General features: G+C 39.6%; 1 protein-coding gene across 1 annotated transcript; it reads left to right on the plus strand.

Annotated features, from left to right (window-relative positions):
• Positions 1 to 12,778: 12,778 nt before the first annotated feature.
• Positions 12,779 to 50,773, plus strand: SLC39A12 (solute carrier family 39 member 12). Its single transcript, XM_075919817.1, has 12 exons — positions 12,779 to 13,111; positions 18,521 to 18,802; positions 20,947 to 21,154; positions 24,226 to 24,422; positions 30,573 to 30,744; positions 35,922 to 36,094; positions 37,983 to 38,135; positions 39,627 to 39,737; positions 41,937 to 41,997; positions 45,870 to 46,028; positions 48,428 to 48,615; positions 50,224 to 50,773. Exons 1-12 carry the CDS (start codon positions 12,842 to 12,844, stop codon positions 50,350 to 50,352), a joined length of 2,103 nt encoding a protein of 700 aa, XP_075775932.1. The 5' UTR covers positions 12,779 to 12,841; the 3' UTR covers positions 50,353 to 50,773.
• The last annotated feature ends 1,274 nt before the right edge of the window (positions 50,774 to 52,047 follow it).

Here is a 52,047-nt window from a genome sequence, read left to right on the forward strand (position 1 = left end):
CCACAATACAACCATTGAATGTTAGTCCTCTCCTGGAGTTTTGTAGAAAATGATGTGCCAGCTGTGCTCACCAAGGGTCCTAAAACTGGCAGTCTTTTCAGTGTATCTTTTAGTGAAACCTCAGTGACTTATCAGCCATCACTCCTATTGAGCCTTATCCAGGGCTGGATTAAGACATAGGACTCCCGGCACATACCCACATTGTCTAACTTGAGCTCCAGCTGGTCTTGTTCAGTACTAGTGTGAGAGCTTCACTACTGTGTCCCATTCTAATGCCCACAGTTCAAGAAGGATGTTGATAAATTGACAAGCGTTCAGAGAAATCCATAAGAACGATTAAAGGATTAAAAAATAAGCCTTACGGTGATAGATTCAAGGTGCTCAGTCCATTTAGCTTAATGAAGAGGTTAAGGTTAAAGGGTGACTGTCTGTAAGTACCCACATGGAGAACAAATGTTTAATAATAGACTCTTCAAATAAGCAAAGAAAGATATAGCACAATCCAATGGCTGGAAGCTGAAGCTAGATAAATTCAGACCAGAAATAATGTGTAAACTTTTAATGGTGTGAGTAATTAACCACTAGAACAATTTACCAAATGTCAAGGTAGACCTCCCATCACCAAAAATTTTGAAATGAAGATGGCACGGTTTTTAAAAAATTTGTTCCAGAATACTTGGGAAACCAGTGACCTGTATTATCCAAGAGGTCAGGCTAGATAATCAGTGAGATCCCATTTGGCCTTGGAATCTATAACTCCCTGTAATTCTGCAATATTATTTTTGAGATGGAGTAACCAGTGTTGTGCAAAGTATTGTAGATGAGGCCACACCATCAGTTCATACAAAGTCATTATATCCTCCATCTTATTCTTCATCCCATTCCCTATGTAGCCTAGCATCTTGGTTTTTTTTAAATGCAGCTGCACATTAGGCCAAGGTCTTCACTGAGCTATCTATATTGATACATAGATCTCTTTGCCAAGTTGATATAGTTAAATTTAGAACCTTGCACTCTGTATCAATAGTTTCAAAATTTCCCTTCAATATGCATTACTTAGCATTTACCAATACTGACTTTCATTTGCCACCACACTGCCTGTTCACTGTGTTTCATCAGGTCCCTCAGAAGTTGGCTAGCTTAAATAACTTTGTCACATTTACCACATTCTCTCCTCACTGCTGCTCTGGCTTTTATTCTGGAATGTTAAGTATTTTTAAGTCTTTGAACATTGTGTTTCATTCTTCACAGGTAATCGTTTATTATGCACACATTTCTCTTGAACACTAGGCAAGTGATGACAAATAGACAACACCACAATAGATTTAATTGACTGGAATAAAGGAGAACTTTTTAATCAGTGGGATGAATTCTGTGTCTAAATGTATTCATCATATGGGTACAGTACTAGAAATTATAATGTTTTGTATTCTCACAGTACAAGCTATCTTTGGTTTAAAACAAAATGGATTACAATATACTAGGTTTATTATTAGCAATGCCTGAAGTAGGTATGCTATGGCATGTTGCACAGTGTACATATTGTATATGTTTATTGATATTGCTATTCTCTGAAGACAGAGAATACTTGCCCATTAGAGAGAGAGAGAGAGAGAGAGAGAGAGTGTGTGTGTGTGTGTGTGTGTGTGTGTGTGTGTGTGTGTAAGTAAAATACGCAAAAATGTAGTTCCGCAGACACATAATACTCTCAAATTAGGTTATTTAAGACCAGCTTTTATCAATGTCAAACACAAAATATCAGATGACCACAATGCCACCTGGAGATCTTTTAAAGAGTGATGAGGTAGATTGAAGTGCTCTCCAACAGGTTTCTGTATGTTCCCTTTATGTACATCTGATTTGTGTCCATTGATTCTTTCCTGTAGGGACTATCCAATTTGTCCAATATATATAGCAGTAGGGCATTGCTGGCATTTGATCGCATAGATCAAATTCCTGGATGTGCAGTTGAGTGATTCTCTGATTTGGTAGCTTATGTTGTTGGCTCCAGTGATGAATTCGCTTGTATAAAATGTGGGCAGTGTTGGCACCACTGCTGATTGCAGGGCTGGGTTCCTGGATGCTTATGATGTGGTTGTGTAGCATGGTTACCGGAAAGAATTCATTTCAGGTTGGGGGGTTGTCTGTAAGCGAGGATAGGCTTTTCCCCCAAGGCCACTGAGAGTGAGGGATCATTTTTCAAGATGGGTTGCCGATTGTGTATAATGCATTGGAGGGGTTTGAGCTGCGGACTGTAGGTAATAACAAGTGGAGTTCTGTTATTTTCTCTTTTGGGTCCATCTTGAAGTAGTTCATGTCTGGCTACTTTTTTGGCTCTGTCAGTCTGTTTTTTCACTTCTCCAGGTGGGTATTTCAGTTTTAGGAATGCTCTATAAAGATCCTGTAGGTGTTTGAGTCTGTCTGTGGGCTTGGAGCAAATCCAATTGTATCTTAGGGCTTGGCTATATATAATAGATTGAGAAATGTGTCTGGATGGAAGCTGGTGGCATGAAGGGAAGTGCAGCAGTTGGTGGATTTCCAGTATAGGGTGATGGAAATTTATTCATTATTTAACTGTACTGTAGTATCCAAGAAGTAGATTTCTCATGTGGACTGGTCCAGGCTGAGGTTGATGGTAGGGTGGAAGTTGTTGAAATCCTTGTAATATTTTCCCCTGTTTATTTTGGGTCTGCACATCCTAAACTCAAAACTCCAGTCATCTGAAGAAGTGGGCTGCGCCCATGGAAGCTCATGATACCATGTACGTGTTTTATTAGTCTATAAATTGTTACCAGACCATTTGTTGTTTTTTAAGTTTATCCTGTACAGACTAACTTGGCTACTCCCTGAAGCTTCCTTATATAAGTCTTTCTGTGTGTCCATCCATCGGTCTGTCAATCCATTTGTTCAAGAACGCCTCCTAAACGGTAAAAGCTAGGATCACCAAATTTGGTATGCAGCTTCCTCTTACCATAATTTAAAGCTCGGTCAGGGTTGTGCCAAGCCAGGGTTGTTTCAAGACAATGGGATGTGCCTAGAATTTGTTTCTCATAAAATGGAAAGCAAGAGGTCTGGTAGTAGATCATACCGAAGAATGACCACAGGGGGGCAGCAAGGGGCCAGAATTGGGGACTGGGATAGCTGTAATCCCATTGGGCCAGCAGGTGACGGGTGAGGAAAAGGATAGCTATCTACTATCTATTTCAGAGAGCTTGTCTGTCTGTGTGCTGTCTGTTTCCCAGCCTGAGACATGCACCTTTCCTTCAGCTGTTTAAGTTGCAATTGCCACGGCCATGGAAAGGCACTTCTAACTTGGCCCCAAGCTGCTGAGATGAGAGGGGGCTGGGGTTGTCCTCTCCACCTGGGACAGCCTGTATACTGAACAGTTCAACCGCAGCCCCACCACAGAACAATGATTTAAATGAAGAACAAAAAAAGTATTTGAGTTAAGCAACACCAGATAAATCTTCTAGTCTTTTTAGATTAAAATTATAAAAATTCTACAACAGCTTTATGCCTTATTTGTTTCTGAATGTAGGAAATGTGTTTCATTTTTAATTGAGCTGAGCATTCTTTACATTTAATATTTCCCTGTATATTTTGACCTTATTTACAAAATATTTCCATGGACTAGAAACATCCGTGCATAATAAACTGCATTTATAATTAAGAGTAGAGGTATTGCTTTCCATTGTCTCATTTCTGGAATTTCTCATAATCTTCAGCAACTGCTTTGCCCTGATTTATAGGAGAGAAAAAAGCATGATGAGCTCTTCAATTTGCTCATATCATAATACGATTTGGATTGTAGGTATTCTGTTTCTTTTATTCTAGTAGGAGCTGGATTCAGTCTATTTCCTCTACAGAAAAATAAAAGGACCCAGCCAACTACAAACAGACGATAAATTCTCTGACACACTAGTAAAATATGGCCGTGTTGTTCCAAGAGGTAGAAATGCAAAGAATTCTGTAGCCAACACAGAGTGGAATGAACAGTCTGTCCTCTACTACGAGAAAATAAGAATTGTTCCTGAGCTGAATAAAATTATGCAAATACAGTATATGAAACATTGAATCGCAATTGTATTTCATCAGTTAAAATAGTTATTGATTTTTTTTATCTTCTGCATATTTTTTTTAATATCAGCATAAGCAGTTATTATTTTTACAGTCTCCATACTTTGAGGAGAAGTACAAGGTTTATGTTTTATGGAACATTACATGCAGGCTGTCAAGTAAAGCAAATAGAGAAACAAGACTAAAACTAAAATATAACCCAGCAATTCTCAAGCTTTTTTATTCTGTGGGACCATTTCTTAAAATTAACAAACTCTTCCTTGGCTCCCTCTTCTCCCAACTCTTCTAGCATCACCTATTGCTCTCGGGTACCTGACTATGTAACATTAGCACACTATCATGGAGAAAAAGTATGTGTGGGGGGATGGGGGGAGACTTGATTTAATGCAATGAGACTGGCTGCTTGTAGTGCTTAATTTGTCCAAGGGCCGAGGCCCAACACCTCTAGCCTTAACAGTTCATAGCTCCAGCACTTCTAGGGCTGCCTCAACTATGACTGTGAAAAAAATACATAAATTGCTTGAACCCCAGCATCTTTCATTACAAATTAAGCACTAACTGCATAGTTACATGTCCTTCATGTATAGGGGTTGTTTCTGTCATCTCCCTGATTAAAGGACTTTGCATTTATTTATTTAATTTCCATTCACTGACCTTAGCCCTGATTCTCTAAGTTTTTCAGGTCACTGTAGTTTGGTTCTATATGTCTAGTCTCTGATTTAATATAAGTTACAAAGTTGATCATGGGTAAAAGCTCTGGAGAAATGCAATCCCTGCCTTGGGCAACAACTAGCAGCAAATCATAAAAAAGACAGACTCCTTCCTGTTGTGCTAGAGGTATCTCGTTAGATCACCCATATGTGCTTCATGAGTAAGATTTTGAGAACAAGTGATGTAAGCAAAGCAGTGTGGATAAACATTGGCTTATCCTCAGTTTTTATTAAAGCTGGTTATTAAGTACAAAAGCGATCTGTGAATATTTTGTGAAATAGCATAGGCTGTACAAAGGGACTTTTGGTTTCTTTCTCAAACACATTGTGATAGTTATCCCACAACACTGATTTTATGAAGATGGTGTGCACATTGCTAAAGTGGAATCCTTTTCAGGTGGGAGGATGAATCATCAAAATATAGGTTTAGCCATGGATTTTTCAAATGTAAGCTAATAGGCTCTATAATGGTATGCTAAATGGTATAATTTGTTATTGGTGATTTAAAACTTCCTTTTTCTGGAAATGTGTCATTAGGCATAAGTATCTTATGTTAGATAAAACATTGTTACTTAAACCAACTTTCTGTGTTTGCTCATTAGAAATTAACTTCTTTGAATATCTAAAGGAGCAGACAGATATTTGAAAACCTATGGGCCTAAAGTAAACAAAAACAAGGAAAGTTTAAACTCATTTTGCACATCCATTTAACTTAAATGTCTTGGAGATAGTGAAACTAGTTGACACAGCTGTCTAATGACCATAGTATAACATTTAGATCCCTTTATAATAATTTTTAACTATGGTGCTAAAAATAAGTCAATGAAGAAGATAAGAATATAATTGTCCTAAAAAATGTTGAAATGTGTGTAAACTGAAGAATTAAAATGAGCAGCAACAAATTCATCCCCTTGCAAATGCATTATATATGTGTGTGTGTGTGTGTGTGTGAGTTCATTATAATTATAACCAAAGTAATTGAACAGTATTTTCCACAGAAAGACTGGGCCTTTTGACACTGGATTCATATTAGTTTTCACCAACAGAAATCCTGGTGCAAATACTCAGCTGTGGAAAGATTATAAGAGAGGAAATTATAGTGGCATCAGTAAGTCAGAATTTATGTAACAGTAGATGACCTCACTACCTGCATAAATTTTCAATCACTTTATTAATCCTTCTAGGTTCTTGTTCCATTGATATCTTATGGCAATGAGTACCACACGTTATTTTTTAAACAACTATGCCTGCCCTTTCTGGGCATGAATCCCAAGAACTTCAGAGGCCTTGGATTAATTAAGGAGGCATAATAAGTCTCTCTATACCAGATTTAGTGACTAGTCTCTTGACTTTATTTTCAGTAGGTCTTCCTTTATGCACTTGTTGTTTTGGAGGATATATGCAACAGCTGTTCCCTTCCTCTCTTCCTGTAGTTCTGGCTGAGGGAAAATGTTAATGCTAATTACTTTGTAGCAAAGCACGTCATAGTGGAATTGGAGAGGAAGAATGGTCTTATGATTCAGTTACTCTGGAAATATGGGTCTAGTTTCCAGCTCTGTCACAGATTTACTGTGTGACCTGGGACAAGCCATTCCTTCTCACCATCCCTCAGTCTGAATAATGGGAATAACAATAATTCCCTTCTTTTCCTTGTCTATTTAGTGCATAAGCTACTTGGGACAAAGACTGTTTTTGCTCTCTATGTACAGTTACCTAAACCAAGAGGACTTGACCTCAGTTAGGAATGACTGTAATGCAAATAAATAACTTGCCTATCGATGAAAAGAAATCACTACAGCTATGGCTAAACTGCACAGTTATTTTGGAATAAGCTATTCCAGAATAGTTATTCTGAAATAACTTATTTTGAAATAGCACATCTACAGTGCAGGGAAGCCTCAAAATTAGTCCAAGGCAGGCTTCCCTAATGTAGATGTGCTATCTCGATTTAGAGCCCCAAGAGGAATAACTTAGAATGGCCCTGATGAGGGGCTATTTCAAATTAGCAGAAGTGCAGCATCTACACATGCCTTATTTCGAAATAGCTATTTTGGAATAGGTATTATTCTTCGTAGAATGAAGTTTACAGAAGTCGGAATAACCTGTCCCTTATTTTGAACTTATTTCAAAATAACAGAATTGCTGGGTAGATGCTTGCATAGTTATTTCGGAATAATAGCCATTATTCTGAAATAACTTTGCTGAGTAGACACACCTTACAAGTGCAAAGACAATCACCTGAAATACACTGCAGCAAATATATTTATTATCTATTTCAATATAAGTAGCTTGAAAATCCCATCACCTACTGACCAAAGAGATAGATCAGGAGTCTTAGAATAATACAAGATATGTTCCATTAATATATACCTCATAGAAAATGTATTTTAATAATATTAATTCATTTTAGTTTACTGACAACCCTTAAACTATGACTAGAGTAGATAGAATTAGAATTTTATCTGTAAATATTCGTAAATATTGATTTCACTCTCTGCAAACATACAAATGAAAAATATTTCCATTTATAATAATCTTAATTTGTAAGGAAAATATTGCTTGAGAATTTTTAGGAGTTTGATTGAAGGATATTTGGTTTTTGAACTTTGACAAAGGATATTGACAATTTGTGCATAGTTTCCTGCAACTAAATTTAAATAAATAAAAATTGGAAACAATGCTAAAATATAAAATTGATATTATCTGTCCAAATTATAAAAAATAAAATAATAATTCCACCAAGCTTAAATAAAGTATATTGGGAGGACTGGCCAATGAAACTAAATATCCTAGGATGGTGTTAAAGTGTTGAAATTATTTATGGGAACACTTCAGGATTAAGTTATTGGCAAATGATGTGACGTGCATTGAAACACTACTTAGATTGTGTGGAGAATGAAATCCTTTCATATTACAATACACTCCCTATGGATCTAATTACAGCAGACGTGCACACATCACACTGATAACATGGAGGAAATCTGCAGTTCCACAGGGTTCTCTCTTCATTTGATGTAATTGCTGTGATTAGTAAAGAGGCTCTTGGCTCATTTGCATACTCCATCAAAATATGTTTTTCAGTATTTTAGGAACAAGAATTCAATATCAATAGCAGTTTTCCACAAGCAGCAAGCTACTATGGTTTTTCTGCTAAGATGTTACATAGACCCTCTCCCACTTTGGTATATAAATAAAATTAAGGTGTTTGCTAGGTTGCTGGCACTTACAGGAATGTTTCAGTTGTCTAAGAGAACAGTTCTATAAAGACCTTTAATATGCCTACATTGTATAATCATTGATCTTTTGACAACCATTAAATTGCAAAGTGCAAGCTGTAAATGGCATTTAAAAATGGCTAATCTGCTTTTGTTCTCACAACAGGTGTGTAGGTGGGAGAAGTCTTACTAGTTCACCTTTGCAAAAATGAGTACAAAAAATAACTCTTTCAGAGAAGAGGGTAACTGTATGAATTTGTCATGCCCCCTGTCTGGTTACATTGCTTTACATAACTGGCCTCTCTCACACTCACAGAATAGAAGTTCTGATCATCTTATACAAACGCTTTGGGCCGAAAGGGGTTGCACTGGTGTGAGAGCAAAATTTATGTCTGAAACTGGATCTGAATTTCAAAGAACTCCTGTTTTTTGTCACTCTTCTTGGATCACATGCTTCTAAATGTGAACATCTACTAGAGTAGTAAACTCCAGCACTCTGCAAATATCCTTCCATGATACCTATCCAATGCTGACTGTATTTTTAACAGATAGAATATTCCACCTGCTTCACACTCTTAATTCTAGTCCTTGGCCTGGTTATTTAGAAAGATCTCTAGCTAACATCTCACTTATTCATAACCTGTCTATCATAGGCCAGCCATGATGCTAATATTCTCTCTGAGAAGTGGCAAATACTATGCACAAAGTCACCATCACATGGCTTGCTGGAAAATCTCTTTGATTCAGAACATCTCAGCTCTCTAACATCAAAGGATTTAATACGTAAACATTTTATATATAAAACGCTATGCACAATGGAACCACAATATACACATTACACAGAGCTTAGAAAGCAGGAAGGAAACAATTTAAGAAACTAAAATAGTTTGGAAGGCTGGCAGGGATAGCTATGTAAAAAGGGCAGGCGGGGACACACATCCACTGCACTTCTGCTCAAACTAATCTAAGAACACCTGTAAAGTAAAATCAATTAGGCATCAAATTTCCTTCTCTAAAGTAAATTGTGAAAGTGACTTGAAGGCTCTCTGCCATCCATAGCACTATCCTAGCACAGTAGCTACAGATTCAGTAATTTATATGTATTTGCCATAGTGTCCATAGTCCATATTAGGATCAGTCTTAAAATACATGCAGGAGGTGATTTCTGTTCATTGTCATCAGTTGGCACTTTCCAGGAGTTGTGATGGTGGTAACCGGCCTTGAAGACGGATTTGAAGGGATATAGTAATGGTTTTACAGTCTACTTCAGAGAGGGCATAGGATGGAAGAAAGCACAAATACATCGTATAGAGAAATGAGAGACTGAACGGCAGAGACTAGCATAAAAGCAGATAGGGATAATACAGTACAATATTAATTTGATCCACAAATGACATTGCCCTGACACTAATTCATTTAATAAGAGGTATGACTTGCAATAGGAATTGACTGCTTCCTTGAAAATCCAAGTCTCCATTGCCCATACCATTTATTTTCCATCATCCTTTAACTTACAATACATTTACTCCTAGTAGCCTACAATGTGAATGTTGATATATTACCAGTATCTTTCTCCACATTTCCTTTCAATATTCTCCGCTAGTGCAGTTTGTCTGATCTCTTCCCCTACAAATACTGGCTTCTCTAAAAGATAAAAACATCATCCTCTGTGTGTGTATACTTTTATGTGGACAAAACACATTCTCAAGTTCAGGTTTTAAAATATGATCAGTACATCTGAAATCACTGAGAATTTCATGGACACATTTGATATTTTTCCCATATTTATTCTCCATGTTAGACACTCACCATATTAAATTAAGCAGGCTATTTTCTTGTTATCTGAATAATTATTTTCTATTAGTGGAACAAATGTGGATGCTTTTGTCATAGTATCATAGTGATGGCACTATAGGAAATCACCAAAGGTAGAAGAAGCACTTAAATTGTGAATCCCTGTTTTCAGATACTTTGAATATTCCCTTTGGGTTGAAATTCCCCCATTTGTTCTGAGCACACAGATGAAGGTTTGTGGGTGTTTGGTAGAAATCTGTTCATTCATTTGTAATTTATCAAGCTTAAAATAAAATATACTTTAATAAAAATATCAGATGCCTTTGCATTTGAATAACTTCGTTCTGTTTTTTTAAATATTAAAATATCAGCACTTATTAGCCATTACTTTACCTTATTGAAAAAAGTTTGTTTGTATTTTGCTTTTCACTCCAGTTCAGCTGGCCAGTTTCACTTTTGTTTATAGTTGGGTGTCACTTGCAGGTTCTGAGAAACCATCACAAAGTTGTCATTAGCTCCTCAGATACGAGTGTTGAGCACAGTATAAGAACCAATATAGAATAGAATTGTTTCCATGTTCACAGTCCTGTAGAAAAGGGTTTGCATTTAAAAAGGGTTGCCTATCTTTATTTATTGTAACATTTCTGTTCATTTAAAGTTAAATCCAGGTTTTGGGGACCCTATTTAGGGAATATGGCTCTCTCTGCATCCCTGCACAGCAGGTTTGGGAGACAGAAAAAGGATGAGCTTGGTGGTTCTACCCCTATCCAGATTCTTTAGCCTCAGAGTTCCCAAACGTCATTGTACTACAACCTCCTTCTGACAACGACAACAAAAATTACCTCACAACCCCAGAAGTGGAGAACTGAAGCCTAAGGCCCCACTCAAATCCCCCTATCCCAGGCAAGGTATGGGGGGCAAAGTCAAATCCAAAGAGCTTCAACCCAAAGCAGGGTCCCTGTAATCTGAAGCAAAAATACCTGGCAGCCCCATTAAAAAGTCCCTACCACAGTTTGAGAACTGCTGCATTAGTCATTGACTTTTCTCACCCCTTTCTAGTGCAGGAACACAGGAATAACTTGGGCTACTGAAACTGGAAACTTACCATTTCAGCCACAGAGCAGTGTAAATGGTCAGGGAGGGTTTCTTTCTCCTTTTTTCTACTTTATCATCTGTACCAAGTCTAACTCTTGAACCTTGGCACAGGTGGGACTTTTGATAATCTCTGATTTTGATTGTTTATTTTACCAAATACAATGTTTGGGGCCCATTCTCCATGTAAAGTGACCCTTTAAGAAAAATGTGTTTCTAAAGAGCTGCCAGAAAATATTTCTACTCTGATTTCTCAGTTGCAACCAAACAAAGATTTCAGTTAACACAGGAATATAGTTTTTTTTCTCAGATATGTTATAAAACTGCTTCCATGTTCTAATAATGTAGAGAAACTGGTATTCTCATGTTCTCACGTACATTATCTGCTACAACATGTATTATTTAGCAGATACCATATATCCTGCCATCTGCTGATGTTAAATAGGGAATGTTTACAGAAAATGATAACTACCAAAATAATTAGCTAAATACAGTCAATAATGTGATGCCTAAAACCTGCCAAGAAGAACATGTACTAATTCCTATCCACCTCTATTGTTACCTTAAGAACAGCTTTCTCCATAGCAACTGAAAACTTTTCAAGGCAGGAATAAACTAATCCTCTCCAGCTTCCAGAGCACCATCAAGGAATTTTAAAAACATCAGACTTTCCAGCAGCTAAATACTTTTGGGGATTCAAAAGGCCATAAAGCTAGAAGTACAGAGTCATCCTTTTTTTTTTTTCTACTGAAGGTAAGAAAACAATATTAGAAGTGGTTATGTCCCTATAATTGTGATGCTTATTTCTAAATGCTAACTTTTAAAGCTAAAATAAGTTTTGAAATACCAAAACTTTCACAGTGTGGTATACCATGATAATTTTTATCAGAATGCATGCCAATTTATAATTCAGCTAAAGTATTACGTTAGCAATCTGTTAGCAGAGCATTTTAAAAAAGGAAATCAGATCTGTATTATTGTACAGAGAAAAGAAACAGATGTTGCATGTGGCTCTTTAACATATGTATGTATATTTCCAAATGTCTGCTTCTCAGTAATGGGAAAACTTTAGTGGAAAACAAACACTGAATTCTTATACAACTGGCATATTCCTGTATCAACATAGATTACAGAAAGGACAGATCCTACAGCATATTAGGAAAGATATGGCAAGGGTAGTTTGCTTTTACAGTTTGGAATGCTATCTTTCCATCTAGAATTATTAAAAGTGAGAACTGGTTGCTTTCGGGACATTTCTATATTTTTCAAGTTGCATGAATGGCATAACTAAAGCAATTTTACAACTCTTTCCTCTGACATCATCAATTTCCCCTTAAAATGCTTTGTGTTTGTTTTTAGTCAGCTTTATAACTCATGTTAATTAATGTTTTTAAAGTGCTTTTATGATAAAAATCACTAGAAGTCATTGCTAGGCATCAGTACTAATGATTTATATGAGAATTCCTGAACAATGCTGTATTTTCCCTCATATGCAAGCACATTTACCAGCCCTCGGGACTCTGTTTCATAATGGAGTAAAAGAGAAAGCAATGGTATTTTTCCTGCACTTACTAAAGGAGATTTTTATCAAATATAGTAATGTAACAGGGAAATGAAAAATGGGTATTATATTTAAAACTTACAATGTAGAGGATAGCCTCTCCTTTTAACCATTTTCCAGTAATTCCACTGCATTTTTAAGGCCACTGTCATCTTAGTTTCCTGCTGTTTCAAGCTGTAAAGTCCCTACAAAACACCCGTTGTTCAGAAACAGCTTGTCACTGCAAATCAGCTTAGCCATCCAATTAATAAATCCTTTCATACATATTGCAGTCACTCTAATTAAATGTTTTTTGTTTTTCTTTACCATACAAATTCCTCAGGGTTCAACTTTAAGCTGTGAACTACACATCACGATTCAACCCTCAACACGGACATATAGGCAAGGAGAAAATGTATTTTCTGACCAAGTATCTAGCTTGGGTGGTGTGTTCAGCTTTCATATTTGGTGTGGTTACTGCAGAAGCACAGCCTAGGAAAGAGCACAAGGAAGAAAGCAGCTATACTCCAAGCCAAGGCTATCTGACAGAAGTTTTACGCATTCTTTCAGCTGACAACTACACTGAGATCCACAAGAATCATTCAAGAAAACTGATCAAAATATTACTGGAGAGAACTGAATGTCCACAGTGGATTTATGGGATACAGGAGGATTGTAATCTGGTTAGTGTATCAGTTAATGAAGAGTACATTTAAAATGTGAATTCTGAAACAATTTATTTGGGTGAAATTCATTCTTCCAAAAAATTGAACAGCTGCAATTGATTGTTTACTAATAATTTATATTGCTTATTTATTCTTGTAAATAGAGCCTCCGAGTACTTCAGGTACACCTTAAAAACTTAGATCCATTCATCTGTCACTTATTGGTAATATAATCCACTGCCAAATTTTCAGATATTTATTTTCAAACTATGGTTTTCCACTCTTTACTGTGTCCTACAGTTGTATCATTAGCTTGAATTTGAAACATGAAAAGAAATTTACATTGTCAATGGACGGGCAGAAATAGGAATGGTTTTGTGTAATGTCATCATTCTGCTTGTTATTTTGCAGAACTAAAACCCACCCCATGGTTTGCTCAGATACATAATCCATTTCCCCAGTCTTCAAGGTTTAGGGGTGGTTTTGGTAAAATTGTTTTGTTCAGGCAGATCAAGATCAGTGTGAAAGATGAAAGGTAAATACAGGGGTTGTTCCTGCATAGGGAAATGGGAATTTCCTTGACATTCTTCCACCATGGGGCAAGGTTTATAGAAAGTACAGGGACTAGTGGCAGGTAGCAAAGGAGAAACTCTGAACCCTTTTCAGAGTTTCTGCTGGGCTCGCTTTGACAAATGGTACTTTGACAGTGGCTTTTTTATAAGCTTGAAAGCCTGTAAGATGAACTAACACATGCTTAAAATGGAGGAAAACATGTGACAACAATTGATCTTGAAACATCTGCTCTCTTCAGAACCAGAAGTTAACCCTCCTCCTTGGCACTGGAGCTTCCCAAACAGTGAGAGTGATGAGAGTCCCAGCTCTCTCCTCCTCCCAACAAAGCCAAAATGTAATGAAACAATCAGACTCACATTTCCCTTCCGAATCTGGGGTTCTAACAATTACAGGCCATTGCTTTTTTATATTATTTAATTTGCAAACAAGACTCCATCCTGCATTTAAATCATGGCCTGATGCTTTTACTAAACCCTTTCTTTCTTCTTTACTAATTGGCACTCAGAATCCATGGCCATGTGCTTGACGCTCCTTAAGCAGTATCTGCAGTTCCTCTATCATCCGGGTGCACAAAAATGACATTCTTCTGTGGTGGCGGAATTCTTACGTATATTCCTCAAAAATAAAGAGTTCAGAAAGGGGCTTGTTTATTTTAGAAAATAAGCATTCTGAAAGTAAGGTCATGCAGGTGTTTGTGGCTTCGGCAAGCTGACAGCAGCAAAATAACCAATGATGAATCAATTCTATATTCCCCTGTCACCTTCAGAAAAGGGCAATAAAAATTATAAGAGTTTGGAATGGGTGCCATATGAAGAGAGATTTAAAAGACTGGGACTTTTCAACTTAGAAAAGAGGTGACTGAGTGGGGATATGATAGAGGTCATGATTGGTGTGGAAAAAGTGAATAAGGAATAGTTTTTTACTTGTTCCCATAACATAAGAACTAGGGGCCAACAAATGAAATTAATACGTAGCAGGTTTAAAACAAACAAAATGAAGTTTTTCTTCATGCAGCAAACAATCAGCCTGTGAAACTACTTTCCAGAGGCTGTTGGGAAGACCAGGACTTTAACAAAGTTCAAAAAAGGACTAGATAAATTCATGGAGGTGAGGTCCATCAATGGCTATTAGCCAGGATGTGTAGAAATGGTGTCTCTAACTTCTGTTTGTCAGAGGCTGGAAATGGATGACAGAAGAGGGATCATGTGATGATTACCTGTTCTGTCCACTCCCTCTGAGGCATCTTGCCTTGGCCATTGCTGGGATAGTGGACTGGATGGACCAGATACTGGTCTAACCCAGTATGGCATTTCTTATATTCTTATGTTCTTTAAGGTATTCCCAGTGGAGGACATCACATTCTCTGATAACCGCAGCTCTTTCAGTGCACCTGTTGCCCTCCCATTAACAACTACCTTTTCAAGCATCTTGCTTGCCAATATCAACATCGTTTAATGACTTCAAGTTATCCTTTCTAAACCCTGAGGTACAATTATAGAAATTTCACCCATACACTATATTTGCCTTTATTCCCCACAGCATAAAATTGAAAGGTTAGATTGGCTTAACATGAGGCCTTTAGGGAAATGAGCTAGAAGAATTAAATGTATTTCTCTTAGTCCAAAACAATAATACACAAAGACAGTCATTGTAATGCATCTAGTTTCAAATTCAACACTATCAACTTAGGCTTGAAATAAAGATCTTAACTGGTTAATGCACTGCAATTTCCTCACCTTTGATATTCACATTTCCACATCAAATGCTATGAATGAGATGCATTCAGCCTGACTTAATCAACACTGGTCCTACAATTGACAGATAACTTGTTTGCTGTTATAGATACCCTGGATTCTGTAATTTCCACTTCAGTTCATCTGATGAAGTAGGTTTTACCCATTAAAGCTCATGATCTAATAAATTTCTTAGTCTCTAAGGTGCCACAGAACTGCTCATTATGTTAATGCATGTCATCAAAACAGAAGTACACATGCCTTTTTTGTACACTTGGCAGAGAGGAATGCCAGATGTTGCTTAAGGAACATCAAGCAAATGGCCATTGATTCAGAGGGTCAGTCAATAAAGGCTAATATTGGAGTTGCTGATAGCCATGATAGACAGGGCACAAAGCCTAATCTAATATACTCACCGGTGTGAATGTTTAATTCAGCTATTAGAATAGTAACAGAGATGTAGCTGTGTTAGTCTGGTCTTGCTGAATTAAAAGACAGGACTATGCAAAACTTTAAAGACTAACAAGATGGTTTATTAGGGGATGAGCTTTCGTGGGCCAGACCCACTTCCTCAGATCACAATGTGGAAGAAAATTGGCATGACCATATATACCAAAGGGATACAATCAAATTGGTTCTGGTTCTGAAGACTGCCCACGAAAGCTCATCACCTAATAAACCATCTTGGTAGTCTTAAAAGTGCTGCATAGTCCTGTCTTTTAATTCAGCTATTGGCATCCACAGAGCGTATCCTTTTCTGACATTACTCTTGGTGTGGATTTAAGTTGGAAATATTTCTATTAAAATGTGTCAGCTCTCTCACTTACCCATAGTTGAGGGAGGATATGATACCTGAGCTTCATAATTTGCATTTGATTCACGTTTGTGGGCAAACATTCAAGGAATGGATTTTGACATATACTGTGTATCAGATAAATGAATACACAATGTCTGTAGCCATAAACATAGTTTAATCCAGTAAACTAGCTTTCTAGATGCTTTGACTCATTGGAGTGAGGCAAAATATATGAAACGTGTTGGTGAATCTTACCTACTGACTGTGTATGATGTAGGTACTTCTGTCTATCTTAGGGATATAGATGCTGGAACTAGAGGTGCTGGGGGTGGGTATTATGGCATGTTCCCAGGTTTTAAAAGGTTTCCATAAAATACAGAGTTTATTGGTTCTCAGCACTCCTACTATGAAAATTGTTACAGCACGTCTATTTAAAGTTCTTGTGATCTGCCATGAGAGTGGAGATCAACTCAAGTGCTCAAGCTACACTTAGAGTTAACCAAGAGGGAGATAGTAGCATCCTTCCAATGGGACCAACTGATATGTCCTATAAATCACAACAGTAGCAAGATACTTTCAGGAAGGGGCTTTCTGTTCTAGAATTTGCTCACCCACTTACCCCTGATCTGAAAGGGCTTACTGGTTTTCCAGGAACACTTGTAAGGCCTGTCTGCTCATAAAAACTTTTGCCTATGGTGACATTGGAAGGGGTCTGAGTGTGGGGAGAGATGGTGCCTTATTGGCATTGAATTATTTTGGTTTTTAAACTATTATACCTATCATTAACCCCAGTAGAGAGAGCCACGAGGACCTATGCATGTCTTCAATCTTGCTTAAGACTTATTCTGGTGACTTAATTGTTGCATGGGGAGTCAGGGGACTACCACCCTAGGTGAGGAGTGGCAAGGTGGTAGGGAGGACAGAAGCCCACGCGTTCCACTGCATCCCAGCCCAGGGGCCTAACAGTGGTAGCGCTGGGTACCACTGAGTCTGCGGGGATCCTGACCACAATGCACTGCCCAGTTGACCTCCAAACTCTCAGCTGATCCAGTGTCGACTCCCCCTGGGCCATTTCCCAGTTCCCCCTATGGGCAAACCTGGCTTAGCCTCTACTCCTCGGGGTTCTCTGGGGACAATGGCGCTGGCAGAGTGTCCATGGGCTTTGGGTCCAGGTTGAGCAGCAGTCCAGGTGGTGAAGCCCAATTTCCTGAGCCTGGTAGGGGTCCTGGGAATCCAGGCCAATCTCCGAGACCTGGCAATGACCGTGGTCCTGGCTCGTCCTCTGGGCCCGGCATCAGCCTAGGCCAGTTCTCCCTTCTAGGACAGGGCAGTTGGGCCTTCCTCCTGGTGAGCCTGGGCCGAACATCTGGACTGCTTTGTGGCTGGACTACAACGGAGCTCTGAGCTCATACTCTTATACTCCCGATCCTGCTTTGCTGCTTCTTGTGAGTGGGGCTGGGTGATTCTGGCTCTGCCCACCAAGGGGTCTTAGGGAGCCTTTCTGCATCCGTATCAGAGGGAGGCCAAACTGCCTCACTATAGGTACTCAGCTGAGTCCAGTCAGCCCCACAGGATCTAGCCCCTTCCAGGATTGCCCTCTATCACATCACATAGTCTGGAGCGAGGGCCTCACTGCCCTGGGCTATTTACTAGGCTGCCACAGGCCATCACTCCCTTCCCTGAAACACTCTGCTGCAGAACACAATCCCCATCTCTGACCCATTTACCAGGTTGTGACAGGCCATCAATATTTACAAATGGAGACTGACCCCAGAAAGTTTGAGAACCACTAACTCAAACTGACATAACTCAGATCCAAATTCCGCTTTTTTGGGTCTTGATTCTACAAACCCCACACAAGTGCAAGTGCAGGGCCTGAAGCAGTTAAACTAAGGTTAAGCACTAGTTGTAGTCCTCTGCATTAAGGGCCAGAATTAATGCCTCATGATGTCAATGTGGGTCTTTAAACAGACTACAACACTCAGTGGAACAGGCCCTCAGTGAGATTAAATCTTGAATCTGTTGAGCATCTGGCCCCTTGCACACGAGTAGACACAGACATGAAAGGAGACTTGGAGAGTGATTTGGCAGCCATGCTGCAGCCCTCATTACTCCAAGATTAGATTGCCGTGTGCTTCCCCTACTATCCATATTGCTCATCACATTTTACCTTATATACACACCCCACGCAGTGTCTGTGCAGTCTCAAGACCATTCCCTTGGATAAAATTGAATTCTCCTATTCTGTTCTCTAATCCTATTTTCAGTAGATTAATAATGGCATGTTATTTGAAACTAATTTCCATTTGTTTTAATTATTCACAGTGCCTTGAACCAGATGCTTTGTTATTAATAGCCGGTGGAGATTCTGAAGACTATCTCAGTGAAGAAATATTCCAGAAAATTTCCATCATTCTTCTCTATTATATTATTCATCAAAAAGATATCTGTTCTTCACACCTCAGTCTGAGTAACAAGGATTATAAATTTTATCTACACAGCATGCTCAGTTTAAGGCGTGATGAAAACTGCTATTATTTCTCACGGAATGAAACTGAAGATATTTTGGCTGCAATAAGACAACATTTTAAAATCCCTGAAAGCCAGGTAAACACTTCAAAACACTTACCAAAGATCTACCGCTGTGGTGTCCAACACGTTAGCCAGTAGCCACATGTGGCTATTTGGCCAGTTGAACATGACTAGTTGGCTTGATAATGTGACTATTTGGATAGTTGAGTGTGGCTAGATCACAGTAGCAGAACGGGTTGGACACCATGGATCTACAGGTTATTGCCTAGTTCTGTCATCAAATTGCAGTCCAATAAAGCAGTCCCTAGGAGCTCCACCTGCAACAAAATAGAGCAGCCCTTGGGCTAATCTAATCTGCACTGGAGCTAGGGATGGAGAAGAGAATTAATTTTCTCTAACCAGTTCCCTGCTGCTCCCTCACTGTGCTACATTGATCAAATACTGGATAGAGCAGGGAATTTGGCTAAAGATGTGGCTGTTTCTTTGACATGGCAGATACATCTGATGCTAAACTACCTACCATAGCCAGTTCCTGCAGAAGAAGGAGTCTAACCAAAGAAGACTAACTTTGCCTTAGGAATGGCAAATAATGTATTCACTATATTTATCTGTAAACATCCTTTAAAAATCAGGAAATACATGACAGGTATCACTCACTGATTATTTATTGTTATTTATTTGTCAGTGCCAGGAACAACCAAGAATAGGATTCCATTGTTCCAGGTGCCGTACAAACACAGAATGATAGACAGTCCCTGCCCTACAAAAACTTCCAGTCCAAATAACCTACTCCTCTAACAATGAACAGTAATAAAAACCATTTAGCAGATTTCAAAAGGTAGGGAGTTACTATAATGTACATTGACATGTTGTGAAAATCCATCAGTTCTTTGTATGCTACACAGTTCTGTCTTGACCAGATGCTGACTCTGAAATTCATCTTTTCTTTTCGATCTCACTGCTCTTTAATTTACACCACACCTTGGTAGCAGCAATCTAGGCAAATGGAAAATTGTAAGATGCCACTAGCTATGTGGCATAAAGTAGAAGGCCTGCAGTTCCTTTTTTTCTTCATGTGCTTTGTGTAATCTTTTCATCATAAATTATTCATTGACTGGTACAGTTGGTTCTAAGTCTCAGTGAGCGTGCTGATTTCCAAGAACTCAAACAGTATCTTGGCAATGATAAAGAGGTGTTGGTGGGTATTATGGCGTGTCAACATGGAGTAACAATCCATACAGTGCTCTACAGTGTGATCTATTCGTTTACATTGGCAGTGCACTCAGTATGTCTGTTTAGTGTCTGTGAGTTTGTCGTGCATAGACAGGAGAATGAGGAGACTCTGAGAAAAGTAGTGAAATCATTACAGCCTATCTAATGCTTTAAATTACAACATCTGTGGCTCTGGTAGGTGATCCAGGGAAAGAAAACCACGTTCGTCCATTTTAAAATGTGATATTTGTATAAAACGGGTTTCCTTCTCACCATAGCAACTAATATATTCAGTTTGATAGGAAAGAAAAATCTTCAGCATGTATGGAGGTGTATTGGCAGTGAATCTGACATTAGGAATACTTACTATTCTTCATGGTGCACAGTGGGATCCTGGTCCAGGATTAATGCTCATAGGTGCTTGTTAAAATTGATAATTTATCATTAATAAATAATACATGATCAACCAACTATCTGCTAGCCAAAGCAGGGTCCCATGTGTATGTGTCTGTGGCTGCTGTCTATGGCAAATGGACCCGCCACTCACAATGGTGCACTTATGAGGCTGCAGCACATTTAAAGCAAAATGAAAATCTGGCCTTAAATGTTTCTAAATCACAACTGGACAAGAAAAATAAGTAAGAAGCAATAGTAAGAAAATAACATAAAATAAAAATAACTTGAATAGCTAACTGAATTTTGTATTTGTAATTACTGTCACAAGTTCCTTTGCCTTTTTCTCAAACTGGCTTCCTCCTCATTACATAACTGAAATGGACCTTATGTTGCTCTCTGACCACCTCATCAGAGCATAGTCTCAGGTCCTGTATTCCATTTTCATTCTCCTTGAGTCTCCTCTGCTTCTCATGCTGTTGCTTATTCCCTCTATCCTAATAACTCCCACCCTGGGTTTCTGCATTACTTTCTTCTCTTCTTTCCCTGCCTGTCTGATGATTTACACTAACGTGACCAAGAACTTCTAAACTAAATTTTTATTCTGTTTTCAGTGTGTTGATGTAAGCATTGTGGAGAAAGCTGCTGACATATTGGACAGTGATGGTGCTGATGAAAATACACTTCCTCGCCTGGCTGCTACAATCATTACTTTGGCTCTCCAAGGAGTCTGCCTCGGGAAAACACATTTGCCCTCTCCAGATTTCTTTGTAAAATATATTTTCAATTCTCTAAACAGCAGTAATGAACTTCAAGTAACAGGTAGTTCCGTGTATTACAGGTTTGCCTTTTGTGTCAGTACATTTTAGGTTCTCCTTAAATCAGTGTTTAATGACCACTTCTTCTTGTATTTGATAGATAGAACACTTCTAAATGCAAGGAGAAGGTTGGGGAGACAAGCGCCTTCTTCATTTTGAAATCCTTTTGGATCCTATAAAATAAACAGTAATAATCATATATGAGGTGACCTTCGTTTGCCTAGAGCAAACAATTCTGGAGACTGTATCTGGCAGATGTCGATTAGGGGTATCAGGAGATTCTCAAGGCAGATGAAGTTTGTTCACTCTGTCTTTTTCTGATCTTTACTCATAGATCCTTTATGTATTATTTTTCTCTACCCACATCCTGATGGCATCAGCCTCCAGTGAGACTATTTTAAATCTGAGCTCATTGGCATGCCTCTTTTAAATGTATTTAATTTTCAAATATAAAATGGAAGAAAGAGCTAGAATTGGTCATATTAGAAAAGACATTAAACTAAAATTGATTACAGTGACTACTTTTAGAAAGAAGCTTTAGCTGACTTCAAATTCTTTTTCCTCAACAGAAGGGAGGTAAATAGAAATATTTACATTTTTCAAGCACTGATGTGGATAAATTGTTCTAAATAACGAAGAAAGTTATAAAACAAAGTATTGTCATGTAGAAAGGTTCTTAACGTCTACTTGGTGGGTAAATACCCTGTCTGAACTTAATTGGAGTGCTCATCCCAGTTCTTAATAGCCAAGACTCCAGTTCAAAAAATCACCACGACCCTCATTCTGCAATGATCTAGCCGCATACAATAGCTTGCAGGATTGTGGACACTATTTATTGGATCCTTATTGATAATTTCAGCAGTGCTATCATTGATTACATGTATATTAGGGTAAATTGCCTGGTGGCTTCTTATCTCCTAGAGATCGTGAAATTGAAAACATTAATACGGCAGTGTGGAGAAGTAACTGCTTACTGTGTTGATGACTTCATACTCTAGAGCTGCCAAGATGGGATCTTTTAAATTTAAAAGCATTGTTATTGAAAATCAGCACTGATGATTTATTTAAGTATTAGAACACTGGGGAAGAAAAGTAATGTTGTGCCAATTTTTAAAAGGGTAAATGAATAACTCTGGTAATTATAGGCCTTTCAGCAAGATCTGAGCAAGATAATGGAGCAGCTAATACGGGACTTCATTGATAAAAAATTAAAGAAGTGTGATGTAATTAATGCATATTAACATAGGTTTATGAATAATAGCTCCTGGCAGACTAACTTAATATCTTCTTTGATAAGCTTACAAGTTTGGTTGATAAGATACTTAATCTTCTGTAAGGTGTTTTGAGTTGGTGTCACACATTTTTTATTAAATATTTAAAATTAACATGAGGCAATATTTTTCTTGGACCAGATTTTGTTGGTAAGGGACAAACTTTCAAGCTTCTGCAGAGCTCTTCTTCAGGTCTTACAATCATACTCATACTAGAGTGGAAGCTCAACTTAAGGTGCACAATTCCAGCTACACAACATATATAGCTGGAGTCGAGTTACGTTAAGCCAAGCTTGGCACATCCCCATAGCAGTAGCAGGAGTATCAGCTACCGGCAGGGTGCCCTCAGAGTTCATTTAGCAAGTCTAATTAAGACTTGCTCAATCAAACTCCAGAAAATCAATCACAGCAGTGTTAATCTTCTGTGGAGAGAAGACAAGGCCTCAGAGTGTCACAACTAAATTCAAGGTGGAAGAGGTTGTTTAGCAGAACAATTTTGTAGGTATCATTCAAGGAGAAGTGGTCCATTGACAGCCATCCAGTTATAGGGTGAAAAATGGGAGGAGGGAAGACAGCTGTGGGGAGGATACAAAAAATGCTTCAGTCTCTTGAAATTCATCAGAAGCAAGTTTCCCACAGACTGGATGAGACCAACTAAAAGCTGCACCAGACCCTGCCACAATTACAGGTGCAAAATCTGTAGACATATTTCCACTGCCATGATGATCAACACTCAGAAACACACCTTCAAGATCCATGCTCTTACACATGCCTATCATGTTTAGTGTACCTCAACCAGTGCACTAAATGCCCAATAACAACTATTTGGACAAACCAGACAATCATTATGCTCCTGAATGAATGTAACAAAAGACAAAACCATCATATCACCTGTGGGTAGGCACTATTCACCAAAAAATCACTCTCGATGTGATCTCAGTCCTCACTCTCACAGGAAGTCTCCAGAAAACCTTCCAATGATGAGCGTAGGGAGTGTCAATTCATAACTTTGCTAGCCACTAAAAATCATGGAGTAAAACAGTTACTAGATTTGCAGTATTTTTAAAGCAGTCTATAACCCCCTGCCCTGCCTCCCAAGTTGCCTTCATCTCCTTTCCTTTCCCTCTATTCCTTCAGGGGTTTTAAAGACCATTTAATTTTGAATAGTCCCTTGAAATATGAGGTAACTGCTTATACTAAACAATCTGTCCCACCTTGTATTTAGACATGATACTGTGAGTACTTTTCCCAGATCTGAAAAAGAACTCTGTATAAGCTTGTCTCTCTCTCTAAGACGTTGGTCTAACAAAACATACTAATTCACTCACCTTGTCTTTTTAATATCCTGTGACCAATCTGACTGCGCCAACAAAGCATGAATAACATTAACATGGTGCAGAACAGATGGATTAAAAACTGGCTAACCAATAAGTCTCAAAAATGTAATTGTAAATGCGGAATCATAATCAGGCAGGTGTGTTTCCAAAGGGAATTCACAGGGATTGATTCTTGGCACTACACTATTTAACGTTTTTTTTTTAATCAATGACCTGGGAATAGAGCAAGGTGTATATTTTTGACAGTGATGATAATTAACGATTGGAACAATTCAGCAAATATTGTGATAGACTCTCCATCGATGACAATTTTGAAATCAAGGTTGGGTGTTTCTAAAAGTTCTGTTCTAGGAATAATTTTGGGGAAGTTCTATACTATTTTTGACATTTTGAATAATTGCAGTTTAATCTTTCGCTTTCATTTGTGTTTATAACAAGGTTCACCACATTTTCTTATAAATTCCTAGAAATAGATCAACTTCTAAGCAGGCTGAGGGATGGAAGAACTTGCAACACAAATGGACAAATGAACAAAGGAAGACGTCATGGCATGACAGTCAGAGATGTTGAATATTTCAAGATTCCAATCACATCAAGACAGACGAATGGAGAAAATATAAGTGGTTATCATGAAGATAATGAAAACAGAGCTGACTGGGATCAGGTTAATTTATTTTTTACTGCTATTACTGACTGTTGGAATTCAATGTCAGTTACAAAAGTTCAGGCTGGCTTGCAAATATATAGTACAAAGAGTAAATCACTTCAATGAGTAACATTTATGAATTTTGTACATTTCTAAAAGCCTTTGCACTTTGGACTCAAGTCAAAGCAGATAGTATCTTCTAGTAAAGTAGGCTTGTTTTCCTTCTTTTGAGTAACCCAGTCCTGCAATATGGTTGCCACCTTCTCCATAGGTGGAGAATGACTTGTGGTAGCATTTGGGAGGTGCACTGTCCCTCTGTGCCTCTGCCAAAATTATAATTGCTAGCTGGGTGCTCCCTCAGGCCCCTGTTCTGTTCTTTTGGGTGCTGCCTCCCTCCTGCACTCCCTGTGGTGACAGGAGCTGTGGGAGAAGCAGAGCATACCTCAGCAGGTGCACTTGTTCTCTGCACTCCATTTCCCCTTGGAAGTGTGAGGGGGCACAACCGCTGCCACTCTGCCATTCCAGGCCCACCTTGGAGATCACCAAAGAAATGTGCCTGGAGGACAGGATGCCATGGGCCGAGCAATGGTGGGAAGAGGTGAAGTTTGTGGGGCTAGTAATGGACAGGCCCCCTCTGGCCTGCCAGGAGTCCCAGGCAGAACTGCACAATCACTCTAGCTGGGACTGGCCTACAGGCTGGAAGTTTGAGACTGCTGCTCTTTTCTGCTAAGCATTTTTAAATGATTTATTTAGGAAGTGTTAACAAATTTATCAATCTTCACTATGAAAATATCAGAAACAAAATACCCTGCTTAACATTTACATTAACAAAAATTGTGCTTTGCTTCCTCCCAGCATCTGCTTAGGCAAATAGTTTAGGCTCAGTCTGTGCTGGGCAGTGCAGAACTGAAATTGGCCAGCTTAACATGCAATATCAAATTAAATAAAGCCTTTACGCCAGGGATGGTAAGACTGTCCTTGTGGAGCTCTGGTTTAGATTGGCTCTTGGTAGCTGGACACTGACTTTCCTCAGCCTTTTGGGTTTCTGGTCTTTGGTGTGACCCAGTGCCTCAGAAATCCCAAAATCTTTCCTTGGGAGGAATATGGCGGGTCAAAGGATTCTCCCTGCCTTGTAGCTCCTTTCCCTGCTACCCTGTCTCCAAACAAAAAAAGGCAAAACCCTAAAAATAAAAATGAACCATTGTCTCTGACTGGTTCTTGTGGTGTTTCTTTCAGTTCTGTCTCTGGCCAGGATCCCAGGCAATCTGGGAAATAGAATTTGAGCCTCTGTAGCCATTGCTGCTGTAGTACAGATGCAAATCCCCAATAGGCTTAATGTGGCATTTCAAGAGTAACACTTCCAAAGGGGTTACATTTCTTAATAATGCATTTTAAGAAGTCTAGTGGTTTTACTTCCGTGAGTGGATAAAAGATGTGCATCTGGCTTTCATTTAAGTATTCATTTTATGATGTGGAGATGATACAATTGCACCCGGACTCAATGCCATCCTGACAGTTGTTTATCTGAATGATTTCATTTTTATGTTGAATTCATATCCCATCAGTATAATTATTTGCATTCTGGCAGACCTCAAAGGAGAGTCATGCCAATTAGCCAAGTAGATGTTTAGAGCAAATGTGGCCCCAGAATAACTTAAATGAATATCATAAGCCAGTAGTGATGCCAAAAATACAAGGCAGAAGGCCAGTTTACAAAACTGAGCACTTTTTGGAACTTGGACTTCCAAGACTGTCCTTGAATCAAAGGGCACGCATGCAGGGGAGTTATTCCAGGCATGGCAGTCAAGCTGAGAGCCAAAGTATTTTGTGTAGCCTTTGAAAGGCTTGGAGAGAAGATATTTGCCATCCTTTTCTGATATCCAGCTTCTATTTTTCATTCCTTTTCTCCTCTTACTATTTACATTTTCCTTGACAGATTGTTCCTTTAGAAGAATTTGTATTTGAATGTTGTTGCTAAATTTATCTTCTGTTTTCCATGTCCCTAAGATAGCCAGTGTGTTCCATTAGTAACAGATGCTGTTACATGCAAGAGATGGACTGGTTTCTTGCTTGCCTCTGCCAGTTCAATTAAGGGATATAATTTAGTTTTTTTCAGGTATTAGTTTCACATTTTGATATATAATGCCAGAAAAATAGGTCACTGCAGACCTTTTAAAAATCATCTTTGTCTTCAATAATTTTTAAGGCTCATATAGAACTCAAGCAAATAGTAAGATGAAGTAATAAGAGCTCTAACATTTAGTCAGACAACACTATGTAGCTCATGCCTATATGTTGATGTATAGCTTCTCATTAAAGAAGTCTATGTGAGAGAATAAGAAGTTATGCATCTATCCGTAAAACAAAATGTAAGCTGTATTTATCTTTTCCTGTATTATTCCTTCAAAGATCATATAGATTTCTTTCACTGGTAACAAAGACCCTTATCTTTTCCTCTTCACATTAAAAGGCATACAGAGGCTAGGGTTATGGCAGAAGATGCAAAGGTTCTAGTCACCCACTTGCATTTGGAAGGCATATAAATCCTTGTGTTTCAGGGCAGATGACAACTTTTGATAAATAAGGGTTAAATTCCCCAAAGACAGATTAGTCTGGAACTGCCATGTGACAGGGCTTGACTCACTATTGTAGCAGTTCCTGCTGGCTGTTCTAAGGCTTAGCTCTGAATGCCAGTGTCCTTCTTCTGGTGATGTCTTGCCACAATCACTTCTGTTTCAGAGACCCACACCACACCCAGGACTGAGGCATCCTCTTCATGATACAGTGCTCCAACTCTGACACACTTGTGCACTAAGCTCTAGAGGTCCTAGGTTTGATTCTGCCTGCAGATGACTGAGGTCTGCTGGCATTACACCAGCAAGATGTCCCTCTCCTGCCTCTGGTTCTTTATCATGAGGAGCAATCTGCCTCCCTCTGCCAGGTTCTGGACCCCTACTGCAGCCTGTCCTGCTCCAGCATGGGTTCCTTTGTCTGCCTGGGTCCTCTCTACCACATCCCTGCTAGATGGAGGAGATGGCTCTCTGCTAAGTCCACAGCCATCATTGCTGCAACCCTCTTGAGAGGCCTAGCCTGGTTCTCAGGCACACATTTGCTATCCTGTCTTCTTGTAGGGGTACATGGCCCTCCATATAGCACTGACAGCCAACTCTTTGCCTTCCTTTGGATAGGGGCTCCCATGGTCCTTCCTTTGCTCAGCCCTTTCCTGGGGCCTTATAACTTGGCTTTGGCCTTATAGATCAAGTCTAGCCAATCTCTTCTATTGGTGCCCCTACTTCCCACAGGCCCAATATGAACATCCCCCTCCTTCTTCTCCTCCTCTTGCCTCTATTTTCTACCCATTCTTTGGGTGAGGCCTCCGTCATCAATCCCAGTAGGGCCACTCTGCCTTACCTTGTTCTTGTAACATCATCCTGCTTTCCTGATCTGGGTGCCTTCCTTCCCCTCTTGATCCCTGCAGTTTCTATGGATCCCCTTCCTTGTGACTTGAATAAGTACATCTGCTGCTATGCTAGCTGGGTCCTATAGGTCTTGTGTCTCCCATTGGTTTTGTTGGATCTTGAGTATCTACAGCCACAGGATTTAAAGCTGCCTTTACTGCTTTTTAGCCCTTTTTTCAGGGGTACCAACTATGAAGGCCAGTCCAGTAAGATATATAAGTCCTCAGCAAAACATGCTTCTGCATATTGTAGCTCCATTTTCTCTCCTTGCTTACTATTCTCTCAAGTAGTCTTTCCAGTTCCCAATGTATCAAGGACAGTGGTCAAACAGTTTTAGTCCCTCACTCAGTTCCTTTCTCTAAAGCAGGGTTTGGCAAGATGCAGCCCAGAGGCTGGATCCAGCCCATCAAACACTTTGATCTGGCCTGCGGACGGCATCTGGTTGCTTTCTATTTATATCCTGCCGCCCGTGCCATCGAATTTCCAGGCAATGGCTCAGGCAACAGGATTCTATTTAAATGGCTCCTAGCACCCAATGGTGGTGCTACCCCAGCAGGGACTGGGGCCACAAGCCTGTTAAATAGCAGCAATTTAAAGGGGTCACAGCCTCACTGCTACTGCATTGCCTGACAGCAAGGCTTATGGCTCTGGCCCCTGCTGGGATAGTGCTGCATCCGGGAGCCCTTTAAACAGCCACAGCCACCCCAACCTGCTGCCAGGCAACACGATAGCAGCAGGGCTGGGAGATGCAAACCCTTTGCTATGTTTTTAATTCAAAGCCTTCAGCCCCAGACAACTCTGGAGGGAGGCTAGTCCCCAGCCCTGCCCCTTATGCAGGTGGAATCAGCACATGGCCACATAACAAAATTCATTAAGTGGCCCATCTGCAAAAATTATTGCCCACCCCTGCTCTCAGGAGTAACCAACTGCCCAAGTTCTTGACCACATGTGACAGGATTTGATTCACCACTGCGGTGCCCTCTGATGGATGTCCCAGGAGTTAGCTCTGCATGCCAGGGCACCCTCTTCTGGTGATGTCTCACCATCATCACTTCTACTCCAGGGCTCCACATCACTCCCAAGACCACAGCATTCTTTTCATGACAGAGCCCTCCAATTGTGCCACACTCTGTGTCCTCCCCTTCCAGGGGGACAGTATCACAGTCCCTTCATCCAGCCACTTGCTCAGTAGTGATTGGGGGTTTGGGTACACCCACTTCTCCAGCTCCCAGCACAGGGACCTGACAGATGGCTACCACTTCCTGCATCCCCTCCAACTCCTCTATAGATTTTCCTGGGCCCTATCACCCTCTTTGCCTTTGCATCAGGGCTTCATCCTGTGGATTCCTGCAGCCTACCAGGAGCTGCATTTAGCTCCCTGGGTTTCTTCCTGCATCACTACTATGTTCAAAAAGCTTGTTGCCCTCCACCTGCAAAGCTGCCAGTCCTCCTCCCTCCTCAAGTTCCAGGGAGTAACTCAAGCTGCTCTGCATTGCAACTCTTCTTACACTGCCTGCCCAGCCCTGATTGGTTGTTTTTAGAAGCCTTTATGTGATAGGCTGCCTCTTGTGCAGCCTCCCTAAGGCTCTATTAACCCTTGAGAGCCCAGTGTGGGGCAGTCACCTCATCACAAACCTGCTGCAAGATGTCTTGTACCTTCTTCTGGAGAAGCTGGTGCTGGCCATTGTCCGTGTCTCAGTACTTTTTAGATAGACCACAGTTATTTTTCAGTAGGGCAGTTCCTCTGTTTTCCTGCCTATTGTTCTCTGGTGGAGGCAGATTGCAACAGTCTGGTGGCATGGGTCCCTCCTTCCCCCCATGCTCATAGCAGACAGGATTTAGTGAACGAGCGAGCAAGTGAGTGAGTGAGTGAGCAGTTAAATTAGGTTGCATTCATATAAACTATCTGGAGATCCCAGCTATAAATCACACTTTATAGGTCATCATTTCTGCATCACTTGTTTCTACCTATTTGGGAGAGCTTCCATCAGCCCTCCCCTTTCCCAATTCATCTTAGCACATTGCTGGGATCCTGCCACCCTCTCCTCATATAAGGGTGAAGGGAGGATGGTAAAAAGGGGGGAGGGTATCTTTCTACTGTACCAGATGTTGGGAGCCCTACTTCCTTTTTCGAGCTTTTAAGCAAAGCTTAATAATTCCCATTAGCTCTATCTGTTCTGAAGGACACAGACATAAAAAACTTCACTGCACTACCGCCACAAATATCCACCCTGCTAACTTCCTAACTTCTACTGACTCATAATGGGGCAGCACAGGCCATCTTTTAACACTAAATAGCTATGAATGCTAGCTGCTATTAATAGTTTTAGCCCTCAAAATAGTCTTAATTGAGAAATAAGCTATATACATATTTAAATATGATAATAGGCCGGACCCTTGGGTGAGGTAAACTGGCTTCAGCAGAAATGACACTGACTCACACCAGCAGGAGATCTGGCCCATTGAAATGTGAAATTGAACATGATGTATAATGGTTTTTATCAATAAACAAAACTTCATTATCTTTTATTTTAAAAGATGTAACCAGAACAGTACAAATTGAAAATGAGATTTTTCTTTGATATCCACTTTTTTTTAAAGTTCACGATTCCATGTCATTTAAAAAATCCCACGAATTCACAGTTAACCTGAGCATCAGACTCCATTAATGGCATCTATATTTAGTAACCACATTTAATTTCCTACATAGGCTTGCTTCACTGCCAGTGAGCTTATGAAGATATTTTTACAAAACAACTCTTCTTCCATTTCCAAGGAACACTTCAAGGAAATCAGTCCAGCCATCATTCAGCAACTACTAAGTTGCTCCTGTCAGCTTACAGAATCAAAGCAAACAAAGCTGCCACCAACAACTCTGGAAAGTGAGTTTTGTATCTTGCCAATGTACAATGTTGCATTGTGCTAATTCAGGTGAAGAACTGCAGGAGTTTAGCTTTCTAGAGCCTCTGTATTTGTTAGTAACTAAAAAACAAAACACACCACTGTTTATACAGACAGTAGGGCTGTGTCTAGACTGGCAAGTTTTTCCGCAAAATCAGCTGCTTTTGCGGAAAAACTTGCCAGCTGTCTACACTGGCCCCTTGAATTTCCACAAAGACACTGAAACAAAATACAGGACTATGTAGCACTTTAAAGACTAACAAGATGGTTTATTAGATGATGAGCTTTCGTGGGCCAGACCCACTTCCTCAGATCAAATAATGGAAGAAAATAGTCACAACCATATATACCAAAGGATACAATTAAAAAAAATGAACACACATGAAAAGGACAAATCACATTACAGAACAGAAGGGGGATTTAGGGGGGGGAAGAAAGGTGAATGTCTGTGAGTTAATGATATTAGAGGTGGGGAAGGGGAGATGTCTGTGAGTTAATAGTATTAGAGGTGATAATTGGGGAAGCTATCTTTGTAATGGGTAAGATAGTTGGAGTCTTTGTTAATTCCCCTGCGGAGAGTGTCCAATGCCCACAAAACAGACATTAGACAGGATCACAAAGAAAAAACAGTTGCTTGTCATTTCAACCAGGAAGGACACTGTCTGAATGACCTGCTAACCTGCATCCTACTTCAGAAGACATTCAAATCTGCACTTGAAAGGGAATCCTCTGAACTGGCATTCATGCTAAAATTCAACACTCTCTGCAGGGGAATTAACAAAGACTTCAACTATCTTACCCATTACAAAGATAGCTTCTCCAATTATCACCTCTAATACTATTAACTCACAGACATCTCCCCTTCCCCACCTCTAATATCATTAACTCACTGGCATTCACCTTCCTTTCCGCCCCCCCCCCCCCACACACACACATCCCCCTTCTGTTCTGTAATGTGATTTGTCCTTTTCATGTGTGTTCATTTTTTTTAAAATTGTATCCTTTGGTATATATGGTTGTGACTATTTTCTTCCATTATTTGATCTGAGGAAGTGGGTCTGGCCCACGAAAGCTCATCATCTAATAAACCATCTTGTTAGTCTTTAAAGTGCTACATAGTCCTGTATTTTGTTTCAGCTACACCAGACTAACACAGCTACATTTCTATCACTTTTCCACAATGACACTGACTTCCTACTGTAAGAAATCAGTGCTTCTTGAGGAAATACAATGCGGCTCCTGTTCGGGCAAAAGCCCTCTTGCGCAAATCATTTGCGCAAGAGGGCCAGTGTAGACAGCACAGTACTGTTTTGTGCAAAAAAGCCCTGATGGCTAAAATGGCGATCGAGGCTTTTTTGCACAAAAGCGCGTCTAGATTGGTATGGACGCTTTTCTGCAAAAAGTGCTTTTGAGGAAGAGCGTCCATGCCAATCTAGACACTCTTTTCCGCAAATGCTTTTAACCAAAAACTTTTCCATTAAAAGCATTTGCAGTAAATCATGCCAGTCTAGACGTAGCGTAGGTGTAATTGAGATGGTGTCGTGTCCAGTAGGAGGGAGAGGGACTTACTTTGCCATTATGTTTCTCCACTTTTCACTGATGTAACTTTACTACTTTCAGCTGGGTTACTCTGGCATAAAACTGGAGTAGCACAATGATGAATCAGGCCTCAATGTTGTAACATCTGTTATTTTATACCATGATGTGCTGAGACAGCGGTGTTAAGATGCTGTACAAAATGTAAATATGTATGAAATATGAAGATTTTAACTTTGTGAAATGTTCACAGGAAAAGTGAGATAGATGTTATTGAGAAAGTGAAATATAGCAGCTTTTCAGGGTTATCTACTGTCTTATAGCTAGCAAAAATGAGCTGTAGGCTTTATACACCTTGGTCTGTAGAAAGAAACAGTTAGAAAAAAAATCTCAGGGGACATGGTACCTACATCTATTGCATTGTACCTTACTCATCTAGGCTACATCTAGACTGCAGGCTTCTTACAGAAGAAGTTTTTCACGAAGAGACCTGGAAAAACTTCTCCCAAAAGAGATCATCTACACAGCTAAAGTGCATCAAAAAAGCAATCTTCTTTTTCAAAAAATAGTATCCACACTGAATGGACACTCTTGCATTTAAGCTGTGATTACTATGGACGGAGTGTCCACCAGAGCACCTGTGCTTTTTCGTCTTTCCTCTTCTTTCGAAAGAACTCCCTCTTCCTCATCCACAAACGCCTTTTTCCAAAAGATCTCTTTTGGAAAAAGGTTTCTTCCTCATAGAAAGAGGTTTACCAATGTTGGAAAAACCCCTCTGTTTTTTTGATTTTTTTTCGAAAGAATGTGATTGCAGTGTGGATGTAAGTGAAGATTTTTTCGGAAAATGGCCATTTTTCTGAAAAAAACTCTGTAGTGTAGACATACACCTAGTAGCTTCACAGCTTGATGGAGGCTAACAGATGTTCCCTATGCATCTTTCCAGTCAGCGATCTGTCGCAAATAGAGCTTTAGCTCCTAGAAGTTCAATTATTAGTCAAGGTAGACAAGGATGTAACCCCATTTTCTGTGTGTCCCTAAACCTCTCACTTGCCAGAAGCTGGGACTGGATGAAAGGAGATGGATCATGGAATAATGCCCTGTTCTGATCATTCCACAAAGCATCTGGTACTGGCTGCTGTTGGAAGACTGGATAATGGGCTAGATGGATCATGGGTCTGACCCAGTATGGTCATTCCTATGTTCTTAAATTGGATTAAATAGGCTGCTGCTGGAAATGGACTAAAGCGCAGTTCCATGTAATGCATTTGTACTGTCAGCATGCATGGTTGACTAAACAACATAGTAGAGCATTGGCTGGAAGGACGTGTGTAGGCACCCCACTAGGACTGAGAGACAGGAATTTAAAAATAGCAAGAAGTATTGAGACTCCCCCAGATTGTTACTTATTTTCTTCAAGTCTCTATTCCTGTAATGTCTCACATTCTTTAAAGTATTCATCCTCACAGCACCCCCATAAGGTAATGAAAGCAATGTTATCTGGGACTTGAATATCCAGAAAACTTGGTTAACCAGTATTGCTCCCTGCATCTTTAGGCAAGGGTGCCTGACTCCTACCTGTCCAGGTGACTGGCCGTTGCAAAGCTTCTGACAGCTGGCACTGCCGGCTGCCATCATTAGCAGTCTGTCGAGGAGGGCTCCCTGGCAGCTGGTCCACTTGTCTGTTTGACACCTAAGATGGCTCTGTGGTACCTCGTGGAGAAGAGCCACCAAGCTTTCTCAAGGGAGCAGGAGTTGGTTGCCATTTTTTTCCTCTGGGCTGAGGCAGAGCAATAATTTGAGTATCTGGCATATTCAATTAACCAGCAACCCCCACAAGTGCCAGATAACATTGTACTATCAGCCCCATTTTACAGCTGGGGTACCAAGACACAGAGAAGCTAACTGACTTGCTAAGGCCATACAGAAAGTCTTTTGTGTAGGTGGGATTTGAACAAGAGTCTCTCACAGGTCAGGCAAGAAGCCTGACTACTTGGCTAGACTTTCCTTCCTCCTAGAATGATAATCTCTTTGGGGTGAAGCAAATCATATGTGAAAGATGAATGCCTTTAGGATCACATAGGCTTATTTGCAGAATTAAGGCCTAAATTTGGGGAATCTTCCAAAAGAGAAATTAGGTAAATGATCTGATATAAGTAGGGTGACCGTCCATCCCGTTTTTACTGGGATAGTCCCTTATTTAAGCCCTTCTCCCACTGGCCTCACTTTTTTAAAAAACAGGTACATTATCCCATATTACCCATGCATTAGAGGGGGAGGAGCTGCCAGCGCTCAGTGCTTCAGTCCCACAGTGGGAAAGGGAGAGCCGTCAGCACTTGGGGCTCCAGCGGCTGAATGTGCAAGCACCAGTGGTTCCCCTCCTCACCCTGCATGCTGTGGGGCTGAACTTCCTCCCTGCAGTGGAGAACATAAGAACGGCCATACTGGATCAGACCAAAGGTCCATCTACCCCAATGTCCTGTCTGCTGACAGTGGCCAATACCAGATGCTCCAGAGGAAGTGAACAGAGCAGGGAATCTTCAAGCAATCCCTCTCCTGTCACCCATTCCCAGCCTCCAAAAGAGGCTAGGGACACCATTCCTACCATGGCTAATAGCCATTGATGGACCTAATGGCTAATAACCATTGATGGAGAAGGAAGGGTGGGGAGCTGCCATCACTTGGAGCTTCAGCCACTGGAGCCCCCAACACTGGAGGCTTCTCCCCACAACACACGCTGCAGAGCTGAAGCTCCAAGTGCCAGTAGCCTCCCCCTTTAGGGATAAAGCCCTGACCGCTGGCAGGCCCCCCCCCACCTTTGTGTCCTAAATTTGGCTTAGGGAAATATAGTCACCCTAGATATAAGGCAAACATAGCCTAGTGACTTGAACCTAAGACTGGGAGTTTCATTCCTCACCTTTTCAGTTAGTTGCTGGGTGGTCCTGAGTAAGTCACACAGGCCTAAGTTATGAAAAGTGTCTGATAACGTAGGATGCCTTAGTGTTTGGGCATGTGCCTGGAGATACCTAGGATCTGATGTTCTGAGCCACCAATGCATGAAAAAAGAAACAAACTTGATGCACCCACTATATATGAATGCTTTTGAATATTTTTGCTTTAATTTCTGTTCCCTGTCTTCCACCTCACAAGGGTGAAGGTGAGGCTGTGGTATTGATTAGCTAGTTCATGTTGTACAGCATCTTGATTATGTATGCACATACATATGGGCAACCTCCCAATCGTAAGGAAAAATTGGTTAGTGTTCTGACTACATCCATAAAGGAAGTGCTGTCCACACCACAAACCAAACACAATTTGGAACAGAGGCTTGGTGTGTTCACAGGAGGCCTATGGCCTATCTGCTAAGAGCAGATTTATTTCTTTAAGGCGTGAAATTCAGTGCATAGGCTTGTTTTACCTGAAGATCCATAGCCAATGTATGCTTTGTCTCGGACATGCTCCCTTCTGTTATACTGCTTGTCCCTCATATATAGCAAGATAATGTAGTGCATCTCAAGAATTTCCTGACTGTTTATTCAGAGAACTCAGAATATAGGGCCTCAAGTAATTTAGACACTGAACTGTTAAAGCTGTGCTTGGTTTTATTTTGAATCCTTTTCCTCAGAGTATGGCTACAGCACTGTTGCCGTTTTACTTATCACTATTGGATCTATGTTTGGTACAACCCTCATTTTCTTCAACTCCTGTCAAGAAATCTATACACTCATTTTACAGCTGTTTGTGGGTTTAGCTGTTGGGACCCTCTCTGGAGATGCCCTGCTACATCTTATTCCACAGGTAACATGCCTGATTATATATTCAAAATAAAGTGTGTGTATGTGTATGTGTATGTATAGAAATGTGTACCTAGTGAAGCTGCACTCCTTTGATTCCCCTGAACCACTGATTGACTGGAACTCAGGTCCTCTAATCTTTATAAAATAAAGCTGACCGTGAGATCTGAGAACAAGAGGATCAGCACTCAGGGCTATGTAAAAACAGAAAGAGATATTCAGGTTGGGAAATAAGAAGCAGAAGCCAAAGAATGATGAGCTCTGAAGAAACAGATATTCTTTTAATATAAAGGTACAGATTGATCCAGCACTCTGGACCTGCAACATCCGTGATCTGGTATGTTTTTAGTTAGCCAGATGTCCACTTATAATGGGTGTAGACAAGTTTCCCAGGGTGCGTCTACACTGAGGGTTTAACTTGAAATAAGTTATGGAAATTGAGCTATGCCAATTGCATAGCTTATTTCGAAATAGGGAACATTTACACAGCACTTATTTCGAAATAGAGCACTCTTCCTCTGACTTCCCTTATTCCTCATACAATGAGGGTTACAGGAGTCGGAGTAAGAAGTCTTCCAGCTTGACAGTATTTTGACATTATTTCGAAATAACTTCCTGCTGTGTAAATGCTGACTAAGTTATTTTGGAATAGCGCTAGTTATTCCGAAATAGTGTTGCAGTGTAGATATACTCCTGGTCCCTTAAAGTTTGTTTACGGCCACCAGTCCTGGCTCTCAGTGTTCTGTGCTGTTGTTTAGCTCTGATTTACCCATAAATGTCCTCTAAGTATGCAGTAAGCAGTGAAAGTGTTGGTATTGCTACTAGACAATATTGACCTGCCATGATCCGGCACATTCTCTGTTTCGGAACCAGTCAGCTCCCGGGGATGCTGGACTGGAGAGGTTCCATCTGTATTTAGTAATTAAAAGATATGTAGAGGGTTCCTTCAGAAAATATAAATGGCTAAAACAGGGCCAGTTCTAGGTTTGTGTGGGGCTCTGTGTGGAGCCAATGGGGAAGGTCTCAGGCATGCTTTAGTAATCCATTAATCTGGGTTAGGGAACAATCAGGGACAGGTTGATAGCTATTTGGCTTGTGGTTATTCAGTGGCAGGTGCAGGTGTGTTTTCTCAGCTGACAGTCAGGGAGGTCAGACTGCTGGGCCTTATTTCTTCCCTCCCTGGGTTGTTGGAATGGATTCCAAAGCTTAGAATCCATAGCAAATGCACAACCTTATGCAAGCTTCACACTCCATACATGCTCAAGGCAGGTCATGTAAAAACTGATTCTAGAAAATGTCTTCAAAGTTTTCCATGAGCATCAGCAGCTCTATCCCCCCACGTTGTAAATTTCTCAGGGCTTTCAGAGATATTGTCCTGCTGTCATGAACTGCAATTAAAACATCTCAGTGACAGGATTTTTATTTAAATTCACAACATATATTTTATGTACATGACAGTGTAAAAGAAAAAAAAACAAGCCTTTAATTGGTTATTCATTTGGTTTTGTTGTTTTTCTCAGTATTGCACAATTCTAAATAAGTAACTCAGTGTTAATTCATTATTTTCTGGATGGATTTGACTTTTGAAAATGATCCGAACAACTTTTTAAACTGTAAAAGTCTAAACAAAATGCAAAGGAAATACTTTTGTCACTGTAATTACATCTGCCTCTAGAAATAATATTTTTACTGGCAAGAGAGGACAGAACCATAATGGAAGTCATTAATAGTTAATTATGTTCATCTACACAGATGACCAGCACAGCAACTTAAAATACATCATAAAACCTGAGAGCAGTAATAAAAGGAAAGTTGAGGGATAAAACTTTTAAGGCTTACTCTAGCAAAAGTCAAAACAATGTTTTCCCCTTTTATTTCACCTCCTTATCTAGATTCTTGGTCTACATAAGCATGAAGTTCAGGAGATGGAACACATCTATGAAGGGAAAGAATATGTTTGGAAAATGTTGGGAATGATTGGAGGAATTCATGGATTTTTTCTGATAGAAAAATGTTTCTTTCTTTTGGTATCACCAAGTGATCAGGTAAAACTTCTTATTGCACTATTTAACATCCTTCTTGTTTTGAGATTGTATATTACACAGTAAATTTTTAAAAGTTTTTGGAAAAACAATTTCCTTATTTAAGTGAAATGAAGAATAAACCACCTTTTCCCAAAATTGGTCCCACCAGACTTACCTTTCACTTCCATGTTGCATAGGTTTGATGGGTTTAACTGTAAAAAAGCCAGTTATTTTAATTACTGGATTCTATAAGCAGACCTCTGTAGCTAGCATGGGAATAGGCAAATAGTATGCCTCTGTATGAAAGATAATGAGAGTTTCTTTGCATAGGAACTGTTTGAAGAGCTCAAAGACAGGCACTTTTTTAAATGGCACTTTAAGGAATTATATTTTAAAATTTACCAAATTGCTTATAATTTTCTACCCCAGAGGATTTTGAAAGTTAGTATAAATGTTGAGTTCTGAAGACTCCTGCATTATACCAGTATTGTCTCCTTGTTGGCTGCCATGCTCTCAGTAATTCCATTATTTTATCTCAGTGTGCCTTGTGTTTGAAAATGTCATTATGCACCAGGATATAATGTAGCACAAAATGTGATGCTTCATTAACTCTCTGTGTATGGGAGGCCATCTTAACACCAATTTGCTGTTGCTGTTTTACAGAGAATGCTTAATCAGAGGCTTCATTTAGATATTTGGGTCCAAATCCTATATTCTTCGTGTTCCATAAGTAGAGTCCTGCACGGATACAACATTTGTATCTGCATCTGTATCCACCAAAAAGAGCCGTGTATATGCACTTTTACATCTGCAGATGCAGATACCCATTGTTGTAAGGCAGATATCTGCAAATTTACAGTATTCTAGATACAAGATTTGTAGCTGCATCTTCATCCACATCCTTAAAAATGAGCTGCGCGTATCCGTATCTGTGGATGCAGATACTCATGGATATAAAGCAGATATCTGTGGATTTGCAAAATTATATCCATAATACCTATTACCTTTGAGGAAAACAAGATTCAGCCATAAAAAATATGTTAAATGAATAGCATGTGGATATTTTGCAAACTATGATATTATATGGGTATGTTTTTAAGATTTTAAGAGCAAAGTTGAAATCTAGCATATAAAGAATAATTAATAAAGAGAAAGGGACTTTGTAATATTTCCACAAGACTTTAATAAACCCATTCAGTTGAGGGGCATATGAGCACTAAACATTAAATTATTTGTTTATTTCAACTTGTGACTTTAACCTTCAGTTTTTAAGAAATACTTTCCTATAATACCCTAAGGTTCTCACATATTTTTCTGGTTCAGTTTGCAGTTTTCTGAGCTGAAAAGACATTAGCAAATGTTTATCACAACTAGCATTCTTTTCAACTGTTTTTATTCTCAAGTCAACAACTTTCATAGGTCAGATAAATGCTAAATCTGAACATGAAACTGACAAAGGCTGCACCTGTGTTCATCTGGCTTCAGAACTAATTGCAAAGCATCTTCATCCAGCAGGGCCTTTCCTTAGTTAATGGTCACTTGGGGCATTCCCACGATCTTCCAGTGGAATCTGAATTAAATGACCATTCAGGCAGAGGCAAATCTACTTCAACCATACAGTTGGTAGGTTACTGATATGATATACTTTACTGACTCAATTTCCTTCTTTCTCTGTGTCTCAAAAAATAAACCCAATTAACTTCATAACTAAATAGTATTTTTCAGTGTTTATTGATTTTTTTCCTTCCTCATGACCTCAAAAAAGAATGTATTGTCAGAAATCATTAGATTTGTTAGGTCACAATAAACATATTCAGATATACCTGTAGATTAGATTTATAAATATTTGTGAATAAAATATGCATCAGGTTGATATAATCAACCTCCATATATTCCATTTGTCCAGAAGATTTTTAAAACATTTGCTCTCTTCCTGGTTTTCCAATGTAAATTACATGTCTAAGGCGCTAAATCCATCAGCCTTTACAGCAGCAAAACTCCTTTCAATTTTCAATTTGGAGTAAGGACTGCGAGATGGTGTCCAAAGAGAGTACAGTGTATAATTAGTTACCAGCTGAAAACTTGGACCACATGAGCTAATTAGTCCATTAATATGAATAATATGTAAACAAAACTGGATGGGCTGAAAATAGTGCTTTCTTATTCGGAATTCTGTAGGTTCCCATTTGATCTGTGGAGTGTGACTAAGCAAATGTTTGATAAATACATACAGATATAGTCAATTCATTAAACTGATTGTTTGCAAGCACAGTTTTTTCTTCATATTATATGTAGTTTCAGGATATGCTAATTATAGTCTTATTATTTTAGTCAGAGAATCTAAAACTTTTCCATATTATAGTCCACATCTTAACGAAAAGAGGGTTATCAACAACTGCCATATGAGCTACTATTGAGTTAATGAACACAGTTTGGGAACTGCTAACTGAATGCTTGTAAGCATACCAGTGAAAATAATTTACTGAATTTTGACCCACAGGGTCACTTCCTGTTTTTTCATTAAGTAATTAACCATTGCTTTCAGCTGGCAAACTGCAACATCATCCTACAGCTACGTATTAGTAATATGAACTAGTGTGGCTTGGCTTGTTTGGGTGAGAGCTGCCCATTTTTTCATGATAATGTGGGTGACAATGAGACAAATCCCTGCTGACTATGGGAAGAGAATAAAAAGACTCTGACTTTTCATCCTGGAAAAGAGATGACTAACGGGGGATATGACAGAAGTGTATAAATTATGAATGGGGTGGATAAGAAAGTGTTATTTACCCCTGGGGTCAACTCCTCTGTCTAGACAAAAGCTAACAGACAGAGCAGAGGAGACACTATGCCACACTCAAGGAGACAAACATCACTTTCCACTAATCATTTTATTGACTCTTTTATTGTTTTTTGGAAGGGGTCAGAACTTTCATGCTATAGCAGTAACTGTGACTGAGGAAGTAAAACTTGCTGTACCACAACTTTGATGAAAGTAATGAATTGGGTCTGAGGGCATTTTTATTGCATATCAAACAGCCTTATTAGCACATTTTGAGGGACAGAAGAGGAACATGGGAAGCGAAGAAGCATCTGAGGAAGGTGGGAAGCGAAGAAGTATCTGAGGAAGGGCTGGAAGTGGGAGTAAAGACTACTAAAATCAGGGACTTCTGTTACCATCTGCACACAATGTTGGCACCTATTGTCTCAATAACCCGGTGGTCAAACATCTTAATATCTGCCTGATTGCCACATATTTGTTTTCATCTCTTTGAGTCTTGCAATTTCACAGAGAAACTAATAAGACTATCTTAGGCCTGGTCTACATTTAAAACTTACTATGTCACTCAGGGGTGTGAAAAAATCATATGCCTTATATAATGCTGTAGCATCTGTCGTGTAGACAAGCTCTTTGTTATGGATGCCAGTCTTCACCACTTCTCTTTCAAGATCCTTTAGCTTCACTACAGTGAAAAATGGTACCAAAATGCTGACTTGTAACTTAGTCTTTTTTAAGCTCTGCATTTCTCTCTCAAAAGTTTGTTTCATTCCTGAAATGTGATTTTTCTCAGTGCACCCCAATGCTACTGATATGTTTTTGTTTGGTCTGAAAAAGACTGTAAGCTTCTGGGGGCAAGGACAGTCTCTCTTTTGTGCAGCGTTCAGTAAATAAGTTTAATGATAATCATGGTAAATATTATAGATGGCAGCAGCTAAATTTTCTTTTAATGAACAATGAATCTATTTAGGTTTTCACTGTTTAATAACAGCTAATTAGAATGACCACTTGATTGCTGATCCAATATCTTTCCTTTTAATTAGAGAAGTCCTGAAGATTCTGAGTCTGAAGTTCCTCCCGACAGCAAGGTGACAAGCAGAAAGAGTAAGTATTGATAAAAAGATTAAACAAGCAGCACAAAAATCCTTCAGGCCTGAGATTGGATTGAATGTGTGAAACTGGCTCAGCTCTGTGTTTTCTATGTATTACATCACCACAGCTGATTCTGCCTGCCTACATAATTAAATCTCTGCTTAAAGACCTGTTTCCAGCCAACCAGGCCCATAATTAGAAAGTTCATTAATCTTATTCTGGTGTTGCTTGAATATTTGTTTACTCACCATTTCAAACTACTTTACTGAAAGGGAAATCCTCACATATTTACTACCATAACCATTTGATAATTGTAGACCTTGCTTGGGCCTTTTGCTTATTTCAAAAAAGAAAAAAATATTGAAATTGTCATCACTTCTCATTTTCTGGTTCACCTGCTATACTATAATTTCCCTTCTGTAACAGTAATGAAATGATGGTTATTAAAACCAGTGGTGACTTATTCCTTATATGGAATTCTGGGCTCTCCATCTATCAGTAGCTTTAGACTGAACTAATATCTCATTAAATAGTTTTGAAATCATTTTTACTTCTCTGCTCTGCTTTTCCTTACTTTAGAAACTAAGAAAACATATTATAGACCTAGTTTTGCTCTTGATTGTACCCAAGTTATGAGGTTGCAGGTATGCTGCTGGGAAATAACATTTTGCCTATAATCTATATATTTCTCTAATTCTACTCCCCTTTGTCTAGTGACAATCAGTGTCAGGCCATGATGCTGAATTCTTGATAGTTTCACTGTCTTCTGTTGTCCTTCAGTGTTATTCGCTGATGTTGTGAAATTCATTTCCATTTCAGGACATAGATCTCATTTTTGGAAAACTAGATTTCCACTGCTTGAATCTGACCTTCCGTTCAGCACACAATCTACTCCCAGTTTTGCTATCACTATCTACTTCATCTGTAGTTTTGTTTCGGGGTTGTTCACTCATCACTCTCTACTAATAATCTAAAACATATTCCACACAAGGTCAAGATTATCTGCTCCAAGCACAGAATGCTGGTATTTGAGTACATTTCCCAAGTACCTCTTTATTAGTATTCTCTGATTTCATGTTTTGGGTAGAACTATCAATTCTCCTTCTGCATTAGAAGATAAAGAGTAATATTTGTTTAAATATATGTTTTTTAAAATAACTAACTTTGGAAGGTTTTGTACTAATTTTTTTGTACTAAGATCCCTTCTGTCAATATAAACAACCAATATTATCATTTTATAGTTGTGTTTTCTGATTCACGTTAGACTAATCAGAAGTCATGTCAGCACTTCTTATGAGCCCCCAAAACATTGAACTACAGCCCTAGAATAAGCAAATGTAAGAGTTAAACCACTACCTTGTTAGTCAGAACTTCAAAAGTGGAATCTATAGTAGAAATGCTACCCATCCGGTGGCTCCATGAAAATTAAAAAGCAGAGTTCCAATCCTTGGCTTTACACAAAAAGTCCACTTGAAATTTGCAAGTGAAATGCAGAGTTGTTCAAAGAAGAATTTGCATGCAAATACTCATTTTCTAGGAGGTACTATAAGAAAGTTTACATTCACAGCAGTAAAGTGCATTGACATAATTGCTAATAACATGATTTAGATTTAAAACATACTAAAATAAATGAGGTTAAAAGCACTCCAATTCTTTCATGTATCTATTTACTTAAATTTCAGTGACATATGTTCACATAAGGTTACATTAGCACAAGCTTTAAAATGCTTAGCACTTCATAAAGTTAACCTGACTCCCATTTTATGTTATAGATAATAGACTGAAATGAATCTCAGCCATTATAGTATGGTTGTTTTTTTTCAACAACTGTTGCTTAAATGACACTGGCTAATAACAACTTGAGCCAAGCCACAATTTCACCCTAACCAGTGCATATTACAAACCATAAAGTTAATGTAGTGCAGCAATCTGTTATTTCTATGAAATTCTTGTCCTCCACTATTGAGGATAAACTGCCTGTAGTGTTTAGAAAGAGCTATGCAATCTGGGGACAGCCACGTCTGGCTCTGTGAGCTGGCAGGAAAGTCTACTGAGCTTGCCAATATTGCTGAATCCTCAGAGCTTTCAGGCAACTGGGGAGGATTTTCTGAATACAGTTGTAAGACTTTTATTTTCAGAGTGTTTTCTTTTATAATAGTTTTGAAGACTTCATTTCTAGCCAGTTTACGTAAGAAAAACATCTCTCCTGTCTCTTTTAAAACAGTCTCCTATACAAAAATGCCACTGCAGGAAAATCTCATAACAACAACATTCAGTGGGGTCTGTGGAATGCCACATTACATCCACAGGTTGTCATGCTGTAGCTGGGGGCAGGGAGAGAGAGAGAGAGAGAGAGAGAGAGAGAGGAAATAGACGAGTTCATGGGGGCAAACTCTGCCACTGCCTCAACAACTAGAAAGGCAGACCTTGTCAGTGGGGCTGAACCAGGAGAGTTTCACTCTATGTACTGAGTGGAGGGACAGTAGGTAGGATTCCTGGGAGAAATGCAGTTAAGCCGTGTAATCACTAAAGCAGAATGGATGTACCAAGGGAGGTGCAGAACTCCAGGAGCTAGGTATGGGATCACTTGCTGGACATAGTCTATTCACTGTAGAGCTGTGGCAGGTAGCTGCTCTGCAGCTTAGGGAAATGGTTCCTTCCCCCATCCAACTCCTCAGCATGCAACCCAGCTACTGAGGCTAGGTTCTTGGAAGAGGATTTGCCCAATATTCCTTAACTGTTCCTTCAGCATGCAAGCTACTAGATCACTCATTTAACAAAGGTCAGAAATGATTCTGATTGGACACTAGATCTGTGATGGTGGTTTGAGGCTGATTGTGTTTTGGATTCTATTTCCTGTGAAATGCTAGGCTCAGAGATGAGAACATGATTTTTCTGTTGTTCACAATACTATCATTTACCTGAGGCCTGTTAGGCAAAAGACTAGGCAGATCCACCCTCCCAGTACGCTGATGGCCTTATGAGCACAGCTGAGCCACATCAGCAAGTTCACTTGTTGGATTGCCCCACCTGACTGACTGGGGAAGCCAGCATACCCATCCTTCACCTCAGTGACAGTGGGAGTTCCCAGGCTGCTCAATTCACATGCTTGCAGCTTCTCTGCTTCTCATCTTTCTTTAAGAACTGCTTCTATCCTGTCCTCAGACTTACTCTAGCCTAGACCGTGCCATGCACCTGGCCTGTTTCAGTCGCATGCTAGCCTTGCTCTGGCCTTGGAGCTAGCCTTACTTGTGCCTTCCCTGACTCCAAGTAATCTGGTTCTGACCCTTATCTCTGATTTCTTGCTCTGACTATCTTGACTTCTGGCTCTGGCATTTAGAGTCTGATTATGGTTCTGATCCTGGTTCAGACTCTGCCTTGAACCTTGGTTCTGGTATTTGGATTTCTACTCTTGCTCCAACCACTCCACCTGCCTGCCAAGAGTTGGTCTCCCAACAAGACTAAATTCTTCTCTTACTTATAGATGTGCAACTCTCTGGCCCACTATATGAAAAGCCTACCTTTTAAGATAGAAGTATTTAGAATTGGGGGTGGAGGAAGGAATATGTATTTTAACAATCCAGGGTGACATTTACGAGGCGCACAGAAGATAAATTACTCAACTGACCTCAAACCATCTTTTTGTCTCAACAGTCTACCTAGTAGTAAAGGCCCAAAGGAAGCTACTTCCTAGTATGTGCATCTCTGAATTATTCTATTTTCTCATGCTGAAAATCTTGAAACTGCTGTAAAGATAAAAACAAACTGGGTAGTCTATATAACCCTTTTGCAACATAAAACTTTAGTTCACTGGGGGAAAATATTTGTAGGAAGCCTAAATTAGAAGCAGCATTTTTCTTTTTACTTTTGACTTTGCTCCCTAGGTAAAGGAATTAGTTTGTTGGCGCTAATGGTTTTGGTGGGTGACAGTCTTCACAATTTTGCTGATGGCCTGGTAATAGGAGCAGCATTTTCATCCTCAACAGAAACAGGTGTGACCACGACGATTGCTATCTTATGCCATGAAATTCCCCATGAAATGGGTAAGCAAATATAAATACACCTTCTTCCTAAGTGGTTTAAGTAAAAGAGCTATGGCTCTCTGTTTCTGGATTTACAAAGACATTTAGGGCTAGCTCATGCCCTGTTCTAATACAAGTGCATCTGGTGGATGGGATAAAGAGAGTATGTAACTTCCTGCATCCCATCCCTTGGATAAGCAGTAGAAGAGAGTTCACTCTAATGCTTGATTACTGCTCCAAACCATATCCCCAAGCATGCATGTGTGTCAGCTGGGAAGGATGGGGTTGGCACCAAGTGCATATGCTGTGGTTTCTAGCACAACTTTTCCTGTGTGTTGCTTTTGATTGAAGCACTGCTGGCATCACTCTGCTTCAAGCTTCTTACCAGATAGCTCCCTATCAGCACGAGATATTCTTCTCCTAACATTACATTTGTTCCACTGCAGCCAAAAAGAAAGAATACATTAGGACAGTACAAGTCTTTTCATAGTGCATAGCAGTGATCCTAATGATGCTGTGGTCCAGAGCAAGTGAGAATGCATGGGCACATAGGCATAATCCACCACACAGTAGTCTTGCCATCTGTTCATTTATGCTCAAACACAGAGCAAAACTGTGGAGAAATGTGGATGCAGAGTGGCCAGATGAAGAAATATGGGGTTAAATGAAACACTTAACTCCCTTCCCACTTTGGTTTTACTCCTGCAATTAGTAGTAACCAAATCTGACCAGATAACTGTGCTCTCCATATTGAAGAGGGGTTCCTGGCACTGCTCTTCCTGCTCATTACCTTTGACCATGCATATGCATGTACATCTCTCTACTTCTGTATTGTGGAGAATCATATCTCTCATAAACAAACTATCTGGGACGAGTGATGACAAAAAAAACCTGTTGTTTTTTTTCTAGCAGACAGCTCTTTTTCAGACCTTCTTTCTATGTGTAGTTCAAAAGCTTGTGTCTCACTAAAAGAAGTTGGTCTAATAGCAATTACCTCACACACAGGTTCTCTTACTAGCCAACAGGCCAGCATGATAAAATAGCAGATCATTGGAACTAAACTCTTCCTTTTCTCTATTGTTTCTTCATATTGCATCTTTTCAGTAGTCAGAAGGCTATGTATGGCCCCCAGCTTCCTGGAATCAGCCTGATCAGTTTCAACAGCTGCTGAATCTGGAGCCTGGGACAGAACAGCTGGGGCGCTGCCCGGTAGGTTCCCACAGGACCAACCCGGCAGCACCCCAGCTGCTCTACCCGAGGCGTCCTGCAACAAAAGCCTGGTCTGCTGGGGGGGGCACACTAGCTGCGCCCCTTCACCCCCCAGCAGACCAGGGAGACCCAAGCAAAGCTGCACAGGCGGAGGGACCCCGCTGCCCATGCGGCTTTGCTCCTGTCTCCCTGGGGTGCTGGCGGGAGTCCTCCCCAGCAGACCAGGGAAACCTGAGCAAAGCCGCACAGGCGGAGGGACCCCGCCGCCCGTGTGGCTTTGCTCCTTTGCTCCAGTCTCCCTGGTCTGCTGGGGGGGGTCCAGCAAAGCTGCTGGACCCCCCCCCCCCCCAGCAGACCAGGGACACCCGAGCAAAGCTGCCGCCTGGGCGGCTTTGCTCGTTTGCCCGGGAGCAAAGCTGCCCAGGCAGCGGGACCCTCGCCGCCTGGGCGGCTTTGCTCCTGTCCTCCTGGTCTGCTGGGGGGGTCCATCGGCTTTGCTGGACCCCCCCCCCCCCCCCCAGCAGACCAGGGAGACCAGGAGAAGTTTTTCTTGCCCCGGAGGACACGTAAGTAAGTAAGTAAGTGTTACGAACTTATCCGTTCGTAAGTGCGGATCCGACATAAGTTGGATCCGCGTAAGTCGGGGACTGCCTGTATTGGATCCTTCTCTAAAAGAAGCATCCCGAGGGCTGATTCTGATCCAACTTAGACCAAGGCAAATATGGGGTAATGCCCCTGAAAAATGCAGAATTATACCAGTGTAAAACCTGTGCTACTGAGATCAGAATCAGCTCCTGTTTTATTTTTGAGATACAATACCTGTAAGTAAAGACCTAAATATCATGTTACAGACAATCACATGATTTCCACTGGCAAGTTCCCAATCAAGAAAGATTTAGAAACTCTGGGAAACCATGTGACTTCACATTTGCATGTATCCAAGTTGGAAATGTCACAGAACATTAAGAATTAATGCAGAGCCCTCCGTTCTATAATGTATGCTATCTTTAGGAATACCTGAACTAATATGACTAGATATGTAACTGTGATAGCTGCACAAACTTGCAATCAATATAAGGCCAGCCCTCCAGCATCAAACACACTGTGTGTGTTTGTAATTCTGTCTAAACTATTATTGATTACTTATCTGCCATGTAATCATGCAAATATTTTATCTGCTAAATATCTTTTATTTTATTTTCTATATGCAGGAGATTTTGCTGTGCTGTTAAGTACAGGGCTTTCCACAAAAATTGCATTATTAATGAATTTTGTAAGTGCACTAACTGCCTTCATAGGGCTTTATATTGGCCTTTCAGTATCAACTGACTCCTGTGTTCAGAACTGGATTTTTACTGTCACAGCTGGAATGTTCTTGTATTTATCATTAGCAGAAATGGTGAGTACTGCAGTATCTTCTACTATACTTTCCATTTCAGAGCATGCATATCAAATAAATATAGGAAAAGATTTTGGGCTCTTTGGGCAGGGATGGTTTTCCACTCTGTTTTTTTGCAGCACCTTGTGTAATAAGACAAGGTGCTGCAAATAAGACAAGGGTGCTCTGCCCCCTGACTTCTCCCCATTCCCACCCTCCCACCCCCTCACTTCTACCCACCCCCACCCTCCCACCCCCATTTTTAGATTTCCTTGGGTCACCAAGTCTATGGTTGGTGCTTACATTACTAATACAATGAACATGATAAATTAGAAAAAAAGGAAAAAATAAAGGATATAAAGAGAATATGACATGGTGTGAGATTGAGGATTTACATTTTATGGTCCAGGAAAGAATAAAAAATATTTCCAATTCTGGTTCAAAATTTGAACCAAAGTGTTTTAAGAATTAGTATCCAGGGCTTATTAAAATTCAGATCTTTCAATTAGAGCCAAAATTTTGAGATACGGTTTTGATTTTGGCCCATTTCTTGCTTAAATATTTTCATCAAGTTGTGAAGCATATAATGAATAAAGGAAACAAGTAAATACAGCAATATACCAAGAGGGAGGGTTTCCCAACCTATGGGTCAGGACCCAAATATGGGTCGCCATTACATTTCAAAAGGGTCGCCAAATGTCTCCTCAGGTTGCTCTGCCCCCTCACTTCTCCCCACCCCCACCCTCCCACCCCCGTTTTTAAATTTCCTTGGGTTACCAAGTCTTCCTGAATTGTCAGAATGGGTCCTCATCTGGAAAACGTTGGGAACCGCTGGCTCTAGATTTATTGTCATAGGTTGATTTGGACGTATTCATGATAAGTTTATGAGAAAGGCTCCATATGATGTTATTATATATAATAATAATAATTAATAATAATTAATAATAAACAAAATAAAGTTAAATGAGACGCATCAGGCTCAACGTTGTATATTTTCACAGGCTATTGTAGGACATACAATTAAGATACATTATCCTCAATATAGTGATTCAAGAAATCATGTAGGGTGAAAAGTCTATGTGTAAATAGTTTTTACTCTGATGCTAACCATTTGGTGCCTTTGTATCTGATCTATGGAGAAAATATAAAAGGTGATTTTTAAAAGCACAGTTAGCGAATTATGCTTTTAATTTATGTACCCATTAAAGATCAAGTCAATAGGAATTTTGCCAATAATGTCAGTGGGAGACGGACTAGTCGCTATATATAGTACAGAAACAAAATAATCAAAGCTGCTTTATTCCCATAAAAAGGAAGCACTAAGTTAAGGAAGTGTTTTCTTATATTAAGTTTCTTTAGAAAAATTGAGAAGCCAACACGTTTTGGGTGCTCATTTAGTAATTCTTGCTGATGGTGGTAAAAGATTCACAATGATGGAATTAGATTAACTGAAATATTTCACTTTGAATATTTGTGATAACATGCAGTGTTTACTACAGATTTGCAACTATATTCAGAAACTCACAATTCAAGTTTTTTTATATGAAGTTTGTCTGTTTTCCCATAAGACTTTTTTTCCCAGAGAATAATATATCTGGCTCTCATTCTGCTATCTTATTCTTTTTTTAGCTTCCTGAAATGACTCACATTCAGACACGGCGACCCTGGTTGATGTTTCTTTTACAGAACCTTGGATTATTGTTAGGTTGGCTTTGCCTCTTTCTTTTGGCTATATATGAACAGAAAATTAAAATATAAAGCTTCTACTGGAAATCTCTAAATATCAGTCATGAATTTCTATAGCCTTATTTCCATTTCTCATGCCTGCTATAGTGATTTATAAATTAAGTTGGTTGGATTTTCATATCTAAAGCTAAGTAGGTAACAACTTCATTTTATTAACTTATTGTTCAGATTTTGTAATTTTTTAAAACATGAATGTTTAGATATATGTTTTATTTGTTATTGAGTTTACCAAAACTCTAATGATCAGACTTACAGGCATTTCTGGTTAGTTTGTTGAGTCCATTCTAGTTAAATGCTTCAAGTGACCCTTGCTACTCTGAATGAAGAAAAGAATACACATTTTTATATACAATAATCCAACTGAAAAGGAACATAACTGAAGAATTTGAAATATAAAATCTTGTTATTTCTTAATGCCAAGAATAAATTTCTATGAAACTGAAAAATATAGTCAAGCTGATTTACTGAGTTAAATACAACACAGACTCATTCCAATACAAAGTGCATTATCTATCTTGCTGATGTACTGACAAAGTTTTCTGGTCATATCTTGCTGGCCCATTGTCCAAAATGAAACAATGTCAAACAAGTGTTAAAGTGACACTGTGACAATATTGGAACACAGTCAAACAATATCAGAATATCCACTTATGTCTACATTGTATCATGTATATTATGCCTATTGGGATCTATGGAAGCCAATCAGTTCATTAAATAATGTCATTGGTCAGAAAGTAGTTTTATTCATACAAATACAATACATTTTGATGAAAATCTTTTCCTAACGTCTGAAGTGTGCTCAGATCCAGCAACCCTCTCTCATCAGTGGTTTTATGCAAGTAGCCCCTGTTGACATCAGTGGAATTATTCACCTGGATAGACCACTCAGTTAAGTAAGAACTGCAGAACCAGCCCCTAACTTTTTTTTTTTGCCAAAAACATCCTGACTCTCAGGTGCTGTGTAACTTCAGACAGGTATTTTATAATTAAATTCTGAAATTTATTGGGATATGGATTCTCCCTTCCCTCATTTAATTTCTATGGTAAATATTTGCTCTTTGATACAGAAATACTTATTTCTCTTATTTGCTGAAAAAAAGAGAGACAGCTACTGAACATATTTATGATCTTTGTATAACCAAATGCATATCTTTCTTCTTGTCTCTGTCTTAGGTACTCATATGGCCCCCATTATCATAATATTGGCGTGTCTCCCAGTCTTTCATGTATTTATTCTAACATCTCTGAAGTAGGAAAGTACTGTTACTCTCACCTTACAAATGGAGTATTCAGATACATGGGGACTAAGGACAAGATCTGTAAAGATATTTTAAGCTACTTGAGATGCAGACTAGCTCATAATGGGATTTTCAAAAGCATCCAAGTGCCTAACTCCCATTGTTTTCAATGGCTGTTAAATATCAATGTGCTTTTGAAAATCCTGCTAGGCATCCATCTACATCTTTAGGTGCCTAAATACCTTAAAAACCTACCCAGGTTGACACAGGAAGTCTTTGTCAGTATAGGGAACAGCATCCTTGTGTCCTGACTCCCATGCTAGCAACTGAACTACTTCTACTCAAGGAGCATGACATTATAATGCTGCCTATTCTGTTAGATTAACTTTGAGAGATTTCAGTTTCATTGAGAAGCTGTGACTGATGGCTCTCTGTCCCATATTCACATTTTCTAGGAGTTTGTGTTTAA

The sequence above is a fragment of the Pelodiscus sinensis genome, chromosome 2 (assembly GCF_049634645.1).
Source record: "Pelodiscus sinensis isolate JC-2024 chromosome 2, ASM4963464v1, whole genome shotgun sequence".
NCBI classification, from domain to species: Eukaryota; Metazoa; Chordata; order Testudines; family Trionychidae; genus Pelodiscus; species Pelodiscus sinensis.

Bases quoted from the DNA above. Each gene is read 5' to 3' on its own strand.
- SLC39A12 (XM_075919817.1), top strand. From the start codon at position 12,842: ATGTATTTTCTGACCAAGTATCTAGCTTGGGTGGTGTGTTCAGCTTTC. The intron at 24,423-30,572 runs GTTAATTTATTT...TTTCCTACATAG, and splicing joins ACAGAGCTGACTGGGATCAG to GCTTGCTTCACTGCCAGTGA. The intron at 41,998-45,869 runs GTAAGTATTGAT...TTTGCTCCCTAG, and splicing joins CAAGGTGACAAGCAGAAAGA to GTAAAGGAATTAGTTTGTTG.